General features: G+C 44.1%; 3 protein-coding genes and 1 non-coding gene across 7 annotated transcripts; 2 read left to right on the forward strand and 2 right to left on the reverse strand.

The window, feature by feature from the left end:
- Nucleotides 1–14,372: 14,372 nt before the first annotated feature.
- LOC123104526 (7-deoxyloganetin glucosyltransferase) lies at nucleotides 14,373–27,729 on the reverse strand. Of its 2 annotated transcripts, XM_044526394.1 has the most exons (3): nucleotides 27,042–27,729; nucleotides 25,998–26,939; nucleotides 14,373–14,528 (listed from the first exon to the last, which is right to left on the reverse strand). In XM_044526394.1, exons 1-3 carry the CDS (start codon nucleotides 27,550–27,552, stop codon nucleotides 14,512–14,514), a joined length of 1,470 nt encoding a protein of 489 aa, XP_044382329.1. In that variant the 5' UTR covers nucleotides 27,553–27,729; the 3' UTR covers nucleotides 14,373–14,511. The 2 variants fall into 2 exon arrangements, with proteins under 2 accessions (XP_044382329.1, XP_044382330.1); XM_044526395.1 differs by lacking the exon at nucleotides 14,373–14,528 and having other exon boundaries at nucleotides 25,595–26,939.
- Nucleotides 27,730–30,483: 2,754 nt separating this feature from the next.
- LOC123104527 (dolichol-phosphate mannosyltransferase subunit 1) lies at nucleotides 30,484–33,502 on the forward strand. 2 transcript variants are annotated; one of them, XM_044526397.1, is made up of 8 exons: nucleotides 30,486–30,853; nucleotides 31,621–31,720; nucleotides 31,827–31,860; nucleotides 31,940–32,016; nucleotides 32,123–32,148; nucleotides 32,824–32,988; nucleotides 33,064–33,178; nucleotides 33,264–33,502. In XM_044526397.1, exons 1-8 carry the CDS (start codon nucleotides 30,738–30,740, stop codon nucleotides 33,366–33,368), a joined length of 738 nt encoding a protein of 245 aa, XP_044382332.1. In that variant the 5' UTR covers nucleotides 30,486–30,737; the 3' UTR covers nucleotides 33,369–33,502. The 2 variants fall into 2 exon arrangements, with proteins under 2 accessions (XP_044382331.1, XP_044382332.1); XM_044526396.1 differs by having other exon boundaries at nucleotides 30,484–30,853; nucleotides 33,064–33,502.
- Nucleotides 32,349–32,484, forward strand: LOC123109401 (small nucleolar RNA snoR113). Its single transcript, XR_006452632.1, has one exon. It is a non-coding gene; the product is annotated as a small nucleolar RNA snoR113 (small nucleolar RNA).
- A 2,055-nt stretch (nucleotides 33,503–35,557) lies between the features above and the next one.
- On the reverse strand, nucleotides 35,558–43,210 carry LOC123104528 (NEDD8-activating enzyme E1 regulatory subunit AXR1). Of its 2 annotated transcripts, none has more exons than XM_044526399.1 (14): nucleotides 42,967–43,210; nucleotides 41,939–42,111; nucleotides 41,681–41,844; nucleotides 40,403–40,513; nucleotides 40,070–40,149; nucleotides 39,819–39,969; nucleotides 39,646–39,739; nucleotides 38,653–38,741; nucleotides 38,046–38,119; nucleotides 37,780–37,942; nucleotides 37,177–37,262; nucleotides 36,224–36,307; nucleotides 35,949–36,105; nucleotides 35,558–35,852 (listed from the first exon to the last, which is right to left on the reverse strand). In XM_044526399.1, the coding sequence occupies exons 1-14, from the start codon at nucleotides 43,023–43,025 to the stop codon at nucleotides 35,769–35,771; spliced, it is 1,569 nt and encodes a 522-aa protein (XP_044382334.1). In that variant the 5' UTR covers nucleotides 43,026–43,210; the 3' UTR covers nucleotides 35,558–35,768. The 2 variants fall into 2 exon arrangements, with proteins under 2 accessions (XP_044382334.1, XP_044382333.1); XM_044526398.1 differs by having other exon boundaries at nucleotides 35,949–36,129.
- Nucleotides 43,211–71,870: the final 28,660 nt, after the last annotated feature.

Genomic DNA, 71,870 nt, shown 5'->3' on the forward strand with positions numbered 1-71,870 from the left:
GGCCGCTAAGCCAGAATTTTTTTATGAAAATAAAGATGAAGTTCTAAAAGTTATTGATGTGTCTCCTATTAAGTCTTTGTTTTGCAATATGAATCTTGATAATGATGGGACTGAAGATGAGCCACCTTTACCTAGAAGGCGTTCCAAAAATTCGGAGTTTTTAGATCTTGATGCAAAAATTGGTAAAAGTGGGATTGAGAGGTCAAAAATTTAGATATCAATGAACCCACTATCTTTGATTTCAAGGAATTTAATTATGATAATTGCTCTTTGATAGATTGTATTTCCTTGTTGCAATCCGTGCTAAATTCTCCTCATGCTTATAGTCAAAATAAAGCTTTTACTAAACATATCGTTGATGCTTTGATGCAATCTTATGAAGAAAAACATGAGTTGGAAGTTTCTATCCCTAGAAAACTTTATGATGAGTGGGAACCTACAATAAAAATTAAAATTAAAGATCATGAGTGATATGCTTTGTGTGATTTGGGTGCTAGTGTTTCCACGATTCCAAAAACTTTGTGTGATTTGATAGTTTTCCGTGATTTTGATAATTGTTCTTTAAACTTGCACCTTGCGGATTCCACTATTAAGAAACCTATGGGAAGAATTAATGATGTTCTTATTGTTGCAAATAGGAACTATGTGCCCATAGATTTCATCGTTCTTGACATAGATTGCAATCTTTCATGTCCTATTATTCTTGGTAGACCTTTCCTTAGAACGATTGGTGCAATTATTGATATGAAGGAAGGGAATATTAGATTCCAATTTCCATTAAGTAAAGGCATGGAACACTTCCCTAAAAGGAAAATTAAATTACCATATGAATCTATTATGAGAGCCACTTATGGATTGCCTACCAAAGATGGCAATACCAAGATCTATCCTTGCTTTTATGCCTAGCTAGGGGCGTTAAACGATAGCGCTTGTTGGGAGGCAACCCAATTTTATTTTTATTCCTTGCTTTTTTATCCTATTTAGTAATAAATAATTTATCTAGCCTCTGTTTTGGTTGTGTTTTTTGTGTTTAATTAGTGTTTGTGCCAAGTAGAACCGTTGGGAAGACTTGGGGAAGTCTTTTTGATTTTGTTGTAAAAAACAGAAACTTTAGCGCTCGTGAGAATTGCTGCCATTTTTATTTGGAAAGTGATATTTAGTTAATCATATATGCATATGATTAATATATAAATTCCTAACGTCCAGCAATTTATTTTAGAATTTTTGGGGTTCCAGAAGTTTGTGTTAGCTACAGATTACTACATACTATTCTGTTTTTGACAGATTCAGTTTTTCGTGTGTTGTTTGCTTATTTTGATGAATCTATGGCTAGTAAAAGAGTTTATAAACCTTAGAGAAGTTGGAATACAGTAAGTTTAACACCAATATACAGGTTTCAAGCCCATCTCTGCCATCCCGATGAGGACTTCAAGCCTACGTCGATCGCGGGCCAAGAAGCCACGCCTCCCTGTGCCGGAGCCGAACGAAGATGGAGTTGCGCTTCCACCTCCGACGCCTATCCCTACTCTGCAGTTGCTGGGTGAGGCGCTGCAAATCCCTCCTGAAGATCTTACGGTGGCCAAGCTTATGGCGGGCCCGGAGTTTGATGAATCGACCAAGCCTCCCAATGATGATTGATCTTGTTTATTTCGGATGGGGATGGGTTTAGAGACCTTGTTTCTTTTGGGTCGTTATTATTCTGGACTTATGTGTGTTGGGTCTATCTGTCGTTTGGGTGAACTTTGTTATGCTCTGCTACTCATTCTGTTATGCAGTTATGAGTTTACTATGCTTTTATTACTGCGTTTATGGATCATACATCTTATCGTAATTGGCGAGTGTTGTGCTGGAATGTGCGTGGCCTGAACTCTGAGGACAGGCAACGGGATGTCAGGGCTAAAATTGAAGAGAGCAAATGTTCTATCATATGTCTGCAAGAAACTAAGGTCGAGCATTTTGATCTGAGATCGATACGTGCTTTTTGTCCGCGTAGGTTCGATCGCTTTGCGTTTTCCCCTCCTGTGGGAGCCTCAGGTGGTATACTGGTTATTTGGAATTGAGCAATTTTTAGTGGCACTCTGGTTGAGGTACAACGCTTTGGCCTAGTTATAACTTTCAAGTCTGTGCATAATTCTGAAACTTGGACTTTGGTGTCTGTCTATGGCCCATGCCATGGGCCACAATGGGATGATTTTGTTCAATGGTTGTATAACCTTCTAATACCTCTGGATCAAAACTGGCTCTTACTTGGAGATTTCAATTTTATCCGTTCATTGGATAATAGGAATAGGCCTGGGGGAGATGTTAATGATATTTTTTTGTTCAATGAGATCATCGGCCATCTAGGTTTGCTTGAGTTACCACTGAAAGGCGGAGCCTACACCTAGTCTAATATGCAGGAACAGCCTCTTTTGGAGCAGCTGGATTGGTTTTTTACTACTGCTGACTGAATATCTGCTTATTCGAGTACAGTAGTATTTCCTTTGGCTAAAACCTCCTCCGATCATGTGCCTTGTGTTGTGTCAATCGATACCACTATTCCGAAGTCGAAGATCTTCCGCTTTGAGAATTTTTGGGTGGAAATGCCAGGTTTTCTTGACTATGTTAAGACCTCTTGGGAGGAGCCCGTTGCTGTGGGCTTATCTGCACCTGCCACTTTGTCTGTTAAATTCAAGAGGTTGAGACTTGCACTCAAGAAGTGGAGCACTAATCTTTCCTCCTTAAAAAGGTTGGCCACTAAATGTTCATAGGTGGTTTTGTATTTTGATAACCTTGAGGAACTCAGACCCCTGACCAGGCCTGAGTTCAACTTCAGGAAAAGGGTCAAGCTTCAGTATGAACGCATACTGAAACCGCATCATATATATTGGAAGCAGAGGTGCACCATCAGATATATCATGGTGGGGGACGAAAACTCCAAGTTCTTTCATGCTATGGCCTCGGAGAGGCTTAGACGAAACACGATCTCCTCGTTGCAGAGAGAGGATGACTCTGTTGTCAGTGATCATGACCAAATGGCAGGAATTTTATGGAACTCCTTTAAGTCCAGAATGGGCCAAGCGTAGGGTATCTCCATGGGTTTTGATCTCTCCTATCTGATTGCCCCTGTCTTGGGCCTTGAGGAATTGGACGCTCCCTTTTCTGATGACGAGATTTCTGCGGTACTTAAAGATCTGCCTACTGATCGAGCACCTGGACCTGATGGGTTTAACGGTATGTTTGTCAAGAAATGTTGGACTATTATTGAGACAGATTTCAGAAAGTTAGTTAAGGACTTTTTTGAGGGGAGGATCAGCTTGCAGAATATCAATTCTTCCTTCATCACCCTCATCCCCAAAATATTGGCGCCAATGGGACCTAATGATTTCAGGCCTATTTCCTTAACTACTACCTGCCTCAAATTCCTCACCAAACTGTTGGCCAATCGACTGCAAAAGGTAATCCTCAAGTGCATACACAAGAACCAATATGGTTTTTTGAAACATCGGTCTATTCAGGATTGTTTGGCATGGGCGTTTCAGTACATCTATCAGTGTAAGCAATCAAAGAAACCAATCATTCTCTTAAAGTTGGATTTTGCTAAGGCTTTTGATACTATTGAGCATGAGGCCATTCTGGCTCTGCTTATGGCAAAAGGTTTTCCCCCAAATGGATTGGTTGGGTCAAGGAAATTTTGTCCTCTCGTGACTCTCAGGTACTTCTTAATGGCATCCCCGGCAATCACTTTAAGTGTAAGCGTGGGGTTAGGCAAGGGGACCCTTTTTCTCCATTGCTTTTTGTTTTGGCAGCAGACCTATTGCAGTCGGTTGTTAACAAGATGTTGTTGGATGGTACTCTCTCTCTGCCGATTGATTGCAATGACAAGGATTTTCCAATAATCCAGTATGCTGATGATACTATCATGCTACTCCCTGCGGATGAAGCCCAGCTCGTAGCCCTCAGAGCTATGTTGCAGGTTTTTGCTGAATCTACTGGTCTCAGAGTAAACTTTGCTAAATCCATGATGGTACCTATTAATGTCCCTGAAGCTGAGGCTCTTCAGCTTTCTCAGGTCTTTCAATGTACTCTAGGATCACTGCCATTCACCTATCTTGGCCTCCCCTTGGGAACGACCAAGCCCACGATCCTTGATCTGATGCCTTTTGTGGATTCACTTGAGAGGCATTTGACTGCAAGTTCATCTATGTTGAACCAAGGTTGCAGACTCCAGTTGCTGAGATCGGTTCTTTCGTCCATGCTTATATACTTCCTCTGCTCCCTATCCATTCCACCTGGCATCATCAAGCAATTAGAGCGGATTATGCGCCAATGTCTTTGGAGAGGAAACTCTGATACACCGAGGCAATCCCTTGTAGCGTGGGATATGGTTTGTAGACCCAAGGAAAAAGGAGGATTGGGGGTCATCAACTTGCAGCTTCAAAACCAAGGGCTCCTCATTAAACACTTACATAAATTCTACAATAAAGCGGATATACCCTGGGTATCCTTGTTGTGGGATTCATACTATGATGGAGTTGTCCCTCATGCCACTGTTCTTTGTGGCTCCTTTTGGTGGAAGGATATTTTTAAGTTAGCTGGTAATTACAAAGATGTTGCCTCTGTTTCAGTTAACAAAGGGGACTCGGTTTTGTTCTGGTCTGATGCTTGGAATTTGGGTGGTTGAACCTGAAGGAAATATGCCCTAGAGGCAATAATAAAGTTATTATTTATTTCCTTATATCATGATAAATGTTTATTATTCATGCTAGAATTGTATTAACCGGAAACACAATACATGTGTGAATACATAGACAAACAGAGTGTCACTAGTATGCCTCTACTTGACTAGCTCGTTAATCAAAGATGGTTATGTTTCCTAACCATGGACAAAGAGTTGTTATTTGATTAATGGGGTCACATCATTAGTTGAATGATTTGATTGACTTGACCCATTCCGTTAGCTTAGCACTTGATCGTTTAAGTATGTTGCTATTGCTTTCTTCATGACTTATACATGTTCCTGTAACTATGAGATTATGCAACTCCCGTTTACCGGAGGAACACTTTGGGTGCTACCAAACGTCACAACGTAACTGGGTGATTATAAAGGAGTACTACAGGTGTCTCCAAAGGTACATGTTGGGTTGGCGTATTTCGAGATTAGGTTTTGTCACTCCGATTGTCGGAGAGGTATCTCTGGGCCCTCTCAGTAATGCACATCACTTAAGCCTTGCAAGCATTGCGACTAATGAGTTAGTTGCGGGATGATGTATTACAGAACGAGTAAAGAGACTTGCCAGTAACGAGATTGAACTAGGTATGGGATACCGACGATCGAATCTCGGGCAAGTAACATACCGATGACAAAGGGAACAACGTATGTTGTTATGCGGTCTGACCAATAAAGATCTTCGTAGAATATGTAGGAGCCAATATGGGCATCCGGGTCCCGCTATTGGTTATTGACCGGAGACGTGTCTCGGTCATGTCTACATTGTTCTCGAACCCGTAGGGTCCGCACGCTTAAGGTTTCGATGTCAGTTATATTACGAGTTTATGAGTTTTGATGTACCGAAGGAGTTCGGAGTCCCGGATGAGATCGGATACATGACGAGGAGTCTCGAAATGGTCGAAATGTAAAGATCGATATATTGGACGACTATATTCGGACATCGGAAAGGTTCCGAGTGATTCGGGTATTTTTCGGAGTACCGGGTAGTTACGGGAGAAGCAATGGGCCTTGATGGGCTTTAGTGGGAAGAGGAGAAAGGGCCAAGGGGCTGCTGCGCCCCCCCTCCCCTCTAGTCCGAATTGGACTAGGGAAAAGGGGGCCGGCCACCTCTCCTTCTCCTCCACTTCCTTCTCCCTTCCTCCCCTCTTGGTGGACTCCTACTAGGACTTGGAGTCCTAGTAGGACTCCACATCCTGGCTGCACCAAGCCTTGGCCGGCCTCCTCCTCCTCCATCCTTTATATACTGAGGCAAGGGGCACCCCATGGACACACAAGTTGATCTTCGTGATCGTTCCTTAGCCGTGTGCGATGCCCCCCTCCACCATATTCCACCTCGGTCATATTGTAGCAGTGCTTAGGCAAAGCCCTGCGACGATAGAACATCAAGATCGTCACCACGCCGTCGTGCTGACAGAACTCCTCCCCGACGCTTTGCTGGATTGGAGCCCGGGGATCGTCATCGAGCCGAACGTGTGCTAGAACTCGGAGGTGCCGTAGTTTCGGTGCTTGATCGGTCGGGCCATGGAGACGTACGACTACATCAACCAAGTTAACGCTTCCGTTGTTGATCTACAAGGGTACGTAGATCACTCTCTCCCCTCTCGTTGCTATGCATCACCATGATCTTGCGTGTGCGTAGGAATTTTTTTGAAATTACTACGTTCCCCAACAGTGGCATCCGAGCCTAGGTTTTATGGTTTGATGTTATATGCATGAGTAGAACACAAGTGAGTTGTGGGCGATATAAGTCATACTGCCTACCAGCATGTCATACTTTGGTTCGGCGGTATTGTTGGATGAAGCGGCCCGGACCGACATTACGCGTACGCTTACGCGAGACCGGTTCTCCCGACGTGCTTTGCACATAGGTGGCTTGCGGCTGACTGTTTCTCCAACTTTAGTTGAACTGAGTGTGGCTACGCCCGGTCCTTGCGAAGGTTAAAACGGCATCAACTTGACAAACTATCGTTGTGGTTTTGATGCGTAGGTAAGATTGGTTCTTGCTTAAGCCCGTAGCAGCCATGTAAAAACTTGCAACAACAAAGTAGAGGACATCTAACCTGTTTTTGCAGGGCATGTTGTGATGTGATATGGTCAAAACGTGATGAGATATAAGTTGTTGTATGAGATGATCATGTTTTGTTGAAGTTATCGGCAACTGGCAAAAGCCTTGTGGTTGTCTCTTTATTGCATAAGATGCAAGCGCCAAATAATTGCTTTACTTTATCGCTATGCGATAGCAATAGTTGCAAGAGCAATAGTTGGCGAGACGACCGTGTAACGACACATTGATATAGATCAATATGATGGAGATCATGGTGTCATGCCGGTGACGATATAGATCATGACAGTACTTTGGAGACGGAGATGAAAGAAGCAAGATGATGATGGCCATATCATGTCACATATTTTGATTGCATATGATGTTTATCTTTTATACATCTTATTCTTGCTTTGATTGACGGTAGCATTATAAGATGATCTCTCACGAATTATCAAGAAGTGTTCTCCCTGAGTATGCACCGTTGCGAAAGTTCTTCGTGCTGAGACACCACGTGATGATCGGGTGTGATAGGCTCTGCGTTCAAATACAACGGGTGCAAAACAGTTGCACATGCGGAATACTCAGGTTATACTTGACGAGCCAAGCATATACAGATATGGCCTCGGAACACGGAGACCGAAAGGTCGAGCGTGAATCATATAGTAGATATGATCAACATAGTGATGTTCACCATTGAAACTACTCCATCTCACGTGATGATCGGACATGGTTTAGTTGATTTGGATCACGTGATCACTTAGAGGATTAGAGGGATGTCTATCTAAGTGGGAGTTCTTAAGTAATATGATTAATTGAACTTTAATTTATCATGAACTTAGTCCTGGTAGTATTTTGCAAATTATGTTGTAGATCAATAGCTCGCGTTGTTGCTTCCCTGTGTTTATTTTGATATGTTCCTAGAGAAAATTGTGTTGAAAGATGTTAGTAGCAATGATGCGGATTGGATCCGTGATCTGAGGTTTATCCTCATTGTTGCACAGAAGAATTATGTCCTTCATGCACCGCTAGGTGACGGACCTATTGCAGGAGCAGATGCAGACGTTATGAACGATTGGCTAGCTCAATATGATGACTACTTGATAGTTTAGTGCACCATGCTTAACGGCTTAGAATCGGGACTTCAAAGACGTTTTGAACGTCATGGAGCATATGAGATGTTCCAGAAGTTGAAGTTAATATTTCAAGCAAATACCTGAGTTGAGAGATATGAAGTCTCCAACAAGTTCTATAGCTAAAAGATGGAGGAGAATCGCTCAACTAGTGAGCATGTGCTCAGATTGTCTGGGTACTACAATCGCTTGAATCAAGTGGGAGTTAATCTTCCAGATAAGATAGTGATTGACAGAATTCTCTAGTCACCATCACCAAGTTAGTAGAACTTCGTGATGAACTATGATATGCAAGGGATAACGGAAACGATTCCCAAGCTCTTTGTAATGCGGAAATTGACGAAGGTAGAAATCGAGAAAAACATCAAGTGTTGATGGTAGACAAGACCACTAGTTTCAAGAAAAGGGCAGAGGGAAGAAGGGGAACTTCAAGAAGAACAGCAAGCAAGTTGCTGCTCAAGTGAAGAAGCCCAAGTCTGATCCTAAGCCTGAGACTAAGTGCTTCTACTGCAAAGGGACTGGTCACTGGAAGCGGAACTACCCCAAGTGATTGGCAGATAAGAAGGATGGCAAAGTGAACATAAGTATATTTGATATACATGTTATTGATGTGTACTTTACTAGTGTTTATAGCAACCCCTTAGTATTTGATAATAGTTCAGTTGCTAAGATTAGTAACTCGAAACGGGAGTTGCAGAATAAACAGAGACTAGTTAAGGGTGAAGTGACGATGTGTGTTGGAAGTGGTTCCAAGATTGATATGATCATCATCGCACACTCCCTATACTTTCGGGATTAGTGTTGAACCTGAATAAGTGTTATTTGGTGTTTGCGTTAAGCATGAATATGATTTGATCATGTTTATTGTAATACGGTTATTCATTTAAGTAAGAGAATAAATTGTTGTTCCGTTTACATGAATAAAACCTTATATGGTTACACACCCAATGAAAATAGTTTGTTGGATCTCGATCGTAGTGATACACATCATCATAATATTGAAACCAAAAGATGCAAAGTTAATAATGATAGTGCAACTTATTTGTAGCACTGCCGTTTAGGTCATATTGGTGTAAAGCGCATGAAGAAACTCCATGCTGATGGGATTTTGGAATCACTTGATTATGAATCACTTGATGCTTGCGAACCATGCCTTATGGGCAAGATGACTAAAACGCCGTTCTCCGGAACAATGAAGCACGTAACAGATTTGTTGGAAATCATACATACTGATGTATGTGGTCCGATGAATATTAAGGCTTGCAGCAGGTATCATTATTTTCTGACCTTCACAGATGATTTGAGCAGATATGGGGATATCTACTTGATGAAACATAAGTCTGAAACATTTGAACAGTTCAAAGAATTTCAGAGTGAAGTGGAAAATCATCGTGACAAGAAAACAAAAGTTTCTACGATATGATCGCAGAGGTAAAATATTTGAGTTACGAGTTTGGTCTTCAATTAAAACAATGTGAAATAGTTTCACTACTCACGCCACCTGGAACACCATAGTGTAATGGTGTGTCCGAATGTCATAACCGTACTTTATTAGATATAGTGCGATCTATGATGTCTCTTACCGATCTACCACTATCGTTTTGGGGTTATGCATTAGAGACAGCTGCATTCACGTTAAATAGGGCACCATCTAAATCCGTTGAGACGACACCATATGAACTATGGTTTGGCAAGAAACCTAAGCTGTCGTTTCTTAAAGTTTGGGGTTGCGATGCTTATATGGAAAAGTTTCATCCTAATAAGCTCAAACCCAAATCGAAGAAATGTGTCTTCATAGGATATCTAATTGGATACACCTTCTATCACAGATCCGAAGGCAAGACTTTTGTTGCTAAGTTCGGAAACTTTCTAGAGAAGGAGTTTCTCTCGAAAGAAGTGAGTGGGAGGAAAGTAGAACTTGATGAGGTAACTGTACCTTCTCCCTTATTGGAAAGTAGTTCATCACAGAAATCTGTTCTTGTGAATCTACACCAATTAGTGAGGAAGCTAATGATGATGATCATGTAACTTTAGATCAAGTTACTACCAAATCTCGTAGGTAAACCAGAGTGAGATCCGCACCAGAGTGGTACGGTAATCCTGTTCTGGAAGTCATGTTACTAGACCATGACGAACTTGCGAACTATGAGGAAGCAATGATGAGCCCAGATTCCGCGAAATGGTTTGAGGCCATGAAATCTGAGATATGATCCATGTATGAGAACAAAGTATGGACTTTGGTTGACTTGCCCACTGATCGGCAAGCAATTGAGAATAAATGGATCTTCAAGAGGAAGACGGACGCTGATAGTAGTGTTACTATCTACAAAGCTAGAATTGTCGCAAAAGGTTTTCGACAAGTTCAAGGTGTTGACTACGATGAGATTTTCTCACTCGTATCTATGCTTAAGTCTGTCCGAATCATGTTAGCAATTGCCGCATTTTATGAAATCTGGCAAATGGATAAACAAAACTGCATTCCTTAATGGATTTACTAAAGAAGAGTTGTATACGATGCAACTAGAAGGTTTTGTCGATCCTAAAGGTGTTAACTAAATATGCAAGCTCCAGCGATCCATCTATGGACTGGTGCAAGAATCTCGGAGTTGGAATATACGCTTTGATAAGTTGATCAAAGCAGATAGTTTTATACAGACTTAAGGTGAAGCCTGTATTTACAAGAAAGTGAGTGGGAGCACTACAGCATTTCTGATAAGTATATGTGAATGACATATTGTTGATCGGAAATAATGTAGAATTATTCTGCAAAGCATAAAGGAGTGTTTGAAAGGAGTTTTTCAAAGAAAGACCTCGGTGAAGCTGCTTACATATTGAGCATCAAGATCTATAGAGATAGATCAAGACGCTTGATAAGTTTTTTCAATGAGTACATACCTTGACAAGATTTTGAAGTAGTTCAAAATGGAACAGTCAAAGAAAGAGTTCTTGCCTGTGTCATAAGGTGTGAAATTGAGTAAGACTCAAAGCCCGACCACGGCAGAAGATAGAAAGAGAATGAAAGTCATTCCCTATGCCTCAGCCATAGGTTCTATAAAGTATACCATGCTGTGTACCAGATCTATTGTATACCCTACACTGATTGGCATGGGAGTACAATCGTGATCTAGGAGTAGCTCAATGGACAGCGGTCAAAATTAACCTTACTGGAATAAGGATATGTTTCTCGATTACGGAGGTGACAAAAGGTTCGTCGTAAATGGTTACGTCGATGCAAGTTTTGACACTGATCCAGATGACTCTAAGTCTCAATCTGGATACATATTGAAAGTGGGAGCAATTAGCTAGAGTAGCTCCGTGCAGAGCATTGTTGACATAAATATTTGCAAAATACTTACGGATCTGAATGTGACAGACCCGTTGACTAAAATTATCTCACAAGCAAAACATGATCACAACTTAGTACTCTTTGGGTGTTAATCACATAGCGATGTGAACTAGATTACTGACTCTAGTAAACCCTTTGGGTGTTGATCACATATCGATGTGAACTATGGGTGTTAATCACATGGTGATGTGAACTATTGCTGTTAAATCACATGGCGATGTGAACTAGATTATTGACTCTAGTGCAAGTGGGAGACTGAAGGAAATATGCCCTAGAGGCAATAATAAAGTTACTATTTATTTCCTTATATCATGATAAATGTTTATTATTCATGCTAGAATTGTATTAACCGGAAACATAATACATGTGTGAATACATAGACAAACAGAGTGTCACTAGTATGCCTCTACTTGACTAGCTCGTTAATCAAAGATGGTTATGTTTCCTAACCATGGACAAAGAGTTGTTATTTGATTAATGGGGTCACATCATTAGTTGAATGATCTGATTGACTTGACCCATTCCGTTAGCTTAGCACTTGATCGTTTAAGTATGTTGCTATTGCTTTCTTCATGACTTATACATGTTCCTGTAACTATGAGATTATGCAACTCCCATTTACCGGAGGAACACTTTGGGTGCTACCAAACGTCACAACGTAACTGGGTGATTATAAAGGAGTACTACAGGTGTCTCCAAAGGTACATGTTGGGTTGGCGTATTTCGAGATTAGATTTTGTCACTCCGATTGTCGGAGAGGTATCTCTGGGCCCTCTCGGTAATGCACGTCACTTAAGCCTTGCAAGCATTGCGACTAATGAGTTAGTTGCGGGATGATGTATTACAGAACGAGTAAAGAGACTTGCCAGTAACGAGATTGAACTAGGTATGGGATACCGACGATCGAATCTCGGGCAAGTAACATACCGATGACAAAGGGAACAACGTATGTTGTTATGCGGTCTGACCGATAAAGATCTTCGTAGAATATGTAGGAGCCAATATGGGCATCCAGGTACCGCTATTGGTTATTGACCGGAGATGTGTCTCGGTCATGTCTACATTGTTCTCGAACCCATAGGGTCCGCACGCTTAAGGTTTTGATGTCAGTTATATTACGAGTTTATGAGTTTTGATGTACCGAAGGAGTTCGGAGTCCCGGATGAGATCGGGGACATGACGAGGAGTCTCAAAATGGTCGAGACGTAAAGATCGATATATTGGACGACTATATTCGGACATCGGAAAGGTTCCGAGTGATTCGGGTATTTTTCGGAGTGCCGGGTAGTTACGGGAGAAGCAATGGGCCTTGATGGGCTTTAGTGGGAAGAGGAGAAAGGGCCAAGGGGCTGCTGCGCCCCCCCTCCCCTCTAGTCCGAATTGGACTAGGGAAAAGGGGGCCGGCCACCTCTCCTTCTCCTCCACTTCCTTCTCCCTTCCTCCCCTCTTGGTGGACTCCTACTAGGACTTGGAGTCCTAGTAGGACTCCACATCCTGGCCGCACAAAGCCTTGGCCGGCCTCCTCCTCCTCCATCCTTTATATACTGAGGCAAGGGGCACCCCATGGACACACAAGTTGATCTTCATGATCGTTCCTTAGCCGTGTGCGATGCCCCCCTCCACCATATTCCACCTCGGTCATATTGTAGCGGTGCTTAGGCGAAGCCCTGTGACGATAGAACATCAAGATCGTCACCACGCCGTCGTGCTGACGGAACTCCTCCCGATGCTTTGCTGGATCGGAGCCCGGGGATCGTCATCGAGCTGAACGTGTGCTAGAACTCGGAGGTGCCGTAGTTTCGGTGCTTGATCGGTCGGGCCGTGGAGACGTACGACTACATCAACCAAGTTAACGCTTCCGTTGTCGATCTACAAGGGTACGTAGATCACACTCTCCCCCTCTCATTGCTATGCATCACCATGATCTTGCGTGTGCGTAGGAATTTTTTTGAAATTACTATGTTCCCCAACAGAACCATGCCTTTGAGACATAGATTGCCTCGGTTGTTCTCTTATGCTTTCGATGATAAGATTTCTGTGGCAGATTTCATTGACAGTCACCATAGGGCCTCTTTCTTTCAGTTGCCTATTTCCCAGCAGGCTGCTATTGAACTTGATTCGCTCACTGTCTGGGTGAAAAATTTGGATAGGGACCTGTTGGCTAATGATGTTTGGTCTTGGGTAGGACCCACGGGAGCTTACACATCAAAGAGCTACTACACCATCATGCACTCTCATATGGTCACCATTCAGCCTTGCAAATGGTTATGGAGTAGTCGATGTACGCTGAAAATCAAGGTTTTTGCTTGGCTCCTATTCTTTGACAGACTCAACACCAAGGACCTGCTGGTGAGGAGGCACTGGCGGGCTGGGGATGCTGATAATCTTTGTGTGTTGTGCCACCAGCATATTTATGAGGATCGTCAACACATGTTTTTTTCCTATAACTTCAGTATGAGGATCTGGACTTATTTGCAGATTGACTGGTCTGGTGGTTCTAATGTCCATCAATGCATTTCTTTGGCCAGACAAAGATTTGCTAAATGCTTTTTCTTTGAGCTGGTGTTCACAGCAGCTTGGAACATTTGGATTCTTCGGAATGGAAGGACTTTCAGAGGGGAACGACCTACGTTTAGTGCTTGGCGTTGTAAATTTGTACATGACCTAACTTTGCTTTCTCATAGAGTTAAGGCTCATGTTAGACCCCTCCTCCTAGCCTGGTTGGAAGGGTTACCTTGAGTTCTCCTTTGTATAGGTAGGTTTAGGTAAGTTTGCCTCCCTTGGCTCTCTTTTGTTTCTTTCTGTATATAGTTAACTTGTACTGGACTATTGCTCCATTTGGAATAAAAGACTATGAGGCTGTGCCATGCAGTAGTTAGTCAAAAAAATATAAATAAAGAATGAGTTCATTACATGTAACGCCCTCAATGTGGTTATATCTCCCACGTGTGGAAGCACGACTTAGAGGCATAACCGCATTGAAAGCAATGTCGCAAGTGAGGTAATCTTCACACAACCCATGTAATACATAAGGGAAAGAGATACATAGTTGGCTTACAATCGCCACTTCACACAATACATGAATAAAGCATTACATTCATGCAAATACACTCAAGGTCCGACTACGGAACCAAAATTAAAAGAAGACTACCCCAAATGCTACACAGATCCCCGATCATCCCAACTGGGCTCCACTACTGATCACTGGAAACGGAACAACATAAAGGACACTAACTTCATCGAGCTCCGCCTTGAGCTCGGTTGCGTCACCTGCATGGTTTCATCGGCACCTGCAAACTGGTTTTGGAAGTATCTGTGAGTCACGGGGACTCGGCAATCTTACACCCTTGCGGTCAAGACTATTTAAGCTTATAGGTAGGGTAAAAAGGTATGATGTGGAGCTGCAGCAAGCGACTAGCATATATGGTGGCTAACATATGCAAAAGAGAGCGAGAAGAGAAGGCAAAGCACGGTCGAGAAACTACGATCAAGAAGTGATCCTAGAACAACCTACGTCAAACATAACTCCAACACCGTGTTCACTTCCCGAACTCCGCCGGAAAGAGACCATCACGGTTACACACGCGGTTGATGTATTTTAATTAAGATCAACTTTAGGTTTTCTACAACCGGACATTAACAAATTCCCATCTGCCCATAACCACGGGCACGGCTTTCGGAAGTTCAAATCCCTGCGGGGGTGTCCCAACTTAGCCCATCACAAGCTCTCACGGTCAACGAAGGATATTCTTTCTCCCAAGACAATCCGATCAGACTCGGCATCCCGGTTACAAGACATCCTTGACAATGGTAAAACAAGTCCAGCAACACCACCCAAATGTGCTGACAAATCCCGATAGGAGCTGCACATATCTCGTTCTCAGGGCACATCGGATAAGCAATCCGTACAACTAAAACCAACCCTCGAGTTTCCCCGAGGTGGCGCTGCAAGGGGCTCTAGTTTGGACCAACACTCAGAGGAGCACTGGCCCGGGGGTTTTAATAAAGATGACCCTTGAGTCCGCGGAACCCAAGGGAAAAAGAGGCTAGGTGGCGAATGGTAAAACCAATGTTGGTTATTGCTAGAGGAGTTTTATTCAAGGCAAACTGTCAAGGGGTTCCCATTATAACCCAACCGTGTAAGGAACGCAAAATCCGGGAACATAACACCGATATGACGAAAACTAGGGCGGCAAGAGTGGAAAAAAACACCAGGCATAAGGCCGAGCCTTCCACCCTTTACCAAGTATATAGATGCATTAATATAAATAAGAGATATTGCGATATCCCAACAAAATGTCCATGTTCCAACATGGAACAAACTCCAAACTTCACCTGCAACTAACAACGCTATAAGAGGGGCTGAGCAAAGCGGTAACATGGCCAAACAACGGTTTGCTAGGGCAAGGTGGGTTAGAGGCTTGGCTTAACAATATGGGAGGCATGATAAGCAAGTGGTAGGTATCGCAGCATAGGCATAGCAAAAGAGCGAGCATCTAGCAAGCAAAGATAGAAGTGATTTCGAGGGTATGGTCATCTTGCCTGAGATCCCGCAAGGAAGAAGAACGAGTCCATGAAGAAGACAAACAGACGTAGTCGAACGGGTCCTCACAAACGCGACGTTATCGGAACCAACCCGAAGAAGCAACACCAGAAAGAAGCATACAACATAGTAAACAACCAACACATGAACATGGCATGATATGCGGGATGCGGTATGTGATGCATATGCATGATTTGGAAAGGAATGATTGAACCTGGCCTCAACTTGGAAATCCAAGAGTGCCACTGGAAAGGGGAGTTGATTTCGGTCGAAATCGATATAAAGATCACCGGAATCGGATGCACGGTTTGGAAATGACAAGCAAAACAAATATGGCACCGGTCTGCGATGAACAGCAAGTAGCCTCCTAAATGCATCGAGATAAATAAGCTACTGCACTCAAACATGGCAACAAAATACATGGCAGGGATGCACTCATGATGCTTGACAAAAGATGAACACTGAGCTACGGCTAATTCACTCATTAACAGGTTCAAACAAGCATGGCAAAAGTGCAAAAGATAACAGGTTTTAGACTTGGTGAAATTAACAGCATGTCAGGAATTTATCATCAGGAAGCAATGTTTAGAGCATGATACCTACATGCTACAGGAACATAACATGGCAAAGCAAGGCATGGCATGAAGCTAATCAAAGCATATAACAAAAGTCCCTTACTGACCTTGAGCCAAAAGGGATCATAAAATACAATTGCAAGCATGTGAACATAGCAAAAACATAAATAGATTCAGACTAAGTGAAAAACTGGAGCATGCAAAACAGACATCAAGTAGGCATGTTTACGAGCTCGATGCACTCACTACAAAGCATGGCATGATAATCTAAGCATACACCCAGCAAGTAGACATGGCATAGAAGCTAGACATGGCGAGAACAACAACATAGCATGCATGGATCAATAACAACAAGCTCGGCAAAATCGCTAAACATGTTAACAATCTGCCAGGAACATTTTATAGCAAAAGTAGAGCTCGATTGAGTCAAGCTAGGGTGCTCCATAATTGCAAACAAAGACATGGATGGATAGGGCACAACATCATCTACAAAACATCCTTACTGATCATGCTCAAAAGAGGCACGGATCACTCGGAAACAACATGAACATATGGCATAAAAATAATGACAGGGCAAGGACTTAGTGAAATTCGAAGTCCCTGAAATCAGCATCATTGAGTAAGCTACTTTACATGCTTGTGTTAGTCACCACAAATATCACAAAAATACATGGCATACACCCCTATAAAGATGGCATGGCATACTTCAAAACACATGTAGAGCTCAGGAACATAGCATGCACACATTAATCATGGCAAAAATGGTAAAAGTGCATTTGCTGAAACAGATCTGAAACTATCATCACATAGCCCTCTTCCAACAGCATTTCGGGCATCAAGATGAGCTCAAATGAAAATGATGCAATGAGATGAAATGATGTACTCGTCGAGACGAACATTTTGATATGCTACATGCACAAATCAGAGCAACGGTGATGGAGTTATGATGCGATGAAAATGCATAAAATTACTGGGACTTGGTGGAATTTCAGGAAAAAGGGTGAGCGCTGGATAGCTACGGGGCGCACTGGGCGAAGGATAGCGGGCTTGCTCACCCTGGGCTTGGCCCACGCGAAGAGGAGGTACGCGGGGCAGGCCGGCGCTGGGTCGCGGCTTGCTGGAGGAACAGTAGCGGGCTGCGGCCCATGCACGTGTCCGCGCGCGGGGACGAGCGGGACGGAGAGCGACTGGAGCTCGGCGACGGCAGGCGGAGGTACGGCGGCGCAGGGGCGGAGAATGGCCAGAGACGGGGCCGGGGTGGCCGGATTGGGGCTGGAGCGGCCGGATCTGGTCATCGGCGGGGAGGACGAGGTGCTGTGGCGGCGCTCCAGCGCGGGAGGTCAGCCGGCGGGGAGTCGCAGCGAGCTCCCGTGGCCAACCATGGCGGGGCGGCGACGTCGTCGTTCTCCGGCGAGGAGCGATGCCGGTGGAGGAAGGGAGGCGGCTCGGACGCCAGGGGCGCGCAGGCGGGAGACGCCTGGTGGCGGGGAAGCGCAGACGGGGGGCGGCGCGGTCGGGCTCGCGCGGGCCCGCGATGGGCTCGGCGGGCCGCGCGGTGGAGTAGGGTGGCGGCGACACATGGCGGCACGCGAGTGGAGGAGGGCGGCGGCGGTGCTGAGGTGGCGGCTCCGGATTGGCCGGAGTGATGTGGCGGCGGGGTGGACGCGTCCGGCGGCGGAGTGGACATGTCCGGCGGCGACGGAGGAGGAGGTTAGGGTATCATCTGCGCGAGAATTTTGGAGGGAGGCGCATATTTATAGGTAGAGGGAGCTAGGAGAGTCCAAAAGAGGTGCGATTTTCGGCCACGCGATCGTGATCGAACGACCGAGAGGATGGAGGGGGTTTAGGTGGGTTTTGGGCCACTTTGAAGGGGTGTTGGGCTGCAACACACACGAGGCATTTTCGGTCCCTCGGTTAACCGTTGGAGTATCAAACGAAGTCCAAATGGCACGAAACTTGACAGGCGGTCTACCGGTAGTAAACCAAGGCCGCATGGCAAGTCTCGGTCCAATCCGAGAACGTTTAACACCCGCACACGAAAAGAGGTAGAAGGGGACACCGGGTGACATAGGAGCGCCGGATTGCAAAACGGACAACGGGAAAATGCTCGGATGCATGAGACGAACATGTATGCAAATGCAATGCACATGATGACATGATATGAGATGCATGACACGCAAGCAAATGACAAGGCAACAACAGCGAATAACTGGAAGACACCTGGCACATCGGTCTCGGGGCGTCACATTACAGTACCTTGAAGTGGTGTTTTCTTTTCTTTTGCTAACGGAGCTCACGAGATTTTCTATTTTGAGTTTTGTGTTGTGAAGTTTTCAAGTTTTGGGTAAAGATTTGATGGATTATGGAACAAGGAGTGTCAAGAGCCTAAGCTTGGGTACGACCATGGCACCCCAAGGTAAAACTCAAGGACACCAAAAAGCCTAAGCTAGAGGATGCCCCGGAAGGCATCCCCTCTTTCGTCTTCGTCTATCGGTAACTTTACTTGGAGCTATATTTTTATTCACCACATAATATGTGTTTTGCTTGGAGCATCTTGTATGATTTGAGTCTTTGCTTTTTAGTTTACCACAATCATCCTTGATGTACACACCTTTTGAGAGAGACTCACATGATTTGAAATTTATTAGAATACTCTATGTGCTTCACTTATATCTTTTGAGCTATATAGTTTTTGCTCTAGCGCTTCACTTATATCTTTTAGAGCATGGTGGTGGTTTTATTTTATAGAAATAATTGATCTCTCATGCTTCACTTATATTATTTTGAGAGTCCTTTAGAACAACATGAAAATTTGCTTTTGGGAATAATATAAAAACTTTCATAGAAGTGCATTGAATACTATGAGAAGTTTGATACTTGATAATTGTTTTGAGATATGGAGATGGTGATATTAGAGTCATGCTAGTTGAGTAGTTGTGAATTTGAGAAATGCTTGTGTTGAAGTTTGTGATTCTCGTAGCATGCACGTATGATGAACCGTTATGGTAAGAAGTCGGAGCATGATGTATTTATTGATTGTCCTCCTTATGAGTGGCGGTCGGGGACGAGCGATGGTCTTTTCCTACCAATATATCCCCCTAGAAGCATGCGCGTAGTAATTTGCTTCGATAACTAATAGATTTTTGCAATAAGTATGTGAGTTCTTTATGACTAATGTTGAGTCCATGGATTATACGCACTCTCACCCTTCCACCATTGCTAACCTCTCTAGTATCGCGCAACTTTCGCCGGTACCTTAAACCCACCATATACCTTCCTCAAAACAGCCACCATACCTACCTATTATGGCATTTCCATAGCCATCCTGAGATATATTGCCATGCAACTTTCCACCGTTCCATTATTATGACACGCTTCATCATTGTCATATTGCTTGCGTGATCATGTAGTTGACATCGTATTTGTGGCAAAACCACCGTTCATAGTTTTTCATACATGCCACTCATGCATCATTGCACATCCCGGTACACCGCCGGAGGCATTCACATAGAGTCATATTTTGTTCTAAGTATCGAGTTGTAATTCTTGAGTTGTAAGTAAATTAAAGTGTGATGATCATCATTATTAGAGCATTGTCCCAAGTGAAGAAAGGATGATGGAGACTATGATTCCCCCACAAGTCAGGATGAGACTCCGGACAAAAAAAGAAAAAAAAAAGAAGGCCCAAATAAAAAAATGAAATGAGAGAAAAAGAGAGAAGGGACAATGCTACTATCCTTTTTCCACACTTGCGCTTCAAAGTAGCACCATGATCCTCATGATAGAGAGTCTCCTATGATATCACTTTCATATACTAGTGGGAATTTTTCACTATAGAACTTGGCTTGTATATTCCAATGATGGGCTTCCTCAAAATGCCCTAGGTCTTCGTGAGCAAGCAAGTTGGATGCACACCCACTTAGTTTATTTTGTTGAGTTTTCATATACTTATAGCTCTAGTGCATCCGTTGCATGGCAATCCCTACTCACTCACATTGATATCTATTGATAGGCATCTCCATATTCCGTTGATACGCCTAGTTGATGTGAGACTATCTTATCCTTTTTGTCCTCTCCACAACCACCATTCTATTCCACATGTAGTGCTATATCCATGGCTCACGCTCATGTATTGCGTGAAGATTGAAAAAGTTTGAGAACATCAAAAGTATGAAACAATTGCTTGGCTTGTCATCCGAGTTGTGCATGATTTAAATAGTTTGTGTGGTGAAGATGGAGCATAGCCAGACTATATGATTTTGTAGGGATAACTTTCTTTGGCCATGTTATTTTGAGAAGACATAATTGCTTAGTTAGTATGCTTGAAGTATTACTATTTTTATGTCAATCTTAAATTTTTATCTTGAATCTTTCGGATCTGAACATTCATGCCACAATAAAGAAAAAATACATTGACAAATATGTTAGAAAGCATTCCACATCAAAAATTCTTTTTTATCACTTACCTACTCGAGGACGAGCAGGAATTAAGCTTGGGGATGCTTGATACGTCTCCAATGTATCTATAATTCTTGATTGCTCCATGCTATTATATTATCTATTTTGGATGTTAATGGGCTTTATTTTACACTTTTATATCATTTTTGGGACTAACTTACTAACCGGAGGCCCAGCCCAAATTGTTGTTTTTTGCCTATTTTAGAGTTTTGCCGAAAAGGAATATCAAACAGAGCCCAAACGGAATGATACCTTCGGGACATGATTTTCTCAACAAACATGATCTAGGAAACTTGGAGTGGGCGTCAAGAAACGATCGAGGAGGGCACAAGGCAGGGGGGCGCGCCCTCCACCCTCATGGGCCCCTCGTTGCTCCACCGACCTACTTCTTCCTCCTATATAAGTCCACGTACCCCCCCCCCAAACATCCAAGAGCACCACCAAAACCTAATTCCACCGCCGCAACCTTCTGTACCCGAGAGATCCCATCTTGGGGCCTTTTCCGGAGCTCCGCCGGTGGGGGCATCGATCACGGAGGGCCTCTACATCAACTCCATGGCCTCTCCGGTGATGTGTGAGTAGTTTACTTCAGACCTAGGGTCCATAGTTATTAGCTAGATGGCTTCTTCTCTCTCTTTGGATCTCAATACAAAGTTATCCTCGATCTTCTTGGAGATCTATTCGATGTAATCTTCTTTTGCGGTGTGTTTGTCAAGATCCGATGAATTGTGGGTTTATGATCAAGTTTATCTATGAACAATATTTGAATCTCCTCTGAATTCTTTTATGTATGATTGGTTTATCTTTGCAAGTCTCTTCGAATTATCAGTTTGGTTTGGCCTACTAGATTGATCTTTCTTGCAATGGAAGAAGTGCTTAGCTTTGGGCTCAATCTTGCGGTGTCCTTTCCCAGTGACAGCAGAGGCAGCAAGGCATGTATTGTATTGTTGCCATCGAGGATAAAAAGATGGGGTTTATATCATATTGCATGAATTTATCCCTCTACATCATGTCATCTTGCTTAAGGCATTACTCTGTTCTTATGGACTTAATACTCTAGATGCATGCTAGATAGCGGTCGATGTGTGGAGTAATAGTAGTAGATGCAGAATCGTTTCAGTCTGCTTGTCACGGACGTGATGCCTATATACATGATCATACCTAGATATTCTCATAACTATGCTCAATTCTATCAATTGCTCGATAGTAATTTGTTTACCCACCGTAATACTTGTGCTCTTGAGAGAAGCCACTAGTGAAACCTATGGCCCCCGGGTCTATCTTCCATCATATTAATCTTCCAACACTTTGTTATTTCTATTACCGTTTATTTTACTTTGCATCTTTATTTCTCTTTATCATAAAAATACCAAAAATATTATCTTATCATATCTATCGGATCTCACTCTCGTAAGTGACCGTGAAGGGATTGACAACCCCTTTATCGCGTTGGTTGCGAGGTTCTTATTTGTTTGTGTAGGTGCGTGGGACTCGAGCGTGATCTCCTACTGGATTGATACCTTGGTTCTCAAAAACTGAGGGAAATACTTACGCTACTTTACTGCATCACCCTTTGCTCTTCAAGGGAAAACCAACGCAGTGCTCAAGAGGTAGCAATTTTTATCGGTTAAACCGCATAACAACATACGTTGTTCCCTTTGTCATCGGTATGTTACTTGCCCGAGATTCGATCATCGATATCTCAATACCTAGTTCAATATCGTTACCGGCAAGTCTCTTTACTCGTTCTGTAATACATCATCCCGCAACTAACTCATTAGTGGCATTGCTTGCAAGGCTTATAGTGATGTGCATTACCGAGAGGGCCCAGAGATACCTCTCCGACAATCAGAGTTACAAATCCTAATCTCGATCTATGCCAACTCAACAAACACCATCGGAGACACCTGTAGAGCACCTTTATAATCACCTAGTTACGTTGTGACGTTTGGTAGCACACAAAGTGTTCCTCCGGTATTCAGGAGTTGTATGATCTCATAGTCATAGGAACATGTATAAGTTATGGAGAAAGCAATAGCAACAAACTAAACGATCATCGAGCTAAGCTAACGGATGGGTCAAGTCAACCACATCTGTGATCCCGTTAATCAAATGACAACTCATGTCTATGGTTAGGAAACATAACCATCATTGATTCAATGAGCTAGTCAAGTAGAGGCAAACTAGTGACACTCTGTTTGTCTATGTATTCACACATGTACTAAGTTTCCGGTTAATACAATTCTAGCATGAATAATAAACATTTATCATGATATAAGGAAATATAAACAACAATTTTATTATTGCCTCTAGGGCATATTTCCTTCAGGAGCTTCAAAGGAAAAAGTTGTGCGGGCTGGCGAGACAAAGGCAGATCACAATATTTTTTGAACGAAGCACATGCAATAGTATATGATACAAGGTTATAAGATGGAGCGATCAAATATGTATTTATTAATATAATTTTTAGAATGTTCTCCTTTTCTTTCGAAAACCAAGTCAATTCTTCCGTGAGTGTCAGTAGCTTTGCTGCCCATTGATTATGGCTACCAAATATATATTTTCATCTATAAAACGTAAAGAATAATTGAGTGCAAAAGGCGGGCTATCTAATGAAGCAATTGTAGGAAAATTAGTTGTGCAGTCTATTACTATTTTCGTCCAGTTCGTTTCCCCAATCGAATGGACCAACCTTGATATCTAACCATGACTTTACGGTGGACAGATATGCATATGAGAAATTTGTATCTAACTCCATCGCTGAACTCGTTGATTACTTGTGATCTCTTGCTGACCCGCAATCTGGGTGCCCGTACAGCAAGTCGGAGGGCGAGAGCGGGGTGGAGCTGTCTACCTGCCCAACTGGCCCCTGGATGTGCGACGCTAGATCTACGTTGTCGGCCGATGCTAGGCCTAGGTACAAGTGTTGAGTGCCCCTGCTGGCTGCGGCCAGGAGAAGCTCCAGAGCTGCTACATGCTCGTGCCAGCTACATGCTCTCGCGTGGCAAGTTGGCGACTGCGAGCGAGACGCGAAGTGCTTTAGATCGACCATGTACTTAGTGGGTTGCAGATTGGTTGTGCTCCGATGCATAGGTAAAATAAAAAGTGCAAAAAACCTGGGCGGGCCATGGTCCAGTTTGGCCCCAACAGAGCTCCGCCCCTGCATGTAGGCATGTGTAACATGTTGAGGGTTTGTCTTGCAGCCCATGGCGAACCCGGCGATCTGATGTCCATAATTGGTATTGTGAAGCTAGCCATGCGAAGATCTTGCATTTTGGAGTTGCCCAACTCCTCTAGATGCACGTAGTAGTGCTCGAGCGTGCCATGCCTTGCCACAAGTGGTTGTACATCGATTTAGCTGTGTACGAACCAAAATCCTCACATGCCAGCTGAAACTGTCCACCTCCCTTGTGTTTCTAGGCACATTGGCAATGACATGCTGCGGGCGCATGAGTTGTATTTGAGCTGTGAAGGATATGTCTCCCTGATATCATGCAACCATGCATCATCCAGCAGCGCTTGTTGCACAGTCCTACAATTTTTTATGTGCGTGTCCACTTCAACCACAAGCGTTGGTGCGATATCACCAATAGCAAAGCCCTGAAGCCACCGATTGGTGCAGAAGAGCACTCTATCTTCTACAACCATAGTGACGACCACCGTGCTAGCAAAGACTGCTCTAGCCTTGCCATCAATCATAAATGTCAGCCCCTACCATGGTTGATCTTTGTCCATCCTTCTCAGCCATTCCCACCATACTCGAAGGGAGAGAGCTTGCAGTTTCAAGTTCTTCACACCCAGATCTTCAAACTGAGTTGGCCTACATATTGTGTTCCATGCAACCAAGCATTGCCCTCCATTTGTGGGCTCTTTTCCGGCCCAAAAGAAGGACCTCATCCAAGCATCTATCTCCTCAAAAACCCACTGTGGTGCATCTAACACTAGCAAGTGATGCGACGGTCTTGCTGCAATAACGCTCTTTACCAGTATCAATCTTCCCAGTCTCTATATAAGGCCGCCCCGCCAGGATGGTACGAAGTTCTTAAGCAAGGGAAGGCTCCAAATTGACATTGTAGGTACTGTCCAACTCCATCTCTGTCATCTTGATCTCCCCTTATGAGTATAGCAGATGTCTTTGTGTAGTTGACTCTCAATCCCGTGGCCTCTCCAAAGACAATGAGCACACATCTGACGCATGAGAGATCGATAGCGGAGGGGGCGTACAAAAAGAGCTACATCATCGGCGTAAATGGATTGCCTCTGTGTTGTTGTTATTCCCGGGGTAAGAGGAAAGAGGACCCTCAAATGTAGCCTTGGTGATTAGTGTCGTGAGCACATCCATCGCTATGACCAAGAGCGGCCGGGAGACGGGATCTCCTAAGCCGTTGGCATGTGAGAAATTTATCCTTGTACAGCCATTAATAATCACCTTCGTGCTCGCAGTTTGTAGCAAAATTTCCACCCATCGAGTGAAATTTTGTCCAAAACCTTTGGCTCGCAATAACTCAAAGAGGAAAAGCCACGGTAGTGAGTCAAAAGTCCTTGAAATATCAATCTTCAGAAACACTCCAGGGGTTCTCCGCGCATGAATCCTTCTAGCCACATGTCTCACCAGCAAAAAGTTATCATGTAAATTTCTGCCCTAAATGAATGCAGATTGGTTGGCATTCACCAGTTCTTTCATTCTTCTCTGATCTTTCATTCTTCTTCGAGCCCTTGTATCAAGTAAACCAATAGCTAATACTAGTACACATTGACGTTCCAAACAATCCCATTATCACCTCTTGTAAAACTGATCTTTATCTATCTTTTGAATAGAGGGACCACACGGCCCGGTTTTCGTTAAGAAGATGTGGTTCACTACAACAGCTACGGAAACCATTAGGCCATGTTCGGTTGACAGGGTTGTGGAGGGATTTTGACAGGGATTAAGGTAGATTAAATCCTCTACAGGTCAAATCCCCCCAAATTCTCTCCAATCCTCTTAGGGCAGGGTGTAACCGAACAAAGCCTTAGCGAATCCCATTTCGATACATCCATCCATCCAATTTGTTAGGAGCGTGCAAACCCGAAAATGCATAGGAGTGCCGTGCACCTTATATGAATAGTGAAATTAAAAATAGATACTAGGAAAAATAAAAAATTCTAAAATTTTGGTGTCCCGATCATGGAAAGAAAAGAGAAGCTAACCATTCTTGCCAGATAGCAACACACCATGGATGAGCGAATCAAGATAGGTCAACGATCTCGCCGTGGACCGGACAGCCGCCTCCCTCCACTCGGTCGCTCTCTTCCTCATCTCCCCGCCCTTCTCCCCGCCCACCGCCTCCTCGATCCTCCGCTGGACCACCTCCCGCCGCACGTTGTCGCCGATCTCCATCGCCACCCCCCACTCGGCGCATTTGTACCGGCAGTTGGTCTGCTGATCCGCGAAGAAGGGCCAGCACAGCATCGGCACGCCGCCGCAGAGGGCCTCCACCGTCGAGTTCCACCCGCTGTGCGTCAGGAACGCGCACACGGCGTCGTGCCGCAGCACCGCCTCCTGGTCGCACCAGCTTGCCACGAGGCCCCTGTCCCTGGTCGCCTCCAGGAACCCGGGGGGCAGCGCGGCGCCGGCGGCCTCGCTGCTCTTCACGACGTCCGGCCTGACGATCCAGAGGAACTCCTGGCCGCTGTTGGCCAGCCCCCACGCGAACTCCGCCAGCTCGTGGCTGCTCATCACGGTCACGCTCCCGAAGTTCACGTACACCACGGAGCGGGCCCTCTTGCCGTCGAGCCACTGCAGGCAGACGTCGTCCTCTTTCCAGAGGCTGGAGCTCACCGTGCGCAGCGGGTCCCCGCGGGGGACGATTTGGTCGGCGAGGGAGTTGAGCGGGCCGATGGTGTAGATGGCCGGTATGATGGCGCGCATGGCGTCCAGCGCCGGCTGCTCGAGCTCGTCCATGGTGTTGATGATGACGGCGTCGGCCGCCTCGGCGCGCTCCACTTGGTGTAGCTGGAAGGTCAGCAGGGTGTCGTCGCGGTCCGTCGTGCGGAGGAAGGTCGGGAAGTCCTTGAGCCGCATGTGCTTGCTCAGCCCGGGCGCCCAGTCTACCGCCATGTCCATGAACCCGTTGGTCAGCTGCTCTTCGTCTGTACGGTCTCCACGCAAAATCAATTCGTTGTTGAGATACTGAAGAAGATTTAGGCAAAGTCAAAATTTTGAAGGAAGAAGATGAGGAACTCATAGCTAGCCTTTGAGGGGAATGATGCCTCGGTCGATGAGAGGGCGGAAGTTGCGGTAGCCCATGTAGCCGCAGGCGCTGGCCGTCCAAAAGAGCGCGCACGGCACGCCGAGCTCCCTCGCGGCGTCCACGGCGAAGCTCATGAGGCCGTCCGCCACGACGCACGTGACCGGCGGCACCCCGGACGCGCTGCCGTTGAGGCCAGCGAGCAGGTTCTTGAAGTGGGGGAGGCAGGTGGTCATGGTGGAGTAGGAGAGCGACGCCGGGTCCTGCGTGGCGTCGGCGTCCGACGAGGGCAGGCCGTCGGGGATGGTGGCGAAGACGAAGCCGGGGAGGCCCGCGGCGGCGCTCGGGCCGCGGGAGCGGACGAGGCGGCGGTGGTTGTACTCGGTGCTGACGAAGGTGACGTGGAAGCCCCTGCAGTGGAGGACCTTGGCCAGCTTCATCATCGGCGTGATGTGCCCCTGCGCCGGGAACGGCAGGCACACGGCGTGCGGCTTCTCGCCGGCGGCGGGATCCATGTCTAGCAGTGGGGCGAGTGGTTCGTGGATGGAGCTTTCTTGATTGTCACCAGATCGAATAAGAAACCCAGCGGGCGAAGACCGGAAACCAGGAGATAGCTGATGATACAATATGCAGCGGCGCCTACCCCGTTTGACTTGGGAATTTCCATGTCCCCTGCTTTTTTTTTTAATTTGCGCGCGCGCGTGAGGCTGGTCACGGTGGGGAGGAACTTAGGAGTAACATCACACACTCCAATACAACTTTGCTTATGTGGCACGCATTTAATGAAGAGAGATGTGCTTGTGGTAACTAGCTAAGTTACCGGAACATCACACATTTCAAGAAACAACGAGTCTATAACCTAATAAATACATCGTTGCATGACACTACATAGATGTCCTATCCACTATGGAGGTAGTAACATAGTCTAGGGAAGTGTGTAAGTTACTAGCTTATGTTCTTGCCCATTGTGACCAGCCTGATGCGTTGCTATCTTGTACTCTGTGCGGCTGTGAATTCGTAGAGATGTGACACGAATGATGAGATGCACTGGTGATCCTATTGGCAGATCAGAATGGCATGCAGATGCAGGGCCCATGCATCCCAGGAGCAGATTGAGTGTCGGATTATGTCGGTCTCCACTTTATGTCCTTTCTTGCACTGATGCCACTCTGTTTCTTTCTTTTTTTTTCTCCCATTGCACCCGGGGCTCGAAGCTTCATAGCCTTAAGCGCGGCGTTGATCTCGGAATCTATGAAAAACAGAGAGAGGGTCTTGTTGTCGGCTAGGGAGACCGGGGGTTATCCTCCTTTTTGGTTTTTTTTAATGGATTTAGAGCACACAAATTTTTAGCCATTTTTTTTTCTTTGCGAAATCAGTTTTACTTATTTTTTATACGAATAATCAGTTTATAGAAAAAGTCGTTTGGAGTTGGGAAGTGTAAAACTTCCTTGTTTGGAGGATTCCATCCTACCGTCACGAACAAAGTTGTCGTTACCCCCAAATAGGTCATGGCATACACATCGGTGAATTCACCTGCAGTCACTGGGCTCATCCTCAAAATTCAGTTCGGTCACTACTCAGGAATACCCGGAGTACAGTCATGAACGTTACACTAGTGAACAGAGATGGTCATCAGTACACTTTGCCTATGTATTCCGTTGATGTGGTGTATGGTCTGACCGACTGACCGACAACATGGCAAAAGCGGGGGTGTTTTTGAAAATGTGATGTCGGCCCGCCCTTACATTTTGCACGAATTTCTCCAGCTCTATCTGTCTCTCATTTGTGCCTAATCAGTGCACTCGGGATGAGGAGAGGATGAGTCAGGAGGCGGTAGAGAAGCTGATCAACCGCCATAGGCCGTGGTGATCGGTGACATGATTTCCCGCCTGGAAGAAGGCTTGGGGAGAGGTTATTCGCGAGAGAAGGCATGTTCACGACAGATTTGGTTTGCGATGACTCATGTTCGTCGCACGGAGCATGCACCACCGCCCCAATATGGTAAGTGCTCAATAATCCTTCCTGTTATGCTCCAAATCATGTTCTATCTTAGATATTTCATGTTGCATTTCTGCCACTTTTGTAGTTTGAGCATGTACGGGGCGAAATCGGCGCTCGATGCTATTGTTTGGATCGGGGTTTTGGGGAGGGGATAAAATTTTGAGGTTTTAATCTCCAAATCATGTTAGTTTGTTGATATTTGGTGTAGCATTGGTGTATTTTTCCTAGTTCCAACTATAACATGGCAAAAACAGGTTCTACCCTAGGGTTTAGACTGGTGGTTTCTGTATGGTTTAATTTTTGGGCCTTTTTTCTTCAGTAGATGAGAGCATGTATGTACGGATGTTGTACTGGTGGAGTCCATGTTTACTGTGCAGATTAGGAAGCCCATATTTCTCGGTTTAGATATTTCATGGGGGATTTTACATGGGCCATGCTCGAAGTTAGAAATATTATTTCGGATAGAGTATTTGGTTTGATCACATTGACAAGTTCAGTTGGTCACCTTCATCTAATGATGATATCATAGAGGAGACGAGTTATGAGAAGAAGGGAATAATGAAAGTTTGTTATTGTATGCCTGGTCTGCAAGTGAGCACCAATGGACTTGTAGAGAGATAAATGGATCCTAGGGCTAAACTTGATGGGTTTGCTAATGCACTCACTACACTAGTTGTGTCCAAAATGTAGAATATTCTGCTTATTTCATTGATGTTCGTGATAAGATCTCTGGAACTTGTGATAAATACAAACCAAAGTATGTGAGAGTTCGCATGCAACGACCTCCATCAGCACCAACTGTAGGAAAAAAGAAAGGAGTGTAGAGTAATATATTTGGTTCTTCCTCATGTGCCCCAAACTCTTCAATAGGAGCATCAACACTTGTGCTTGCGGGTGGTAGGGAGTTAGCGGAACACTCCAACAATGACAATGTGAGCTTCAATGAAGAGGACGAGGAAGACTTTAATGAGAACACTAATGACTATGAAAGATGGGAACTAGCCAGAAGAAGAGCCCAACACATTACAAAAAAAACAAAGAACTAGAAAAACATTGCCATTCACGAAGAGGAAAAGGGAGATTTTTTCATTTTCTTTTGTAGTATTCTTATCCTTTTGTAATTTTCTTTTCTCTTGTAACCTAGAGCGTGGCTTTGTACTCTTTTTTTGTCTTTTAAAGGATTGAATGTTTTAATGAGGCAGTCACTAGTAAAGCTCAAAATTTATACCACATGACACTTTGCCTCTTTTTTATTCCTTTTTCTGCATTTTTCAGTTTTTCCTATAAAAAATCGAAGTATTTGGGCCATAATGGACCTGAGGGCACGGGCCCGCTCACTTATAAACATGACTAGGCGGGCCGTGCCGTGCCTGCCATGTTTACGCGTGTGCCAGGCCGTGCCGGCCCAATTGGTCAGGTTTGGGTCTGCTGTTTCGCTAGCCCGCTCGACTGCTCCTCTGCCGACCCCTAAAAAAAAGACTGCTCCTCTGCCGCCGGACCTCCACTCTCCCGCCAGGCGCCCGCCGGTCGTCCTCCGCCTTCCTCCCTGCACTTCCTCCACCGCGCGATCCCGACCCGCCTTCTCCGCCCCGCACCGCCGCCCGCTCGACCCGAGATCTCCCCTGTCTGCGAAGGCGACAACCAGCAGCCGCGGCCCGAATCCAGGGTGGGAGGGAGATCTGCCGCGCTGCTCTGCTCGATGGAGACTGGAGCGGAGGCGGGCGGCGGCAGGCCGGAGTACAGCATCATCGTTCCCACCTACAACGAGCGCCTCAACGTAGCACTCATCGTCTACCTCATCTTCAAGCACCTCCCGTAACCCCCTGCCTTTACCCACCTGTTTTGCTTGCCCATGCTCATCCTCTTCTACTTCTCCCGGTAGGTACTAGTTGAGATCGTTATCTCTGTAGGGCGGAGGGCGTTCGTGATCCAGAATTCCAGATAGATTTAGAGCCGTCTCAGATTTTCCGGTTTGCAGATAAACTTGGTCGTTGACAGCAATCGAAATCTTTGTTTACAATTGACTGCTAATGGCTCTGGGATTCTCCAATTCTCCACTTCCACAGTGCAAATGTATAACACGCCTTTGGAACTAATTATTACGTTGGATTTAGGCCATGAGATATGATCGCTGTCGCATCTCATCATGTGTAGCTGCCAAGTGCTAGTGGTGCCGTCAGCCGTGCTCAGCTGAATTCAGTCCCTGTTGTCCGCTTGATCTTGTGACAAGATCTCTCAAAGGACATAGATCAAGCAAGGCGACCGTGTCATATGGATATTTCGAAACTAGTTTCCGGTTCATGTTATTTCTCCAAGACTAGGCAGTTTTCCAGAGTTATCCAAAGTATGTGTGGTCCTGTCAGTGTGTGCAGCTGGTTTCAGTTACGTAGCACTTAGCGCCGTTTATACCCTAGATGACCTTCATCATAGTGCATCCTTGGCTAGTTTTGGGCGGTCAGCATTACAACCTGTTTTGTTGCTTCTGTGTACTCATATTATCTCGTCAGCTTAATTTTGGTGTATTTCAAATGGCAAGGCTGTTGCATATGTTTTACTAAACTTGCTGCAACTTTCTACTGTAGTGATTCCAAGTTCGAAATCATTATTGTCGATGATGGAAGCCCTGATGGCACTCAAGACGTTGTAAAGCAGTTGCAGCAATTATATGGCGAAGATCGTGTTGTAAGTAATTTAACAAACATGCTGATGTATGAGTTTATATGTATATATATGTGGTCCGGGTTTCGGTTATTTATGACTTACCTCGATATCTTTTATCTAATACCAGCTACTGCGAGCTAGACCAAGGAAGCTAGGACTTGGTGAGCTTAGCTGCCCATTTCGACATATGGTGAATGTTATGCTTGATGTTCGTGTTAACAAACTTCTATAAACATTTAGGTACTGCATATATGCATGGATTAAAGCATGCATCAGGGGAGTTCGTTGTTATAATGGATGCAGATCTATCTCATCATGTATGATTCTTCACATTTTCTTCTCTCTGTTATTTGGCATAGTTAAACTATTTAAATAGTTCTGTTCCTTTTAGTTACTGATGATTCCTTTTTCTATTCTGAACAGCCAAAATATTTGCCAAGCTTCATCAGGTCAGAATCATATACTCAGTGATGCTTTTGAATTTATCCAGAAAGAAAGATTGGATTTACAGCTTTGTATTTTGTTTTACTGAGGAAACTGGAAGGAGCTCTGCCTATTCTCTGCTGCTGCACCTCCTTCTTTCTTGGATCCTCTATCGACGTGTGTTCTCGTGTGCTTTGTTTCTAGATAGATACCGGTTATAATTGTGTGGCAGTGATGAGAAATTGAAAGGCTGGTCTTATGGCTGCCTCCGAGACACGAATATTCGAGATCTTCTCGTCGTCGTTCCGGGATGGTAGTAGCATGATGTGATATGATTCGGCGAAAGGTTTTCTCTGAGCCATTTCCCCCAGGTCTTTACAGAGGCTGACATGGGCACTGACACTGCCCTACTGTATGCTTTGAAATATTGTGTACATTTAATCTGTTCTGTTTTGATTGGTCTGTTCTCTTTGGCAAAATATGTCTTAGTTAACCAGTTTGCTCTTGTCAGGTCTAGAAATGGAATCTTGGCTAACCAAGTCATAGATATGTACTTGTGTGATAGTTGTTTGATTTAATGGCTGAAACTACTCCAGCGAGGTTTGGTGTAGCTAAGCTCTCCGAGCCCATGGGAAAAAAGTAATTAGGAGTTAGAAGAACCTATATAGCTTTTCTTTTAATCATGTTCCATCAATGACCAGGAAGCAAAAGGAAACCGGTGCTGACATTGTAACTGGCACCCGTTATGTTAGCAACGGTGGTGTCCATGGTTGGAATCTTATGCGTAAGGTGACTAGCAGGGGAGCGAATGTTCTAGCACAGACGTTGCTACAGCCCGGAGCTTCTGATCTGACTGGATCGTTTAGGTGTGTCTCATTTCTATACGAATAGAACAAGCCCCTTATAATTTCTATTGTTTGACACTTTTGCCGGTTTCCTAGGCTATATAAGCGAAGTGTTTTGGAGGATGTCATCTCCTGCTGCGTCAGCAAGGGCTATGTATTCCAAATGGAGATGATTGTCAGGGCTACTAGGAAAGGTTATCACATCGAAGAGGTAATCGGTTCCATTTTCATTTGTGTAAGGCTGGATTTAAAATATCTTGGCTTTGATAGTTGTAAACTTTGCTTGTCATGTCTAGGTCCCAATAACTTTCGTCGACAGGGTTTTCGGAATCTCAAAGCTCGGTGGATCTGAAATTATTGGATATTTGAAAGGCCTTGTGTATCTGTTGCTCACAACATAGGGGAGACGCATGGTAGATTCTTGTTAGTGTTTTTTTCCTTATGTTACCACAGCTTGAGTTACATGAATTTGCTAACATTCTCAGACTTAGTTGAATTATGTACACAAGTTTTTGTCTATGAGTATCCTTATGAATCGTGTGGCATCTTGTGTTCCATGACTTGTAATTACTCAACTGCTTGCTACCTTGGGAGAACTTGTGTACATAAGAGGAAAATAAACAGAAGAGCATTCCTTTTGCAGTTATCATGCAAGTAAAATACTCCCTCCATTCCTAAATATAAGTCTTTGTAGATATTTTACTATGCATCACATACGGATGTATGTAGATGCATTTTAGAGTGTAGATTCACTCATTTTGCTCCGTATGTAGTCCATAGTGAAATATCTACAAAGACTTATATTTAGGAACGGAGGGAGTACATAAACAATAGGAAAGGAAACATAAGAAAATTTCTTAATTCTTATGTTTAATTTGAGTGTAGAATACTCCGGGGAGAACAGCCATATATTACATCAAAGGAACTACCTGGAAATTCTCTTTTTCTAACTTCTGTGAAGCACCCAAAAGAAGTTAGGATGCACTTCAGACTTTAGAAGAAGTTGCACAATGACAATACAACAAGTACCAGAGAGCAAACTGGCCTAGAAATTCTGAGATGCACAAGTTGCTGCCGACCCACAGATGACTAAGTTAAGCCCACAGTTAAAAGAATATTGAAGTCAGCCCCTAGGACTTGATTTGTTAAAAAGGGTGAAGAGAATTGCTTGGTTAATATGCGGAAGTCTGGACGAAAACCATTACAACACTCCCACAAAACAAGGCACCCCGGTCTACCTGGCTACCCACAAGATCCACGCACACCGCCAAGGAGAGAAACGCCGTTGAGATTGTCTATGATATGTCATTGTGATCACTTCTTCAATAAGCAACTCCGACTTCATCATGGACAACCAACCAAGAGCCTCTGTCATCATCATCACTTCTCCTCCAACAAGCAACTCCGACTTCACCATGGACAACCAAAGAGCCTCAAAACAAATGTTGCACAAGAAACCTGCCGGCATATGCCAAGAAATCCACCAGCCGCGTCGAGGACTAGGCAGCTCCGACTTCAGTAACAAGCCTTGTAGGAGTATCAAGCCTTGTAGGAGAAAGAAGCGCCCCTTGCACCAACATAGCCCGACCTGGTCATTGCATGGCATTGTTGCCAGTTGCCACCACGTCATGCCGAGACAAAACAAACAGTCGACGACGAATGATATGCCACGACCCCACCCCACTCTTCTTGCACATCGTTGTCACACGAGTCACAACACCAACCAGCCACACCGTCGGTCAGGCACGTAACCACCACGATGGCATACACATCCAGCACCAATGATGTGCAAGATGGATCAAGATTTTCAAGACGGCCAGAATCCACAAGAAGAGCTTGCTCTGGAAGTTCCGGATCCACAACTATTGCCTACAATTCCTCTATCTGAAGCTGCATTTTATCGTCAGCAGGTACTCCGATCATACCATTCTCAGAGCATTACTAGTAGAGCCCTCAAACGCTCAAACACCTAAAAATAACTGTTTTTTTTACAGGTTTCGTCGAAAAAAAGCCGTAGACTAGAACCCCTTAATCCTCAAACCCTTAAAAAAATTTTAAAGGTCCAACCCTCAAACCCTCTCCCAATTCTCAAAAGTAAGGGTTGGGGAGCAAAACCTACCCCAACTCTCATTTGGCGGTTATAATCGCGCGGGAGGGAAAAATTCTCCCAACTCCCGCGCCCACGCCTACGCCAGCGACCGCCGCTGCTAGTCGCCCCCGTCGCCGGCGGCAGCCCCGTCGACCTCCCGCGCGCAACGACAACGTCGTTCATGGAGAATATTCTGTTATAAGGGTTGGGTTTGAGGGTTCTACTAGTAATGCTCTCAGCCGGTAATGAATGCTGTAACCCCCAAATATAGGTTTCTACTTTTGGGGGCCAGATACATCAAGAAGAGTCAAGGTTTCGTACCCATCCTTTATAACCTTTATTTATTATTAGTTAAGACCATTTTTAGTCTGTTGGGTATAAAGATGTTTCAACACAAATGATCGAATTTGAGCTTGGTCATTAAGCAAAGATTTTCTTAGCCAAGATGATTTATAGTTGCCAGTAGGAACTAAGCATCCCACATTCCACTGCCAACAAGTATCAACGGCAAAAGAGGGGGGAAGGGGCCCCATGAATTCGTATAGAGCTGATCTGCAGCCGCTGTGCGAATTACACTACCTCAGTACCAAGGTACATAAATGGACAGAATGATTTTCATTGCATGCACCGAGGCCGTGACGCAGAATCTAGCTAGGTTTACTACCCAATTGGATGACCGTTCCAAAGCACTCTACAAGATAACCAAGCCATGTCATAAGGCCAGAACTTGAGACTTGAGGTCGATTCCGTTGAATATGAATGTTCCATTCAGCGGCACAAACTGCTTGGTCACCAGCTGGACAAGGAGCGAAACAACTTGTTAGTAAGAGACAACAACATAATCCTCCTGGTTATAGCTAGCTCGATAAGGTCGGTGAAGAGAGGAGCATACCTTGATAACTTCCTGGGAGGCCACTCCGCCTATGAAGGCAGCGACAGGGTGAATCTCTGCACCCGCAAACCGGCACACTTCAGCAATCAGGTCTTCGGACAAGGATGATCCCTTCAAACCCATGTCACTTAGCACCGAGACAGCAGCCTCCTTCAGCCTAGGAACATCCTCACCAATCTCACTAGTGAATCCAGTGCTTAATCAGTATTATAAAAACATTAAAAGCATGATATCACAATTATCGCCACAAGTGAATGCACATTCTTGTCATGTACCTGTCGAATATTCCAGGTAATCTACTGTAGTTGGCAGCAAGCCTGTCAACAGCCCGTAGCAGAACATAGAAGTTCATTGCGAAGCTGCATCAATAAAATCGCTTGTCATTTGAGAAGCCAATAAATTTAGAACATAAAAGAGGAATGCAAATAAACCAGAGGCTAACAGCTCCAACATAGTCGCACACAATATTCAAAGCGCATAAACCCATGTGTGCACAAAACTTGCAGTGCATTTTGTAATACGGTCAACGATGGCTGAAAGAACATTTACTTCTAACAAGAAAGAAACTCGTGCTGGTAGCCTGATACTGGGAACAAGCAAATGGAAATGTTCTGCTCTAGATACCCACATGAAGGGCCACCATAGTATCTGTATTACAGTAGTTTCACAAAGTGCCTTTGAAAAAAAAAGCTAAATTCTACGCATTTTAGAATTGCCTAGTTCTAGATGCCCTGCATATGATAAATACTACTCCCTCCGTTCCAAATTACTTGTCGTAGAAATTGATGTATCTAGAACTAAAATACATCTAGATACATTCATACCTGCGACAAGTAATTTGGAACGGAGGGGGTACTCCCTCCGTCCCAAAATTCTTGTCTTAGATCTGTCTAGATACGGATGTATGCAATACTAAAACATGACTTGATACATCCGTATTTAGACAAATCTAAGACAAGAATTTTGGGACGGAGGGAGTACCTCTGTTCCGAAATATAAGATGTTTTGGATACAGACTGAAATGAGTGAACAAACACACTAAAACGTGTCTACATACATCTGATTCAGAAAAAGGTTTAAACATCTTACAATTGGGAACGGAGGGAGTAACAATATTGCAGAACATACATAATAGTAATAGCATGAAATGTGAAAAATGTATAATAATTTTCTGTGTTGGTTACAACAGAAGAGATGGAACGAAAACATAAGAATAATAGATGCTGACCAACTGTCTTCGTCGGCGAAGTACTTTTTAACTTCAGATAGGACTGGAGAACTGAACTCCTCCTCCATACTGCGGTATCTACAGACCTAGACAACAGAAATCACTCAACAATGGGAGCACATATAGTTGATCCAAAAGAACAAGAATGGGGAAAGGTAGAAACAAGATAAATAACAGGTTCCAATAAGAATGGTCGACTTTTTGGTCATCTTTTACAATATTTATGTACTTATTATACAATCAAAACTGTTTAAAACTAAAAGCTAACAGTTAGCACATGTAGCAAGAAATTTAAGCCAGAAGTTGCACTGCCAATACAAGACTTGAATGTGCTGTGCAATCTGCTCATTTTGGAGGAGAATCTACAATAGTCCTATCACCTAAAAAAAGATTAACAAATAAGTGAGCAGTAATTGGCACATCATTTCATGGAAATAAACTTTAAAATTCATCATCAAACACGGGAGTGGATAACAGAACACTGAAAGGTATATCCATCATAAAACCAAACTATCTACCACAATCATCAAGGGTTCATGCAATAAGATATTCGATCAGAAAAAGAAGTTACAAATATATAAGCCCCTGAAGATAACATCTTACTTTGAGTTTTCTAGTGTTTTTGCAGAACGTTTTGATACATGCCCTTGAAATAGAATCAGGGTCTCTACCAATTCGCTTCAAAATACTCTTCACGCGATGCTCTATGGCAAGACAATCAGATTCAGCCTTAGCTTGGTAAATCTTTTGTAAGCTTACATAATACCTGCATTGGTCAGAAAACGGATCCTTTATAAAGTTCATGTAATAGAAGATACAGTTATGGCAATAAACTTGAACCTGAGGGATGATAGTTGCAAGAAACCTACTCAGTAAGTGATGTCATATCCGGTATTGTTCCTTCGAGAGGTAGCTCACCATTGCCCTCATTTGCAATAAATTCCTGTAAAACAGAAAGAAGGCAATGCGACTTAAGAAATGGAAAACCATGGTAAGAAAGAAATGATTGCACAAAAAGATGTACAAAAGGAACCCTGTGCCTTCACCAGGTAACAGTTGTGGACAGTTTCTGAATAGTCCATACATTCACTTCCTAAAACAGCTACCTAGCATATAGGTTTATTGCTCTAATGGGGCCTCTCCAGTAATAACTCATATGTGGCTTTAGCTAATAAAAAACAAGTTATGAACCACCTATCATCCACTTCAGCTGAGGCTTCTAGCTAGAACTACTTCATCCTTTGGCTTTAAATAATTGTAGCATAAATGCGGCTGTAAGTATATCGGTATCATAGAGTAAAGTCGCAACCCCGCACCCATCCACACACACATAAGAAACTTTCTGAATTTGTGCCAACGACATCAAAAGGTATCTAGCGAGTGGTATTTCACATAACAGTGCAGTGGCAAATGTATTAGCGTTCATCCTCACTATGTTCAGATATTAAGGAATCATGGGCTATCTAATGAAGGTACCTTCAAAGAAGCAACTAAAACCCAGAAATCTGAAGAAGATAAATTGACTTCAGAGGAGCTATCATCAATTATCTGACGGATTTCATCACCTAGCAAAAAACATCATGAGTCAGAACTATCAATTCTGCACAGGTGCACTTTATCTATACAAATAAATAACAGAACAAACACATCATCTAGAAATAGGACTACTCAAATTTCAAAGTAAATTCATGAAGCATATATATTTGTGAAAGGAGTAAGTGACAGATTTTTTTTCAACAATACATGTTATAAATCGTTTCAGAGCATGTGGCTGCCATTATTTTCATGACATCTTAGTGCTACCATCAGGTGACATAACATGAATGGTATTGTTTTCCTGTCAAATCTACCATGCACACCAATATTAGCTGACACCAACGCCATGGTACTGTTTAAGGAAAGGATAGAGAACAGCAAAATGAACTGTTATTCATATACAGTTCAAACTGACAAGCATGTGACTGAATAACCTAGCAAATGCTCGCACCAGAAATATAAGGTGACAATGTTATTTTTATAGTATAGCCAGATGGTACTCAGATATTACAGTTGCTGCTCTGCAACAGCACCATACACTGTAACAAAGCAGGTTATCTTTGATCAACCACCACGGATCACTGTAGCATTCTCAAAAATAATAGCTGTGGGGGCATCCCCCACTGTTTTCCCTAAAGAAAAGGCTGAAGCAGATAGCTGAACTCTGATCTAGATAAATCCACAAACTATTCATGTTTAAGACTCAGTAAACTATGTGAAGCCATTACTAATCCGAATGCAGACTATATGTAAAAGTTTAGTGTGAAGAAGTTTTGGGGCTGCCACATAGGTTGCACTTGCACTCATTAAATATGTTGAGCACGGAGTTGAAGTCGCATTAATTCAAGTAGTTTTCATGTATGGTATGAAGAAAAGTAAGCAGCGAATCGTGTTGAAGTTACATTCATAAAAGTAATTGTAGAAGTAACTTACTGATTCCTGGAGTTACTGAAACTTTATATGAAGATTCTACTGCTTCTTTATAATTGTCTTCATCTACGTTAAGCATATGGGCTCGAATTAGGTCCTGGCAAAAACAGTAGCTTAGTCAACGACCAGAGAAATCTGTTCAATTTGTCGGCCAGCAAACCCAAAAGATCATGTACCTTAAATTCCCTTTTCTCTTGCCTGGTCGAAGGTAATTGCCCATCGTGTGCATCAGCCCATTTTTCAGCAAGCCTCACGAGGATAACAATGTATGGAGTATGCTTGTGCACAACAGGATCTTTGTCACATATATCAATTGACTTTGCAAATCTGCAAGTCAATAGAAAATCAGCAACAAATATTTCCTTGAGAATGAGACAATTATCATACAATTTTTTCTGCAAACAATAGAGAAATGAATATCTCTTACTGCTTGAGTTCCGGCCAGGGATTGTGCAACCGTAAGTCATCCAAAGAGTGGTCCGGTTTTGATTCTATAACACAGTGCTCCTAATAATACATTACAAGAAAAAAAATGGTCAATTTTCTTAACATGATTTGGCCCATAACTTCACCCAAATATGGTTAGATGCTGGTGTATAATGAAGTACTAAACCGGATCAGCCACTCAGGTGGCAATGTATCAAACAAGCAAGAATTTACAATTACCAGTCCTTGCAATTGTGATATAATGACATCATGATAATTTGGTATATGGAGGCACTATACTTATTTTTGGGGTTACGATAGATATATGAAGTACCTTGATGCTGACCCTGACAAGCCCAGTTAGACCATATGAACGCGCAGCAACCAACACAATATTTGCGCTCCTGCAGATACTGTCTAATTTCAATAAAGAACTCTCCGGAAGCTGCAGTAGTGAAAATTTGGTATCAGTAACCTTATTTGAGAGGCGCACTCTGCATATAGATGTTTTTTGCCCAGAAATAGGCTAAAAGACTTCGACAGCAAACTGGAAATTCTTGTGGCATCTACATTCAACAAAGTGCGGGAGATAAAAACTGTAAAACAGGTTCGGCGCTAACAGTGACATGCCAAAAATATGAATCATCGGTCTACTCAATAAACCATCGATTGCAAAGATGGCCAGATAGGCAGTATACGAACCACACCATATCCCTAAACTATGCACCCAGTAATTAGTATATCATTAAGGGAAAATTAAACCAAATTTTAATTTAATGGTAATTCAGATGCCTGTTTTTTTTGTGTGTGTCCGCAATAGATGTATAGTGCAATAAAATTTTGTAGCAAATGAAAATAACTAATTATACCAGTTGGGAGATCTTACATTTTTACTTGTAACAATTTTCGTGCGACCACCGTGTTATGAGTAGTTTACATAAGTAGATGAAATGCCCATGCCAGTTGACCTTAAGTAGTCACTTCATGTCTTATTTGACACTGAATTATGGTGATCCCATTTGGTTGAACAGCTTCCATGACACGACATGGGCATTTCATCAAGTTGCACAAAAATGTAGCATTGCCTTCTAAACATGTTCGATGAAAAGTGAGAGGACAAATATATTTATCTAACTTTAATTAATATATCCCCAAAAGAACAAAAGACTTCTTGCAATTTTTTAAATGGCAGCTTCAAAACACTGCCTAATATCATGTGGTCACAGGCTCAAATCATGTTGTTCTCTGATATGAAACAGGAATTTCAGGTAGTCACCTACCACAATCCAAATGTTTTCCTGCTTAAAAAATGCTATGACAGGTGTTGACCTTTACTATTAATTATACAAAGAGATTCACTTCTTTCCAGGATACAACTATTTGTAATCGAAAGTAAGCTGTATAGGTTATTCAGTTATGACTTATGAATATCTGGTGCATTGCCCTGACCCTACAAACTTACTAACCCACAACCCAAGATTTTAATCACTCCAATTTTTTGGCTTCACAGAAATCACAAGTATTCGTTCAGCAAAAAAAATCTACATAGGAAGCACCAGCATATTAATCGCTGATTTTGCGGTTTATCTTGGGAGTGTACCAAAACACACACCTGGGTAGCAAGGACAATAGTGAACTGGGAAAAGAATGAAGGATTTGTATCTATCATTGTTGCTGGTGACTCCTCAACATACTTGGCTTTCACAGCATCATTGAGCTCTTGTAGGAATGAACATATAGATTTTGCTCTTGATTGACCCAAGCACCCTTCATCCACTGAAAATAAATATAGACCTCCCAGTAAATATGAGTGTCATCAATTTAGGAAACGAATTCAGGAACAGAAAGGACTGCATAGCTAAGGACTTACACAAAAAATTGTTTCCCAGGTCCGATTGTTCGACTTTGGAGCCATCAACAACAGTAACACTCCCTATTCCTCCAAGCACAAGGTTCTTCAGCGCTTCAGTTCCTGTAGGGCCACAGTTAAGCAAGCATATACTAGCCTTCTCCAGTGCAGCCTGTCCTTGATCACCCCATATCCTGTAATTCACATTTGAAACACCATGTAGCTTTCAATATGTGCATATGTGTGTCCTCAGATTTCATAGGGAGTAACTTACGCGGATAATAATAATAATAAAACATATATCATACTATAGCATAAGACATAATTGGGGGAAAGGTGAAGGCCATACAATAGAATGTGGGCCATATTAAATTTATAAAGTAAAGCATGTGCCATGAATTATAATTTTGATTTACACTAATCAGCACCAAGGATTTGTAACAGGAAATGTTGTTGCTATCCTGGTCTCATGGATAAGCAGGTTTTGATAATGCTGAATTGCTTGTTCCAAATAGATAGCTCGATTACAAAATTTCTCACGCCATTGCTATGGATGTGATAAAGGATCAATCAGAAGGGACAAATCGTCCAGATTAAACAAGGAGGCAGGTTAAACTAACAGCTGCGATGGGCTGACAGGTGACAGACACCAAAACTCATGCGCCTTGACAAAATTTCCAGACCAAGGGTTTAAACATCTCAGCTTTTCAGGTAACTGGGTAGGAAACTTGCAGCTGGCTCAGTCATCAGTACCCAAAAAACGGTTTCAGAAACCCAAACAACAGCAGCTGCCCAGACCCCGCAGCGTCCGAATCTTAGCAGCAGGCCACCCGCTAGCCGAATCACAGCGGAAGCATAAACCCTAGATCAGACGTCGCCCCGTGCCCAACCCGAACCCGACGAGCCCGAGCGTAATTCCATCCGCGGCAGAACCCTAAACCCCTCGAATCGACGGCGAACGCTCGGAATCTACGCGCCAGTCACGCGGAGATGTGACCGAGGGTGTGCTGGAGGGAGGGAGGGAGGGAGGAAGAGGGCCGACGCGTTACCTGAGCTGGCGATCGTACTTGGTCTTGGGCTCGGCGACGGCGGCGGCGGCGGCGGCCATGGCTGCGGAGGCGGTGGTCTCTCTACTGTGGCTGCGGCCGAGGAGCGGAGGTGGAACCAGGTGGGGAATCGCGACCCCTCCCTCCCTAGCGTGAAGCTGCTCGCGCGATGCGGAGGTGGGTGCAGGCGTTTTGCACCAGCTCGTGCGTGCATCCAGTTCCAAGGAACGGCCGCCGGATCACGCGTATCTCTCAGCCTGTCTCAAAGCAAACCTGGCCTTATGGGCCGTATCGCGCGGGCCGCCCGTGGGCACGGATTTTTGGCACGGCACGCGATCAAAAGGCCCGGCCCGTGTTTGCCTCGCCATGGAACAAGATCCTGAAAGTCAGGCCTTAAGGCCAGGCACGACACGCACGACCTTTGTAAGATTTTTTTTGAGCATCACTACAGACATAAGCGTTCATATACACGCGCATACACTCATCCCTATGAATGCACACATGCACACCCTACCCCTATGAGCACCTTCGAGAGACTGAGCCGGCATATCATTTTGAGATTTACGAAGTCACCGTAGGCGCCTCGTCATCGACGGGAACGTCTCCTCCCACTGAAAGCGCATCGCCGGAAACCCTGAAATAAATCCAGAAATAATGCGAGCACCAGGATTTGAACCCTGGTGGGTTGGGGATACCACTGTCCACCTAACTATCTCAACTACAGGTTGGTTCGTCACGACCTTTGTAAGATGAATAGTACAAGACGAGGTTAATAGTACAAGACGAGGTTAATAAGTGAACTTTTTCAAATGTTTTCGATGAAGACCCCATATCTGACAAAAAGGGCCTGCAGCTACGGCTCCATTGCACATGGTATTTGAAAATTTTGAAAAACACACCTCCGTTGCTAAAAAAATCTTAAACCAAATACGTGAATACATACACACATGCCTAAAAAGAGAAATTTCTGACATAAATAGCATCCATTTTTTGCTATATAATGTTAGAATTTTGTTTTTTTTTCTATAGCCCAAAACAAAACGAGATTTCTACCGAAACTTGCCATGGGTATTCGAAATGTGTATATGTATCCCCGGGAAAAATTTCGCATTTTTTTGAAACTTCAAAAACACAAATTTCAAAATGTTTAAATACATGGAGCAATGGAGCTCGGGTGCTGCAATCCCTCTCTCCCATATCTGGTGGCTTTCCGACACATTTTTTCTAGCATTACTTTCATATTTTCGTTTCCGATGTGACTAGTGCAATTATGGGTGTCGTCAAGGGCATCGAGAGCATTGGTACAATCAAAAACACCATTATGGTCTTAATCCCAAAGGGATCATCCTACTGTTCTCTCCGAGTCTTGCCACATAAGTTTATGTAATGTCACATATAAGATTGCTTCCAAGGTTATCGCAAACCATTTCGAAATCATTTTGCTTGAAGTCATTTCAGAGTGGCAGACGACCTTTGTTCCAAAATGTCTTCTAACAAATAATTTTATGGTGGTATATGTGTGACTTGATTTTATGAGAAGGAGCAAGCCAAGAGCCCACGTGCAGTGTGTGCTAACAGTGGATATGATGAAAACACACGACCAGGTGAAATGGTCGTATCTACAAAAGACAGTGAAAAAATTGGTTTTAACATGCATTGCATTTCGGTTGCTATGGACGCGATTAGCTCATTATCTTTTTTGATCATGTTCAATAGGGAAAAGAGGCATCCATCAAGGAGATTGTATTTCATCCTATCTTCTTTTTACAGCAAGTAGAGTGTCTTTCGTGGAGCGTGAAGTATGGTGCACGGGCACCATGGTGCCCTTTATTTAAAAAAATAAAAAATCATATTTAGAAGTTCTAAAAACAACAATAATTATATGGAAACTTGCATGTGTTCACTACGGATTCATGAATTTTTGTTTTGAAAAAAAAGTAATTTGTAAGCTTTTTTCTGAACATCACTACACACACAAGCGCTCAAATACACGCACATACATTCACCCCTATGAACGCACACACGCACACCCTATCCTTATGAGCATCTTCGAAAGACTGAGCCGGCATATCATCTTGAAATTTACGAAGTCACCGTAGGCACCTCGTCGTTGACGGAACGTCTCCAAAAGAAAATCAGGCCTAAAAACAAAAAAAGAAGACGCCCATTTAAAAATACATATTTATCTTTTCTTTGTACGTCACGTATGAAAGTAAAATGACGTGAAAATTTGACATACATAGTATACATGTGTGCATTTACCAAACAAATCACCTTTTTTTACGTCTAAAAGAAATCACTTTTTTGCACTGTACTCTCAACGTTTAGATAACTAGAATAGTGATCTAAACGCTTTTATATTAGAGCAACTCTAATGCGCCGACCCGAACGGGCGACGATTTTGTCTGTTTTTTGTCTGTATGGGTCAGTCGCCCATTCGGTGTCCGTTCATTTTTTTTCTTTTGGTCGCCCGTGCACAACGCAAGCAACCAATTTCATGTCTGCGTGCAAATTTAAAAGGTCCACGGTCATAGATCATGCCAGCGGGCATGCCGCCGCCCAAAGTTCATACCGACACCATGCCAGCGGCCGGCATACAATGTCAGCCTCTAAAAAGGCCATCACACAGTCTTGTTGGTGCGCTTGCCAGCGGTCGGCACACATGCTAGCACACAAAAAAAGGTCGGGAGTTCGACCACGCCATCTCGGGTGTGGTCATGCAAGCACACTTGCTGACATACACAAAAGGATGGCGCCTGCCGCCATAGATCACTCGCCGTCGAACTTGAGCATGTTGGTCTGCATCTTCTCGAACCATGGCCTCTTCCTCGGTGACACGGTGTTGAGGTCCACCTTCATGATCTCCACCTCCATCATCATGCTAGCGAGAGCTACTTCTTTCGCCTTGGTCTTGGCATTGGCGGCCTCGATCTCGAGCATCCTCACTTGCTTCTCTGCCTCCATCTCAAGCATCCTCGCTTGCTTCTCCGCCTCCATCTCGAGCCTCCTCCTTTGAATCTCCATGAAGGCGTTCATTTGATCTTCCTTGTCTTGTCGGCGCTTCTCCTTCCTTGAGTCCTTCTTGGTCATCATGCCCTCCACGGTAACGATCAAGGCGTTGGACGCCGCATCCCGCTTGTCCTCCTTCTTGGAGTTGGTCTTCCACCGCGGTCGTGCTTCTCGCCCTCCCCAACCTCCTCCATGGCTTTCTTCCCTCCCCCCCCAAGCGCCATGAGGGCGGCATATTGCGCCTTTGAAAGTGTGTTAAGTCGACTAGAGGGGGGGTGAATAGGCGATTTTTTATAAATTCTTCACTGAGGAATTTCAGGGTGAGGAAAATTTTGAGCGAAGAACTACTTGCAGCGGAATAAGTACTCAGATGCAGACATGACATAACATAAGCATGGACATCATGATGAATTTAAAACAAGACACAGAGTACAGAAAGCATAAGCACGGGATAAAACAGGATGAAGACAAATAGACTGAAGAAATTGAACTGAGGAAATTGAGAAAGTCTTCAGTCAAAGCCTTCAAACAGATATGAACAAACACACAACATAGTAATGAGGAAATGAAAGGGTTGAGGAAATAGAATCAATAAGCTTGGTGAAGACAATGATTTGGTAGACCAGTTCCAATTGTTGTGACAGTTGTACGTCTGGTTAGGGCGGCTAGGTATTCAAACCCGATGACACACAGTCCCGGACACCCAGTCCTGAACACACAGTTCAGGACACTTAGTCCTCACCGTATTCCCCTTGAGCTAAAGTCACACAGACCTCGCCCAATCACTCATGGTAAGTCTTCAAGTGACTTCCAAACCTTCACCAACTTGGTCACCTGGCGATCCACAATTTCCTCTTGGATGCTCTAGACCATACAAAATATTCCTACAAAATAAGTTATCCCTACAAAATCATATAGTCTGGCTATGCTTCATCTTCACCACACAAAATATTCACATCATGCACAACCCCGATGACAAGCCAAGCAATTGTTTCATACTTTTGACGTTTCTCAAACATTTTCAACTTTCACGCAATACATGAGCGTGAGCCATGGACATAGCATTATAGGTGGGATAGAATGGTGGTTGTGGAGAAGACAAAAAGGAGAAGATAGTCTCACATCAACTAGGCGTATGAACGGGCTATGGAGATGTCCATCAATAGATATCAATGTGAGTGAGTAGGGATTGCCATGCAACGGATGCACTAGAGCTATAAGTGTATGAAAGCTCGAACTGAAACTAAGTGGGTGTGCATCCAACTTGCTTGCTCATGAAGACCTCAGGCGTTTGAGGAAGCCCATCATCGGAATATACAAGCCAAGTTCTATAATGAAAATTCCCACTAGTATATGAAAGTGATGACTCGATAGACTCTCTATATGAAGAACATGGTGCTACTTTGAAGCACAAGTGTGGTAAAATGATAGTAAACATTGCCCCTTCTCTCTTTTTCTCTCATTTTTTATTTTTTATTTTTTGGGGCCTTCTCTTTTTTTGGCCTTTCTCTCTTTTTTTTCGTCCGGAGTCTCATCCCTACTTGTGGGGGAATCATATTCTCCATCATCCTTTCCTCACTGGGGCAATGCTCTAATAATGATGATCATCACACTTTCATTTACTTACAACTCAATATTACAACTCGATAATAGAACAAAGATATGATTCTATATGAATGCCTCCGGCGGTATATCGGGATGTGCAATGATCTAGCGTAGCAATGACATCAAAAAATGGACAAGCCATGAAAACATCATGCTAGCTATCTTACGATCATGCAAAGCAATATGACAATGAATGCTCAAGTCATGTATATGATGATGATGGAAGTTGCATGGCAATATATCTCGGAATGGCTATGGAAATGCAATGATAGGTAGGTATGGTGGCTGTTTTGAGGAAGTTATATGGTGGGTTTAAGGTACCGATGAAAGTTGCCCGATACTAGAGAGGCTAGCAATGATGGAAGGGTGAGAGTGTGTATAATCCATGGACTCAACATTAGTCATAAAGAACTCACATACTTATTGCAAAAATCTATTAGTCATCTAAACAAAGTACTACGTGCATGCTCCTAGGGGGATAGATTGGTAGGAAAAGACCATCGCTCGTCCCCGACCGCCACTCATAAGGAAGACAATCAATAAATAAATCATACTCCGACTTCATCACATAACGGTTCACCATACGTGCATGCTACGGGAATCACAAACATCAACACAAGTATTTCTACTAATCCACAACTACCCACTAGCATGACTCTAATATCACCATCTTTATATCGCAAAACTATTGCAAGGAATCAAACATATCATATTCAGTGATCTACAAGTTTTATGTAGGATTTTATGACTAACCACGTGAATGACCAATTCATGTCATCTCTCTAAACAGATATAAGTGAAGCAAGAGAGTTTAATTCTTTCTACAAAAGATATGCCCATGCTCTAACAAATATAAGTTAAGCAAAAGAGCATTCTACAAATGGCGGTTTTCTATGTAAGGAGAAACAGGCAATCCAAACTTCAAATGATATAAGTGAAGCACATGAAGCATTCTATAAAGCCATACTCAAAAGATATAAGTGAAGTGCATAGAGCATTCTATAAATCAACCAAGGACTATCTCATACCAGCATGGTGCATAAAAGAAAAGTGAAAACTAAATGCAAAAGACGCTCCAAGATTGCACATATCGCATGAACGAAACGAATCCGAAAATATACCGATACTTGTTGAAGAAAGAGGGGATGCCTTCCGGGGCATCCCCAAGCTTAGGCGCTTGAGTCTCCTTGAATATTTACTTGGGGTGCCTCAGGCATCCCCAAGCTTGAGCTCTTGCCTCTCTTTCTTCTTCTCACATCGAGACCTTCTCGATCATCGAACACTTCATCCACACAAAACTTCAACAGAAAACTCGGTCAGATCCGTTAGTATAATAAAGCAAATCACTACTCTAAGTACTGTTGCAAACCAATTCATATTTTGTTTTTGCATTGTAGCTATTTTAATATAACTTTTCCATGGCTGAATCCACTGATATAAATTGATAGTTTCATCAAAACAAGCAAACTATGCATCAAAAACAGAATCTGTCTAAAACAGAACAGTCTATAATAATCTGAACATTCACCATACTTATGATACTTGAAGAATTCTTCCAAAATTAGGAAAAATAAAAAAATGTATAGAAAGATAGTGCAAAAAGAATCAGAACCATTTGACGTTCTGGTAAAAAACGAAAAATTGCGCACTACATCCAAAGTTTCTGTCCTGCACCATACAAACCAACAAGCACTGTAAACATCCTAAAGGCAAACCTTGGCACATTATTTTTATAATACAATGGAATTGTACAAGGGGATAATTATTTTTTTGAAAAGTTTCTGTAATCAAGATTCACAAAGTTTCTGTGAGCATGAACAAAGTTCAAGGCTAGCTCCCACTTCAACAATGCTTGTCTCTCTCACTTTCACTTTCCTTTTTGAAAAAGTTTTGGGTTCCCCTCTTTATTTTTGTTGTTTTTAAACTATATGAAAGCACTCAACAGAAATAAATGACTCTCTAAAACTTCCGGTTTGTCTCCCTGGGCATATAGTGCTCAAGTAGTGAATCCACCAGGATCCCAAGGTATATCAAAGCCAATTTTAATTAGCAATGATTTGTAATTTAGTAGTGAGCACAAAGAAACATATATCGTGTAATGACGAAGTCTAACTCTCTTCCTATGCATCGGTATGTCATAAAAGAACAATTTATGCACACATAGTAAAGGCCAATGCATAGTATAAACAGTTTCTTGCAATTTTATCGTGTGGGAAACATAGAGAGGTGGAGATATAGTTCCTCTCTCATAATAATTGCAAGTAGGAGAAGCAAGCACATGCATATTATACTCATCAAAATCATCATGTGTAGTAGTAAAAGGCAACCCATCAATATAATCCTTAATAAGCACAAACTTCTCCAATATAGTGTAGTTTGGAGAATTCAAAAAGATAACAGGATTATCATGTGTGGGTGCAATAGCAACAATTTCATGTTTAACATAAGGAACTATAGCAAGTTCATCTCCATAAGCATAATTCATATTGGCATCTTGGCCACAAGCATAGCAAGCATCATCAAAAAGGGATATTTCAAAAGAATCAACGGGATCATAGCAATTATCATAACATTCATCCTTCGGTAAGCATGAAGGGAAATTAAACAATGTATGAGTTGAAGAGTTACTCTCATTAGAAGGTGGGCATGGGTGATCAATCTGCTCTTCCTCCTTTCGTTCTTCGCTCTCCTCCTCATCTTTTTCATCCAATGAGCTCACAGTTTCATCAATTTCTTCTTCCATATATTTTAGTCTCTTCTGGGACATCGGAGACTTTCTCAATAAACGCATCAATATCGGAATTGTATTCATAATTCTCATAACAGTATTTAAGGATAGCTAAATTTTCAGGTCTGTAGACAACATCATAAAGATTTTCATATTCTTTGAACATAGATTCAATTTCATAAGCACCCATAAAAGCAACAAATTCTTCTATTTGTTCCACATCATAATAGTCATATATACCTCTAGCATAAGAAGCCAAAGTTTCATTATCATTAAATTTGCATAAAAAGGGAAGGTGTGGAGCCTTCATCCTAGAGCAACAAGTATAATCATATCTCAAGCATAGTTGCCTAACATACCATTTCAACATATAAATTTGATCCCATAATAGTTTCCCTTTTTGAGTCAAGGATAATCCCTAAAGTATGCACGTTGATCCAACGTGTCTCCCATTACCAAATTGAATGGGGTTTTCTCTGGATTATCAAAGTAGTACATAATATCTGTCACATAACGAGCATCGAGGGTTTTAGGAGGTTCCTCATCTCCATGAGCAGCCAGTACACCTAATTTTTTTGGTATTTTGTGTTCCATATCCATAACTAAAGATAAAGAACAACTAAGAATAGCAAATAAAAATTACTTAGTGATAAAGCAAACAAGCACACACGAGAATATTCACCCCACGCTATTGCTCCCCGGCAACGGTGCCAGAAAAAGGTCTTGATAACCCACAAGTATAGGGGATCACAATAGTTTTTGATAAGTAAGAGTGTCGAACCCAACGAGGAGCTAAAGGTAGAACAAATATTCCCTCAAGTTCTATCGACCACCGATACAACTCTACGCACGATTGACATTCGCTTTACCTAGAACAAGTATGAAACTAGAAGTATTATGTAGGTGTTTTTGGATAGGTTTGCAAGATAATAAAGAGCACGTAAATAAAAAGTAGGGGCTGTTTAGATAAAGACACAACTAAGTCAGGTTTAGTAGAGAGCTTTTTGTTACGACTTATGAGAAAGTTATTTGTCCCTAGGCAATCGATAACTAGACCGGTAATCATTATTGCAATTTTATATGAGGAAGAGGCATAGGCTAACATACTTTCTCTACTTGGATCATATGCACTTATGATTGGAACTCTAGCAAGCATCCGCAACTACTAAAGATCATTAAGGTAAAACCCAACCATAGCATTAAAGTATCAAGTCCTCTTTATCCCATACGCAAACAACCTACTTACTCGGGTTTGTGCTTCTGTCACTCACGCCACCCACCATAAGAAAATCATGAACATATTGCAAACCCTACAGCGAGGATCCCTCACGCTTGCGCGACACGGAGAGCACCATAGGACAGCACCGATAATAAAACATGCAACTCAAACCAATCACGATCATCAAATAACCCATAGGACAAAACGGATCTACTCAAACTTCATAGGATAGCCATACATAGCACCATGTTTAAGTAGAGATTACATCGGGTAAGAGAGAGGTTACACCACTGCATAGAGGGGGAAGAGTTGTTGATTATGGCGGTGAAGTTGTTGGTGAAGATTGCAGCGATGATGATGGCCACGGCAGCGTTTCGGCGCCACCGAAAGAGAAGGGGAGAGGGGGCCCCTTTGTCTTCTTCTTCCTTGACCTCCTCCCTAGATGAGAGAAGGGTTTCCCCTATGGTCCTTGGCCTCCATGGCGTGGGAGGGGCGAGAGCCCCTCCGAGATTGGATCTGTCTCTCTGTCTCTCTCTGTTTCCACGTTCTCAAATTCTACCCTTTCACCGTTTCTTTTATTCCCGGAGATCCGTAACTCCGATTGGGCTGAAATTTTAGCACGATCTCTATCCAGATATTAGCTTTCTTGCGGCGAAAGAAGGGCATCAACCGCCTTACGGGGTGGCCACGAGGGTCAGGGGCGCGCCTGCCCCCGTGGGGCGCGCCCCCTGCCTCGTGGCCCCCTCGGGCATCGTCTCGCGTGGATTTTTCCCCAAAAATCACATATATTCCAAAAAAAATCTCTGTCAGTTTTTATCCTGTTTGGACTCAGTTTGATATGGATTTTCTGCGAAACAAAAAACATGCAATAAACAGGAACTGGCACTAGGCACTGGATCAATATGTTAATCCCAAAAAAATTATAAAAAGTTACCAAAAGTATATGAAAGTTGTATAATATTGGCATGTAACAATCAAAAATTATAGATACAACGGAGACGTATCAGCCGGCAACAGGATGAACAAAGCTCATGTCTTAAATGAAAGAGTGGAAGAACATAGATTCCCGACGACCAAGAAGGAGCTACAAATCTTGGGGTGGAGCGTCTGCACTCATAATATTTTATATTATTCAACGATATAAAATCAACCAAATATCCCCAGATTCCTATACCATTCTATAGTACTATGAGAATAACTTTGAACGTAAGCCATTGATTCATTCTATCCAATGGTCATAGTTGGAAAATACAAACAAAACCAAGCATTGAATCAACTCTTTTTTCGAGATCAACTCTTTTAGCACTTAGATTGTTGCCGCCTGCCCACCTAGCCCACCTATATATCCGCTCACGTGTGATGACCACAGGAGCTATCCACTCAGATTGCATGTTAAAAAATAAAGGTCGATAACTAATGCGGCACCTCGGGCCAACGCGGCTAGATCGCATTTTGCACGAGAAATTACACTCCATGTTTCGTTGACATGTGGTTCCGTTCCAACATGTCAGTGAGACGATGGTGAGTCCTTTTGTACAATTTCCGAAAGGACGTGTAGGCCGGGGCGCCTCTTCGTGTACCGTGGCAAACTGGGAACCGTCCACCGACTCTTCACCTTTCCCTCTCGATTTGGAACTGTTATCACACGCTCTTCCTCCCTCCTCCATTTGCCTTCACCCTTCCTTCTGCCATTGTTCGATCGTCTTCTCCATGGAGGGAACAAGCTAGAAATGACCTTGTTATACTTGCCCCAATCTGAAAGATGACGTGGTGGGGGAACTCATTGATCGGTGCAACGTCATCACCTCGGCTAGCATGGCAGGTTCGTTCAAGCCCATTCTTGACTCAACTAATAACATCATTACAAGGAACACAAGGGTCCAGGAGCGGTTTGATCTCCCCTATCTTGTTTGCCGTGACCCTTCTGACTGGCGCGGGGACGAGGGAAGCCTCGCCTTGTGCAAGTTGATGTCGCTTGATAATGATATGTATGATGTTAAGAGGGCAAGGCTTGGGCAGGCACAAATGGAGATTGGGTTGTTTATATTGGGTACAATTGCGAGTGGGAACTTGTGAATGTGTACACTCGCGTCAGCGGATTCCACTTCCAAAAATCTCCGAGTGCCCTGAGGTTGAGCACACAGATGATCTACGTACGTTCAAATATGATCATGGTGACTGTCGTCTACAGAAGATAGCAATTTCTCGAGTTCCCAACCGCTCTTGGGATTACAAGAACTATCAAGTTGTTGCTATCTTTGACAAGTTTGTTGCCGTACGTCGTGGTTCGACTAGATGGATATTGCTCAAAAATCAGTTTCTATACACGGATGTGTACTGTGATGCAATTGAATACGAGGGTCTTGTGTTTGCTGCCACCACTCGTGGCACTGTTTTTGCATGGGATCCTCATAGTTTCGGTACGTTTTTCTTCTACCGTAATTATAATTGTTTCATCCACATGCATGCGAGTTAGCAAGTTTCCCTTCTCTACTAATTAACATTCTTCTTGTGTTTCCAAGGTCCTGTGGACATTCCACCACCTATACTTGAAAAATTTTATAACCAAGGGGGAGATGAGGACGAGGAGGGACGATATACTCAGTGGCGCCTGGCAACTTCCAATGGATCACTCCTTCTTGTCTGTATACAACCCACTACTGATGTTACTACTAAGGAAGCATGTGTTGTCTCCCATGGTCGCACTCTCCGGACCTATTCCAACAATCATTGTATGGTATTCGGGATGGATACTACTGCGCTAGCGCCAACACCTTCTCTCTGGTACCGTATTGATAATTTTGGAGCAAACTCGCTCTTCCTTGGACAAAACTATCCAATGATGGTGAAAGGCGATCCAACTGCTGTTGACACAACATTACTATCATTTATGAGAAGCAACTGTATCTATATGTCGGACATTACGGTGGTTCCCTACCCTGGTCGTGATAAAGTAGGTCGCTTTAGTCTGGATGATCAGTCATGCGTTGGTCTCGAGATTGATGGTAGTTGGCCATGAAAACTTTAGTATTTATAATTTATCCTCGTTGTTGTTGTGGGTTGATGACCTGTTGTATGTAATAAAATGATATGCCTGTGATAAATTTACTAAATTTATGAATGACTTTCGAGTCGCTTCTCTGAGTGGGTGCTGCGAGGAGGCAAAAAAATATTTTCTGAATAAATAATTGTACATGCATTGCAACAGGTTATCGGATGAGGCCAATCAACAATAGTACACTATTTGTACTAGCTTCACATGCTGCACTATCTCTATGTCTACGTACGTAATACAACAAGTTTTAAACTTGAGACCAGCCACCCATCCTCACAAATAACACTTTTTAACCTAGCACAGTCTCCAGGAAATTTGGCCATAGTGTGAGGTGGGCCATATGTTAATGTGTTCGCTGTACGTAACCAACACCTCAAATCCTCTATACTACTACTATAAGTAGTAGGAGTAGTAGGGTGGCATGGGCCAGAACAAGCATTCATGTCCAGGAGTACGGCACACGCCACCAGCACGACTTCCATCTGACACCATATTTGTTGGAGTCCGTGCTACAACAATCTCTTCAACCTTGTCGTTTCTCTAACTCAGCCATCGCGCAGCGGGCGAGGTGGGGGTTTGCCGATAGTTGGTTTCCTCAACTGCGGTCCCACTTGTAAGGCCAACTCCAACACACGACCCCAAACAGACCTCCATTTTGCCCGGATTCTGTCCGTCTGGGTAGGGCAATAGGGTCGTGTCTGGGCCATTTCTCGGATGCAGTGGCCGTGCGCCGAACGCGCGGACGCATCCCGGCCGCGTACATTTTTCTTTGCAAACACATATCTTTTTTCATCATTGATTTTTGGTACATGGAAATACATCACTAAAATTTTGACTAGAAAAACAAGAACCACAAGAATACATTTTAGAAGATATCCAACTTCCATAACTGCTCCTCTAAGTTGGATTAGTGCCTTCTCGATGCATTCATTGTTGATCTGCGGAGGCTCGATCCCGCGTGCTTCTTTCTTCTTCGAGTGTAAAGAAGTAGACGTGTCTAGCCTCTATTCTATCAACAAGTGCACTAGTCTCATCTCTAAGCCTCTATGCTAGCTAAAAGTGCTAGAACATCTACTAAATTGCGCTCTATCAATATATCATTGTACTTTTCTTCCCAATACCAAAACTTGCATCCATTCTACACAATAAAATTTTAAGTTAGCACAACTAGTCTAATCTAAGAGCACAACCGAAGATTTGGTCGAGTTCTTCCTCCTTTTGCCGACACGTGGGACATCCAGCATCCAGGTCATGTCATGCAAGATAATAGAGTGGTAGGTGAAGCCACGTGATGTGCATCTTGGGTTAAACTGTAAATAGAATCTTACTACTCTTGAGTAACTCCAAAAGCGGCCACCGAAGATCTTTATTGGATTTGTTTTTCATCACCAGCACGTCGAGGTGAAAGATGTGCAGGTTCAGTGGGTCCTCTTGCGTTTTCACTGACATGTGGGACCGCATATGAGCAAACAGACGATGGGCTCTGCACGTCTGCTGGCTGTCTAAGAAGAGAGATAGAGGAGGCCTGAGCATGGACTCCAGGAAATTTGTTCTACGTAACCAGCACCTCGATATAGTGGGGTGGCATGGGCCATAACTAGCATTCATGTCTAGCAGTACAGCACACACCACCCACATGAGTCCCATCCGACACCAATTTTCTTGTAGTCCGTGCTAGCTACAGCCATCTCTTCTCCCTCCTGTTTTCTCAGCCATCGTGCGGTGGGCGGGGAGGGGGTTTGCCGATAGTCGGTTTGCTTAACTGCGGTCCCACTTGTAAGTGAAAATGCAACACAGCACGCATTCCCCCTTGAGCGATGTGCCAGACAAACCATGTGGGGGTGTGACGCGAACACGGCAGGCTTTTCCTTTTGAACTTGTAACTTGTAAAATTTGGTTCTGCTCCATGGGGGATCGATAGATAGAAATAATGATTTTCCCTAGAGTAATGAGAAGTTTGGTTCTGGCACGGTTCATGCATGGAGTACGTAGGAAAATTATGAAGTTGATGCGAAAGGTAAGATAATTACTAGTAGTACCATATACTACTACATGGATTTGACGGAAAGATAAAGATACATATGGATCCATCAACGACATCCTCACGCACTAGTGCACCGGGTCACAACCGACGTGTGAGGAGCAGCGGCGTTGGCGGAAAGCTCAACGTGCTTCTGAACAATATCGTCCAAGGTTGCCCTGCGGTCCAAGAAGTCCAGCGTCCTATCGTCCTCCTCTTGCATGTAGTAGTCCTTGTGGATGATTTGTGCATAGACGTGGGTGATTATGTTGATGGTGTCTTGCTGCGCCAGGCTCTGCGCGGCGAGCGCGACCTCAAGGTGGACATTCTCCGACGCGACGGCGGGCAGTCGCAGGGCCACCAGTGCATCGAAGAGGTTGTCACCATAGAGGCCGTTGAGGGTGGCAAGCATCGCAGAGCCTGGGCACGTGGGCTGGAGGCGTACGTTAATGTCGTCCGCGAGCTTCTTGACGATGGTGAACTTGTCGAGGAAGCCGACGAGGACATCGTCGAAAAAGGAGATGAAGCTGTCGTCCAAGCGGCCCCTCGCCCTGGTGGCCTAAAGCACTACCTGGAGACGTTCCTCGGTGCCGGGCCGCAGTCCGGCGTCGTGGACCATCTGGCACAGCCGGCTGATGCTCACGCTCGTCGCCTCAATGGGTCTAGCTTCTAGTCAACCGATCTTGCGATTGGAGTGATCACTCTTGCCCTTGGGTGCGTAGGTGCATAGGATTTCGTAGATTGGACTGGCGGGAGCCTTTATATGTGAAGTGCAGACTGCATTGAATTCACGTGCGTGTTGGCCATCTACTCCTCGCCCCTCTACTGCACCTGCCTTTGGCTGCATGACAGGTTGGCCAGCCACCCGTTGGGCCCACGTGTCATACACCCAAAGGCAGGTGCAGTAAGTCAATGAAGTTGCGTCCCCCTCCGTGCCCGTGCATGCTTTCAATGACTTGAGACTACCAAACATCACATGCAGTGGTTAGTTCATTGCATGTAATCCTATTAAGCAGCAAAAAGACATTAAGTGGAATAAAATAATACACCATGTATTTATTTACAGAGGGAGTAGTACATTTTTTGTGACATGCATTACTAGATATTGCTAGTCAAATACTAAATCCAGATGGACGTGGTAGTACTACTAAATCCAGACGGTGGTGCTAGTACTAGTAGTAGTAGTACTACCAATGCAGTAGCACTGTACTACCTGTTGGTCAAATTATTATGTGCTGCTCCTCACAGTGAAGTGACAAGACCCTACGCCGAAGATGACACCTGAGTATAGGCGCCGTGTTCGGCGTACCATAGTCAGCCTCACCGTATGCAGTCACTATCATCATGGCTGTAGACCTAGCCTGCTTACAACTAGCCGTGTTCGACATAATTTCCCGTGCGTAGATGCCCGTGCATTGCACGAAAAAGATTGGGGGGTGGACGACGCCGGCAGTGGCCATCGCGCCAGATTTTTCCATGGCCTTCTAGATATGGTGGGGAGGAGATAAGGCTGATTGTGAGATACAAGGAGTTGTTTGTAAATAGGGAACAAGTGCGGGCATCTTTTTGCAAAACTGGAGAAGTTTGGTTTGTATGCGTCAGATCTAGATCCGATAGCTATTGGTGAAAGATGGCAGGCACAACATCATCACCAACTCAGGACCTGTTTGATTCGTAGGATTTTGAAAACACAGGAATAGGACACGACAATATTACAAGTTTCAAACTGATATTACAAATGTTAGGAGTAATGCTGCACCTACGAAGAGGGAATTACTATGAAGTTTACGTAAGAACTTTCGTTACTTTAGGTGGATGCAGCATTATCGTACAAACTAAAATCCACCTCCCTGACAAGTCACTAATGGGAAAATAAGTTTTCGAGTATCTGGCCACTTGATGTTTCAAAAACAAATTCAGCTTCTGCGGGGACTTTGTCATTTAGGCTTAGACGCTTGCGGTGATCAGCACGCCATTCATTGTTGCGCCAGAGAACGCCAAACCTCATTACCTTGAGCACACTTGCCTCCAGAACAAAGAACCTGGTCAATTTAATCTCAGATGTGCTGCCTCGGTAGTCGATCAAATCAATTTCTGTAAGATGGAGATCAAGGCATTCGATGAGATTGTTATAGTGCAGCACATTTTTCACTTTCGGGTCTTTTTTTATCTACAAAAGAAGAGACCATATTAGAGCAGCTGGCTGTATAAGATTGTCGTGTCATCAAGAGGTACCAATATCATTCGCTCATACGATAGGGTTGGCTGGCTAGTGATATTTTTTCACTCTCTCTCTTTCTCTTTCCTCTCATTTACCTAGGAGTACGTGAAGAGCTTGGGCATTTGTTGCCTTCCACTATGTGGCCGATGCCATAATACACATCGATGTCAAATCAAAAGATTTTGGCACCGCTCTCGCGATGTGAGAGAGTTGGCACCACTGTGCACATAGACCCACATGTATAAACAAATCAATCAAACCAACTATACCAGCCTCTCACTCTCCCAAACAAGTGTTTTTTATTGCCTCAGTCCTCTCTCTCTCCCACGTAAGTGTTTTTCATTGTGTGAATTAATTTGGCACCGGAGCAAAGTAGGTGATCCAGATTGGGGCACCAGGTGAGCAATGGAGGGGCATCGATGCCAAATGCATCACAAGTGAATTTGGCACGTGTTTTGGCCTACATAGTGGAGGGTCATTATAGCCCACTTTTGTAATACCTCTTATTTAGTATAAAATTTTGACCATATATTTATGTAAGAAAATGCCAATGCATGTCACTAAAACTTACACCATTTGAAATTATGTTCAAATATGAATCCAAGGATATAGTTCTTAGTGACATGCATTAACATTTTGTCAGTTAAATCTATGGTCAAATTTTAATACTACAAAATAGGAAGAGTAAACCAGGACGGAGGTAGTACTTGCTCTTAGGGTAACCATAGAGTTACTGGAGTAGTCTAAGTTACTTTCCACTATGACTAGCCTAGGCTACTATAGTAGTACAACGAAAAAACGATGCAGGTGATCAGGTGAGAAAAAATACTAAAAACATTTCTTTTGGTGTAGTGCGTAGATGCAGTTTTGAACACTACACTTGTCATCGTAATTTGGGAAAATTACGAAAAATTTGAGCTATGTTGTGATTACCGTTTACTAATAGGAAAGAATTTTCACCTCGAAGAGTTGCTTCTCCGTGCACGGAGAGCATGTAAGGAATCCAACAACTTGATCTAGATTGGGGCCGATAGGTTTTATGAAGATCTTCACTGTGCGCATAGATTGGGTCAAGCTTGTGGGAATCATTTTCTGGAAGACGGTCGTAAATACATCAAGAAGAAATTTAAAAATGTGAATTTCAAGAAGACGGAGAAGAAGATGAGTGCTGTACTTGAACGATTACGAATCCAATAAAGAGTTCGGAGAATTTGGCAGACGAGTGCACCAACAATGTCAATTTCGGTGCGTCAAATGACCCTGATTTTTGTTGGACCTTCTAGATCCGATACAAGCAATCTCTCAAGGAAAGGCACATTCTCAATGACCATAACATGGAACAGTTGGAGTGATCTCTTCCCAATTGATGTCTTGTTGCGGGGCCAGCAAGACACATAAATCCATTGGAGATTCGTCAAGGCGATGTGGAGGCTAATGAACCAGTGGATCTGATCAAGACGAAGGTACTTGTCGGGGATATACCCCGCGGTGTAAACCGGCCGGAAGTTAACCCGGCCGGACTTGGCGGTTTATCTGAAGACCCCGCTGACACTTGGCGAGTTACTGGCGACCCGCCCTGACCTGGCGATTTACAAGCAACCCACCAGGTCATTAGGACTCATTGGTGATCCGGCGTGCGGGATCGACGGATGACAAGGCCCAAAGCCCAGAAGGCCGGTTCACGTTTAACGGTGGGTCGGTTTAAGAGGAAAGGCATGAGGAACATTATCTTACAAGGAGCTAAGACCTGGACTTGTATCCGATTTGTATTAGAGATAGACTAGTCCTAATCCTAATAGGACTCCACATGTAAACCGCCCCTTCAACATATATAAGGAGGGGCAGGGCTCCCCAAAAGGGACAAGATTGACAAGTTTCACAAGTCGGACAAATTAGGTTTAGACAATAGCTCTCAAGTTAGAGCACTCTTGTAACCGTGATCATCATCATCAATATCAATGAAGCAGGATGTAGGCTTTTACCTCCACCGTGAGGGGCCAAACCTGGGTAAAACATCACGTCTCTCGTCCCGCTCAACCCCTCTCAAGCTACCACATAGATGCGTTGGCCTCGCGACTAAGTCCTGACACTAAGGACATCTGCCGTGACAATTCCACGACAGTTGGCGCCCACCGTGGGGCCTGCGCACGATGGTGTTGAGTTCTTGAAGGGATCTTTTTAGGGTTTGAGAAGTTCGTAAGTTTCCACATGAAGAAAGCCAGTTTGAGCAGCGCGAACAATATTGAGGCGAGAGTTCGGGTTATGCATATGTACGCTGCCGCAAGTCGTCAAGATAATGGAAGTTTTCGCTGCAGATTCGACCCAAAAAGCCGCTACTCGTATCCGGGTCAGAGGCCGAGCCATCTATCCAAGTCGTCGAATCCGAGATGAGTATGTACGCGTCGTCCTATGCGCGGGCGCTGCTGCTACTTCTATTCCAAACCGGAACACGTGGGGTGGCGTCAAAGTCTAAGGCAGCTGTTTGATTCTTTGGCCGTAATTGCAGATGTGACCGGTCATTGATTCCTTCTCAGGGAGACCAAAAACAAATCATCAACTACTATGCCGCTATCCACTATGACGTATGGAGGCACTAGTACAGAGTTAGTCCGGCCTTTGTTTTTACCATCGGATGCCACGTCCACCGAGACATATTACTGGTTGCCAAGGTTGTTATACATAACAAGCTGATCTAAGCCGGACTGCTTAGCGTAAAAAAAGAAAGAAATAAAGAAAGAGAGAGATCTGATAGGAAAAGGAGCAGCCGCCGCATGATTTTTCGCATCTACAGTCCACACCAATGGATGATGATAATCCATCAAATCAACATGGTGCTAAGTATTGCTAATACGCAAGTGGTCAATGGTCAAATACCAGAGTCAACAAAAAGGAAAGGGAACAATTCCATCGGAATAAGAGAAGAAAGAAGTCAGACTCGATCTCTGAGCTGCCCCCATGCAGACCTCGCGTCGCTTTGCTGTTCCTCGATACCAGTAGCCATTCCGCCCATGCACCCGCCTCTGATTCACTTTGCGCCGGCCCCGTCGGGCTGCGTCAAACCGGCCTCTGAACCGCCAAGTGCCGTGTTGAAGTCATTGTCGGTTTACCTCACTACGTTCCTTCGAGTTACCCCCGCCGACGATCCGTCCCCTCTGTGGCTGATGCCACCTCGTTGCACCATGTTTTGATCAGGAGAAGGTCACATGGAGACATCAGATATTTGATATGTTTTGATCCCAGTATCCACGTTCATCTGACAAAAAAAATTAGGTGACATCCATCTAAGTTTATTTATTAGTGCATATTGTTTTTGTCAAAGAACAATTACTTTGATCTGTATATTTTTGTATACAGGATAATTATTCACTACAAATGTGGTCTATACCACGGTATGGAGCACGGGCTGATAATGCTCCACCCGGTGATAGTCCGTGACATATTACCTGATGAATGGATGCGCACAAGTCGTCGCCCTTGCGGCCCGGTTTACATCGACTTGCCGAGATCGCGTTTGATTGCTATTTAATGGACGTGCACAAAGCTGCCGCCTCTGCGGACTCGGTCTACATTAATTCGTCTGTCCGTGCCGGTTTGCAACACCGGTACCGATTTCTCCCGTCTGCGCCGGTCTACAACATGGAGGACAATTTGCTCGTCCGCACCGGTTTACAACACCGGGCCGGCTCATCTGCTTAGCTCCCGCGGCCGACTCACCTGCGGGTAATTTCAGCTTCACCCGGTGATCATCAACTCTGCGGTGATAATCTCTGACCTGACGCATCAGGTGAAATCCATCCGGTATATTTTTATATTATATATTGCTTTCTTTTAAAAAAGAGGAGCCATTACTTTGTCTTGCAAGTTCTTCAATGTAGGACAAATTAAATCACAAAGCTTTGAAGCTCTCAATATCCGGTTTAACATCCGGTTCAAGAAGAATTTATCTCTTGCAAAAAGTTAAAAATTGCCAAAGAGGACCTGCTGCCATGATGCGCGGTTTAAACATGGGTATCCCGCCTTACTAGCCTGACATATTATTGATCATATGGGGGCTTCTGCTTCATAAAGCAGGGTCTCTGGTCTTTTACATCATGTGTGGTTACACGGAGTTGTTCTAAAGCGGCCTCCGGTTTACCCCTTGAGTTTGCTTTTTAAAAGCATTGTGTTATATCACTTGGAGGATTGGTCGTGTCCGAACCAATACCATACCTCTTGATAGGCGAGAGCCACCAGATCACTTGGGGACTTGGTCATGTCTGAACCACTCATGCCTCTTGATCGGCCTAAGGCCACAGAATCACTTGGGGGCTTGGTCGAACCCGAACCATGACCATGCCACTTGATCGGCATAAATGCCACGGTTTCATTTGGGGACCTGGATGACTAGAACCATAGTTACACCTAACGGGAGCTTGGTCGTGTTCGGCCATGGTAACACCATCTAATCAGCTCAAATAAACCTTTTTTGCAACGTTTTGTCATTGCACTTGATTTATACTTTTCTTTGAAGTTTTCTTTGCTTTTTATTGTGTTTTTAAAACCGACAAAGTTTTCAACCAATCAATTGACGGAACACAGTTCACGTCAATCCGGAGACTATTTGCCCGGTTTGATCCTTGTTGTTAACATCCTCTTATGGAGTAACACGGTGTTTATCACAACCCGGCACGGTTTTATCATAAACCGGCACAATATGGAAGGAGTTATCAATACTCAAGATTGGGGTTATCACCTTTACTACAAAAAGTTGGTAAAACCAACAATGTGATTCGATGCCACAGGTATGATCTATTTCATATTTGAATATTCTTAAGTGCGGCCTTGGTTATAAAACCAGGTTATATGTTGGGCATTATGACCCGTCCGGCGGTAAACCGCCAGGACACTTTAAACTTGTTGTATGCAGAAACAGGTTTGTTAAAACCGGCCTGGCTTTTGACTATAAGTTGCCAGTATGATGAGAAATTATCCGGTGTTTGTTAAACCGGCCTGGTTTTGGACTATAAGTCGCCAGTATATATATATATATATATATATATATATATATATATATATATATATATATATTTGGATTGCGCCGTCAGAATTATGCGCTTATAAATCATTGGGTTATATTATTCAAATAGCTAAACTTGGCTGGATTTTCATTATGATATTGAATGAATAAGGTTTTCATACCGGATTATATTATCTTGAATAGCCAACATGGCTAGATTTTTATGGTTATTAATAACCGGTATTATTGAGTTTTCAAAGTCGCTTTAGCGCAACGGTTATTATTTTATCAAAGGATATGATTTATTCTACAATGGAAGGAATAGTCCCGAGTCGCTGCAGGCTCACGACCCGGCACTTGGGGGCTAGATTATTCAAATTGAGATTACATGCAAGTCTCATGTCGCTGCAAGCATGCACCATGACACTTGGGGGCTAATGCAAAGTCATTTTTACTAGTCTTATTGAAGACCCGACTCATCATATTGTAATGAGCCGGCCCTTGGGGGCTACCAATTGCTCCAGTCAAAAATTCAAGGTACACAAGTTTTCGTCCATAATATTGTAGGATTCATTGCTCAGTTGGTAAAGCACAAAACTCTTAACCTTGTGGACGTGGGTTCAAGCCCTACGATGGAAGCTACATTATAAGGCGTTATTTTCATTGAAGTATATATCAAGTCCCGGTTCAGTATTATTTTACTAAGCTGGCCCTTGGGGGCTACACATCACTGCTCAAGTCTACATGATTATATTTATAAAGTCCCTGCTAATTATTGCATAATGACCCGACCCTTGGGGGCTACACCGATTGAAGTTTTTATAAGCAATTACAAGTCCCAAGTTGCTGCAAGCATGACAACCCGGCACTTGGGGGCTACATATATGGAGTATTCAGTTTATATCATTGAGATGAACAAACCGGATTTCTTCAAGGTTGAAACACTTATTGGAGCAAATCTTAAGTTATCACTATGTTCTCCTCTTAAGACTTGGGGGCTACAGACCCATATTTCTTAAACCGGCGGAGCTGAGTCAAAGGAGTTATTCTTCACAATATTTCTCGGTGACAAGCCAATGTTGGCAAATTGATTACAAAGCTGGTCTGTTGACCCGGATTTCCCAGAAGGAGGAAATAACAAGGACTTAAGGATGATCAGGTACCGGTTTACAAAAATTCTTAACCCGGAGCATAACCCGTCAAATTTGTTCTTGTGTTTATTTTGCAGCATAAGTTTACCATGAATAAATCCAAGCTAAACTTGGGGGCTAATGTCGGGGATATACCCTGCGGTGTAAACCGGCCGGAAGTTAACCCGGTCGGACTTGGCGGTTTATCTGAAGACCCCGCTGACACTTGGCGAGTTACTGGCAACCCGCCCTGACCTAGCGGTTTACAAGCAACCCACCTGGTCATTAGGACTCACTGGTGATCCGGCGTGCGGGATTGACGGATGACAAGGCTCAAAGCCTAGAAGGCCGGTTCACGTTTAACGGTGGGCCGGTTTAAGAGGAAAGGCATGAGGAACATTATCTTACAAGGAGCTAAGACCTGGACTTGTATCCGGTTTGTATTAGAGATAGACTAGTCCTAATCCTAATAGGACTCCACATGTAAACCGCCCCTTCAACATATATAAGGAGGGGCAGGGCTCCCCAAAAGGGACAAGATTGACAAGTTTCACAAGTCGGACAAGTTAGGTTTAGACAATAGCTCTCAAGTTAGAGCACTCTTGTAACCGTGATCATCATCATCAATATCAATGAAGCAGGATGTAGGCTTTTATCTCCACCGTGAGGGGCCGAACCTGGGTAAAACATCGCGTCTCTCATCCCGCTCAACCCCTCTCAAGCTACCACATAGATGCGTTGGCCTCGCGACTAAGTCCTGACACTAAGGCCATCTACCGTGACGATTCCACGACAGTACTCGAGCGCAGTACAACTGTGGAGTAGGTGCTCCATAGCCTTCTTCGAGATGACAACATCGAAGAGGTCGAGCTGCTTGAGTTGAGGGAGAAGAAGGGCGGGCGCGGCATTAATCTGGGGAAGATAGCAGGAGCTGAAGCTGGCGCGGCACAGCGTTGGCGCGAGGCGGAGTGCGGACAGCGGCAGAGAGCGACATCGTCCAGCTTCAAAGCTGAGCTCCTCGAGCTGATCTAGGGCGGGGGATAAGAACCACTCGTCGAACTTGGGTTGGACCTTGTAGTTGGTACTGACCATGCGGATGTCAAGGCGTCTGGCTGGCCCAGTGTGCGATGAAAGGATCTTGGAGACTGCGGCCATGCGTTTGCAATCCCCATCGCAGAGGTAGTTGTCGACGGTGAGGTTGAGGGGGACACGGCGCCAGAGGGGGCGCCACCGCCGAGAGAGCAGGGCGGTCCACACGGCAGATTTGGTGGGGAGGAGGCCGATGATGACGAGCAGCATGTCGTCGGGGAGGCTGCTGATGAAGTCCAGGCTCGCCGGATGCAGTTTTGGCTCGATCCGCCTCCGCTTGTTGGCTGCCTCGCCGTCCATCTCAACCGGCGGTGACACTGGTGTACACGTGTGCTGGGTGTGCGTGAGTGCGTCCTTCTGTGCATGCCACCGCGCAGTGGTGAATTGTGCGTGAGTGCGTCCTCCACACGGAAGAAGTGTGCCCTCAATGCGCCCTCAATTTACTAGCGTGCATGGTGCTACCCCGAGTGGTTTCAACTTTGTTTACTTCACCGCGTGTCAGATGGGCCTCTAGTTTACTTATTTTCACCCACTGCCACATGGGCCAGCACACGAAGATACAGAACACGAGCTGACAAAGCAGCATGTGGACTGGTTGACCGGTCAACTAAACAATATATGGAGCTATACGCTGACACAGTGAGCATATAATCCATCGGTATAGAGTGTTCGTGTGAGAGGGGAGGCCCGTGAGAGATAGCAGAGAGAGAGAGAAAGAGCTAATCCCTCCGTTCGATAATGTAGTTCCAACATTTTTTTAAAATCAAACTTTTGAAACTTTGACCAAGTTTATAAAGAAATTACTTATATCTACAATACCAAAGATAAATGATAATATGAAGTAAGTACATGTTGTGATGAATCTAATGATCTTTCCAGATGTAAATGTTTTTCTCCACATATACCTGGTCAAACTTTTCTAAGGTTTGACTTTTCAAAACATCCATATGCTTATGGACGTGAGAGAGTCCCTAACTATAGAAAGAGAGAGTGAAATAGAAAGAGTGAGTGAAAAAAGTGTGTGTGCGTGTGTGAAAGAGACATGGACAACACTCGATAAAAGTCGAGAAAAAATGTGTGTGTCTTATGCAAACATATCACACATGCATCTTCGACAACGGAAGCAAGGTGAGGAGATAGTGCGTGGTTGTTTGCAACCGAGAGAGCAAGACCCCTAGCACGTGGCCAAGAGGGGTCTGACAAACAAGGGAGAGAGGTCGAGAGAGACATACGGATAAAATGCAGACATGGGGAGGAGAGAGTGTATGTTTGTCATAGAGAGATCCCCTAGAGATCATGATGGGACTACATGGGTGGGAGATCGAGTGACAAGGTGTGTGTGCGATATAAGATACCATGAGAGATATCGAGATAGACGTATGGATGGAAGGAGACAATACGTGTGTTCCTAATGGCTAGTGAGAGATAATCATACTTAGGGGGGTGGAGTGCTTGCGCCTATGATGGAGTGAGGGATTATGGTACTTATTAGGGGGGTGCGTGTCACATAGAGAGAGAACAAGGGTGGGGAGTGTTGGATGGGTCTATATGTATAGCGTGAGCGAGACATGTGTATGTGTGAACCAGGGAGATATAAAGTTTGAGAGAGATTGGGGAGCCCCGATAAGGCTGAGTGGTGCGTCAGATAGCTGAGAGGGGGAAAGAGATATTCCATCCGCTCGATAATGCAGTGCATGTAATTTTTTTAGAAGTCAAACTTTGGAAACTTTGATCAGGTTTACACAAACGTTATTTATATCTTCAATACCAAATATACATCATACGAAACTACATCTCATGGTGAATCTAATGGTATATGTTTGTCGTTCCATATGTAATTGTTTTTCTCCACGTGCATGGTCAAACTTTGTGATGTTTGACTTTTCAATAAATCAATATGCTATGGATCGATGAGAGTGCCTAAGTCGAGAGGGATCAAGTGCGTGTGAAGGAGAATGAGTAAGTGTGCAAAAAGAGTATGTGTGTGAAAGAGAAAGTGACAACAAAAAATAAATTAGAGAGAGAGTGTGTGTGTTTTCGTTTCTTAGGCGAACATATCACGCATGCATCTCCGAGATAGAAAATCGAGGCGAGGAGATACATGAAGATAGCTATGTGTGATTGTTTGCAACGGAGAGAGACACCCCTATAGCACATGTCCAATAGAGGTCTGGCCAACAAGGAACAAAGGTCGAGAGGGACACATGGAGAACATGGACACATGGGGAGGGAGAGAGGGCGTGTTTGTGATAGAGAGACCCCCTCGAGATCGCGAGGGGACTATATGGGTGGGAGATCGAGGGAGGTGCGTGCGCGATAGAAAGATGCCCCGAGAGAAATCGAGATAGACCATGCACATGTTTGTGATGGATACTAAGATTAGATAGTCATATACATATAGGGGGGACTGAGTGTGCCTACAATTGAGTGAGAGACCATCATACTTGGCTAGCTAGGCATGAGATTGTGTGTGTGTGCGTGTGAGATGGAGAGAGAACGAGGGAGAGAGATAGAGTTTTAGATGGGCCTATCGAGTGCGAGTGAGATATGCATGTGTATGTGTGACCCTGATAGATGGAGAGTTTGAGAGAGGGGGGAAGAGCTCCGAGACGACAGAGTGGTGCGTGAGAGAGTTACGGGTAACGAGCCAAGGAATTTGTCTGCGTACGATGAGTGCACCCAAGATATCTAGGTTGGACTAGAGAATCATACATAGTGTGCGGGAGAGACCTATAGATGGAGTATATATGCATGCGAACTAGAAAGACCCCCCCCCCACGCACACACACAAAGAGGGAGAGAGATGGAGAGAAAGAGAGAGGACCAACAAGGTTTGTGTGTTGGATGCGTGCGACAGAATTGAAGATTGCGGAGAGAGAGAGAGAGAGCAGGAGTCCGGGAGAGGGGGAGGTCGCGTTTTATGCATCAAAGATTGATATAAACCATGCTTCGATATAAACTTGCATTCAAATATTTAAATTGGAGAACATGTTGTCTGCAATCCACACATGAACGGATATATGCGTATATCAAACAAGTTCATTAATTTGACTTTCAACATGTTTATGGAGTACTATAATACTGTACAACATGCTATTCGATTGAGGTGTTCAATTTTGGATTTAGTTCACTATTTTGACCTGGTGAACGAGCTATTTCATTGAATCGAGATATTTCATTTTGGGTTTGATTCCCATTTTTTAGTGGGTCAACTATTTGTCATATAGTAAATCGCTAGCAATGAGCATGTAAAAACACATTACTCCTGAGCATCATCTCTCCATCTAAAAAAGAAGTGGCAAGCTAATATTTCTAAATTTGATTCTAATCGACTTGGTAAGGTAGACGTGGATCCTCGTTCTCCCAAATTTTGAACGAACCGTTAAACATCCTCTTCTCTGTGGAATTCGCCCGAGCAAATAAATGGGAGACGCGAAATTACCGTCCTGTGGGAGACGCATTAATTGGCCCGTTGTGCATCGAGGGTAGGTTCGTAACTTCATCCAAGCGCACCATCTCCTCGGCCGAAATGACATGTGCCGAATAATTCATAAACCATGGTCAGCAAAACACGCTCTCCTCGCCCGAAATAGCTCGCGCCCACTTTTTCAAAACACGCTCTCCTCGCCCGAAATCGCTCGCGCCCACTATATTTCAAAACACGCCCTCATTGCCCGAAATCGCTCCCGCCCACTATCTGGGGAGAAGCAAAGTTACTCTACTATTCCCGACCCTCGGTACACAGACCCAAGCCGAGAAGCCTAAAGGCAGGGGTAGAACTGTAACTCCCCTCACATTTCAGACAAATGCGTCCGTAAAACATGGTTCCACTCCCCTCCCAATCCCCCCCCATTCATACCTCGTGGGCGCCAAATCACCTTCTCCCCGGAAGCTCCCTTCTCCCGAGCCGCGAAACCTCAGCCCCTCCTCCATGGCGCCCCCACCGCACCAATTTCACAGCCGCCCTCCTCCCTAATGTCGAAGGCGCTGTCCATTTGCCGTCATGCACTTGGCCGTGTGACTCTTACTCCGTGCTGCTGGAGCTGCCTCGACGACGGCCGCGGGAACCGTACCGGAGCCGATTCACCCCCGCCGTTGTTCACGGCACCGGAGCGGCTCCAACTTCTGATCCGTCCAGAGTCCCGGCGCTGCTTCCCCGTAGCCGTCGACCGTCATGACATCGCTGTTTCCCTACCGCCGGTGGCCACCGCAACCGCGCCGGCCTCACCGACTCGGCAGCTGGACCTGCCTACTTCACCATGCCGCCAGATAGGTCGCACCCTCATCTCAAATCACTTTATTTAGGCGTCAGTTGTCTGAATTTTTATTCCGGGCCAATCGATTCCCAATGGGAAGCAGCACCCCTCGAGGCGGTGGAGCTCCTAGGCTGCCGGTTGGCTGGTGTCTAACATAAGGGTGCGGGGCCGCAAGTTCACCGCGGTAGCAGCGCTTAGACGGCTATCTTAGAGTTGCGTGGGTTCAAGGTACTGCCGTCGCCGGATCTGGATGACGGGGAGTCTTTATGGATTGGCCCGGGGCGGCGCAACCATGGCAGTGCGGTGGGGCGGGGAGCTGGGTTTTGGCCGGGGCCCTGGACGGCGGAGGCAAGCTGCTCTTCCGTTGGTCGCTGGCTCTTCATGGAAGATTCCTAACAGTGTCAGCCGGGAGGCACAAGACGGCCATCAAGCCATCTGGCGTAGATCGGACAGTACCAGAATAAAATAAAACTGTGTGAGCCCAATTTAGTCTCAGTCAATAGACGTGTGACCACTCTCGTACCTTGCTGTTGATCTCTTAGTGTATTTCTTTAGATCAAAGAGATGTGTCATTCTAAACATTATGCGTTATCTGCATCTTCAGCCACACCGTCTTCCGACTCACCGCAGCTACTCCAACAAGGGAAGCATACACTAGAAGGGAGCTATAGTCCCCACTCAACAGTTCCCTGCATCGAATACGCGTGCCCGACATGGACAGCCACAACAACTGCAGGGCCATCGACAAGTCAGCACATGATGCTCACTCCAATGGATGGCGGCCAGATAGGTTGTACCCTCATCTTACTTGTGTGCAACAGTTATGGCTTTGTTGTTCATCTAAGCATGGAAAATAGATTATCACATTTCACTGTATATTCATGCTGATCTCTTACGGGTCTTGTTCATGAGTTAACACTGTTCCATAGTTCAGCTAAGATACTTGTTCTTTAGGTAACGCTGTTCCATAGTTATCATCCATCAGCCAATGCTATCCCACAGGCTGGTGATTATAGTATTATACCACTTCTAGTATTACCTATGTTGTTCTTTAATACTTTTGTGTGCCATCTAGTTAATCTCGAGTACAAACGATACATATTCTGTAGCTTTCATCTGTGTTCTCCCTTTAGTTTTTGAGACCTGCTGTTGCTAGTTAACCCCAGTCCTACTATTTATGTCATCTCCTACAGGCACTCATTACATAAATCTAACTACTAGTTGTCTTCCATGCATGTTAGATATAATTGCACACACTGATATATCCACAAGAACCTCACGGAGCAATGTAAAGGCCAATAAACTTGATGTCAATGATACCCAATATGATGGAACATGTAAAGGCAGTTCTTCAGAAGACTTGCAGAAAGATGTTGAATCCTCTTCACCCCACAAGGTCCTTGCTCTAACTTGGCCCGTGATATGGGTACAACATGCATATAATGTCCTGGAGTGTATCTACTCTGTTGCAATGCCATGTGCTTAGCATGCTGATCATGCATGTAAATATGTCATGCCTTCCTGTTTTTCAGTACCTATTCCATTCATGATAACATGTTTTCAAATTCAAGTACTGTCA

This window comes from Triticum aestivum, chromosome 5A, assembly GCF_018294505.1.
Source record: "Triticum aestivum cultivar Chinese Spring chromosome 5A, IWGSC CS RefSeq v2.1, whole genome shotgun sequence".
Taxonomy (NCBI): domain Eukaryota; kingdom Viridiplantae; phylum Streptophyta; class Magnoliopsida; order Poales; family Poaceae; genus Triticum; species Triticum aestivum.

Excerpts from the sequence above, each read along its gene's own strand:
- LOC123104526 (XM_044526394.1), bottom strand. The coding sequence starts at position 27,552 with ATGGATCCCGCCGCCGGCGAGAAGCCGCACGCCGTGTGCCTGCCGTTC. Across the intron at positions 26,940-27,041 it reads AGGCATCATTCCCCTCAAAG|ACGAAGAGCAGCTGACCAAC; the intron begins GCTAGCTATGAG and ends GAGACCGTACAG.
- LOC123104527 (XM_044526396.1), top strand. The coding sequence starts at position 30,738 with ATGGAGACTGGAGCGGAGGCGGGCGGCGGCAGGCCGGAGTACAGCATC. Across the intron at positions 31,721-31,826 it reads TATATGGCGAAGATCGTGTT|CTACTGCGAGCTAGACCAAG; the intron begins GTAAGTAATTTA and ends ATCTAATACCAG. Across the intron at positions 31,861-31,939 it reads ACCAAGGAAGCTAGGACTTG|GTACTGCATATATGCATGGA; the intron begins GTGAGCTTAGCT and ends ATAAACATTTAG.
- LOC123104528 (XM_044526398.1), bottom strand. The coding sequence starts at position 43,025 with ATGGCCGCCGCCGCCGCCGCCGTCGCCGAGCCCAAGACCAAGTACGAT. Across the intron at positions 38,120-38,652 it reads TTTTAGTTGCTTCTTTGAAG|GAATTTATTGCAAATGAGGG; the intron begins GTACCTTCATTA and ends TCTGTTTTACAG. Across the intron at positions 36,130-36,223 it reads TTACCTGGAATATTCGACAG|TGAGATTGGTGAGGATGTTC; the intron begins GTACATGACAAG and ends TGGATTCACTAG.